Here is a 72089-nt window from a genome sequence, read left to right on the forward strand (position 1 = left end):
CTAGAATTGCTATGTTATGCGCGCAGCAAACAAGTATAGACCAAATCGCCCAAATTGGAACAAAACATTTCATGTTTGTTTTGAAAATGGTTTGCTACTCGCAAGTAGGCTAAAATGCAGATTTTGCCACCCTCAAGTGGGCTTTTAGAAAAAGATGATTTTGCCACTATCTAGTGGGCTTAAAACTCACAGTTTTAATGCATTATTCCAATTTAAGCAATTTGACCTCCACCCACAGGCATTCAAGCAGTTTATCTCATGTAAGCACTTAGCCGCATGGCAAGCATACTGTTATGGCAACACTCACACGCATGCGGGATGCTAAAGCATAACTACTTACATTGTACTCCGTGCCAAAACAGTAAACTAGTTAGCAAACATGCATGTCCTAGTTCATGTTAAAATGACTAATGCATCGCACGCGAAAATGTAATTAGAGTAGGCTCGGTTAACCTAAATATGGCATATGAGATGCAACCAATTGATTCACGTATTCAATTTGGAATTTGAAATACGAATGCAGTCAGCATGATGTACCGAGCCTAATGCGTGTAATACAAATGCATGAATGCACGCATGCATAGCATAAGGTATGCTAATTTCAAAAAATGCCCTAATCTACCATCATAAGCAGGTAAATAAAAGGGAAGAAAGAAATGGGGATTGGAAGACATACACACACTCACCCACACTTATTACATGTTTACCCTCACTCAGAGGGTCTAAATGAATATTATAGTCCCAAAATAATAAATAAATTAAATTATTACAAAATTTCGAATTTAATTTAAAACAAAAGATGGCAAGGGAGACAAAGAGGGTAGCCGCAGCCTCTGCCTCGGGATGTGCGAATGATGCATGCTCGAATCCGTCTTGCCCGGAAAACCCGTGCTGTACTCCTGCCGCCTCTGTTTGCACTGCTTTGTCTTTCTGAAAATTGCCAAAGTACTGGAGCAAGTTCCTTACATCCTACAGAGCACCACCGGCCGGACAGAGTTCCCACCGGCACTTCACAATTTCCATCGGCACTTTATTGGATTCATCGGCACTCCAGAGATTGCCGGTCGGCACCAAATTCTACCGGTCGGCAGAAACTTCCTGCAAAAGACAATTTGACAGCAAACAGAGAACAGACAGTGCATGGCATGGGATTTTCAGGCACATGTAAGCATGGTCATACTTCCTATCATGTTTTGAACTCAAGGAAGCATGACTTTCGATCCTTGAACCATCAATGGTACATGGCGGCTCAAAGGATTGAATTTTCCATTTGATATGAAGATGCATGCAACAAACAAAATGAAAACCGAGGCCTTATCAAGTTAGAGTCAAAGGTCCCGATGACCGGGAATCGAGGCACATTACATCACTTGAAGTATGAATGGTCCTTGATTCCCACACTTGGTTTGACACCCCAAACCAAGTAAATGCAATGCATGTTATGCTCATAAGGCTCAAATGCACCATGCCACCAAGATGTAAAGCACAACAAGCATTATGCAACCAACATGACAAATGTATAATGCCAAACATACAAGGTACAAACATGATGCAAACATGGATCAATTTGACCATGGGATTGATATGCTACAAGGCTTAATGGAATAACCATGCAACAAACATGAAGCAAGCATGCAAGAGGGCCTAAAAGTGATAAAGGTGCAGACCTTTATTCTCCTCTAAACAGCACCAAAAGTGCTCAAAATGATGGACAATCAACTCATGTTAACGAGCAAACTTATGGTCCCAAAGTTAAGGCACAAAAAGGGACAACTTACCCCCACCAACATGACCTCTCATGGCATGATCAAAACAAGTAAAAACAGAATTTTTGTATGCAAAATAGGACCCCAAAACCTCCTAATATGGCAGCTAAAGTATCCCCCATGAAACAAATGCGCTAAGGCTCATTCCTAGGCATAAAAGGACACACCCTCAAGGCATGAAAGAGGCTATGCATGCACACATACAAGCATGATTCTTGGACTAAAATGTGGTCCTTAGATGATGTTAAACCATGAGGGTAATCACAAACATACGTGCTAGAGGTCAACATGCTCAAAGCTTTTAAGCCAAAATACAAAGCAACCCTAACAAACATGTCAAGCATGACTAAATGGATAGCCAACAAACCTTAAGCATGGAAAAACAACACTAAGAACTTCATGGAACTAAGCCAACTCTCACAAGAATCATGGCCTAATCATGAGATGGACTTCTAAGCAAAATAGAGCAATACAAAGCAAGTATTACAAGCATACAAGGAGGCACAAATCCGACCAAAAACAGAGGTTACATATGATATAAAACACCTAAAAAACTTCTGAAATGAGGTCAAGAAACATCAAGCACACATGCTATCCTTTTGAGCCCAAAAAGCAAGGAAACAAAACCATAAAGGGAGAGGGGTGTCCCTCCCCTATGCAAGACTTCAAACCAACTTTTTAAACACCAAAAATGAACTGGTTTTTAGTGATGAAAAGATCAAAATGCTGAAGTGAACAAAACCTTATCAAAGAGGCACCAAAATGGACCAAACAAGGCCTATAAGGGTGAGTTTGCACTCAAACCACAAAATGACCTTAATGAAAGTGCTAGAGCAGGAAAATATAAGCCTTTTTCATGTTATACATAAGAGCTAAAACAGCAAGCAAGATAGGTAGAAAACTATTGCAAGTTTGGGGAATAAAAAGCAAGATGCTCACCCTTGAAGAACCCTTGAAGAACAAATGGTCTAGCCCTCTTCTTTTGATCAAAACCAGTCCAAAAACTCAAGAAACAACCCCCCAAGTCCCTCAATCTCGGAGTAAGGTGTAATGGTGTGTGTAATGGTGCAAAAGTAAGGTAAAAACCACCTTTTGAGCTAAGAAACACACACAAAGGGAGAGAGAGAGGGAGGTATAGAGATAATATGTATCTATATCTCTAGGGGCTGGTTTTTGCTTCTATTTTTCTAACCTAGAACCAAGAGGAAAGCCCCTCTCTTATAGGACTCCCTCTTGCAAAGCTTATACAACAAGCTTGGCTAGAGGGAAATCCCTCCATACACGTGTATGGAGGGGGGGAGAGTTGGTGCCAGCTATCACAGCTGGCACAAAATATCTCCGTAAAGTTGATGAACAGTGGTCGGCTGCCCAAAAATGTCATTTTGGCCAAAAGGAGTGCCGACCGGCACAAAATAGTGCTGACCGGCAACAAACAGTGCCGGCCGGCAAACTATATTGCCGGTGGAGACAAAAACCAGCCGGTGGCCTCTAGCCAATGCCGGTGGTGGGTGGGGATGGTCTACAAGCCCTACCATGCCTCTCAAAGGCAAGATGCAAGTGTTTGGTGTGAAACCAGACACTAAACGATCAAGTTCGGGGATCCTGAGGCAAGGCGCGCGGGCCAAGACCTCCGGGAACTCCAAACGAACACAAACATGGATAATCACCGAGTGTTCAAACGGTGACGTCCAAGTCTTGAGGACGGTCAAAAATGGGGTGTCTACAGTTGCCCCTCTTTGACAGAACTCGAAAGTCATAACAATGACGGGAGTGAATGTCAAAGCCCAGAGACGACCCATTTTTGACAAGGCCGAAGACTCAGACAAACATGCAAAACAAAATACCGATAAATAAATGGTTGTGCCCACAGGCTGCCTACGTATCCCTTTGCAAGGAATCAAACCAGCGTAGTTCAGGGGCAGGATGCAAATGATATGAAAGAAGACTTTGATAATTGGACTTATACGCTACGCGAAGCCGATTTGTATTCAAAACAATGTAATGTACTAACAAGTACAAGTGAGGTGCGCAAGATAGCGCGATAGGATTCTATACTATGTTTCCGTTCAGCGCGGCCATTTTGCTGGGACGTGCCAGCACAAGAATGATGAGGCAGTGTACCATGATGCTGAAGAAAGGAAAGGAAATCTGAATCCCGATATTCCATAGCATTGTCAGAGCGAAAAATTTTGATGGCTTTGGAGAATTGGGTGTGGACCATTTGTGCAAATCGATAATAAATGTGTTTAAGTTCAGACCTATTTTTCATGAGAAAAAGCCAAGTAAACCGGGAAAAATCATCAATGAAAACAACAAAATAGCGGGATTCCCCCATAGTAGTAGTAGGGGAGGGCCCCCAAATATCCGAATGTATAAGATCAAAAGGTGCAAGGGAAACAGAAGTACTCTTATTAAATGATAAAACAGGTTGTTTGGCAAGTTGACAGGGTATAAAATCGAAATTATCGGGAATTACATGACCCAACTGTCCACTAGAAACCAAAGACCTTAAGCGATTAACAGAAATATGCCCTAAGCGACAATGCCAAAGATGAAAGGGAGATAATGAGGAAGTAGATGTAGGAGCAGCGATCTGAGGAGAAGCAGGAACATGAAGGTGAATGAGTTCATAGAGACGTCCATGCTTACGGCCGATCCTAATAGTCTGCCCCGTTTAAGGGTCCTGTACCAAACAATCAGTAGCAGAAAATGTGACAGTTAGACCAAGTTCACATAATTGACCAATGGAAATAAGGTTTAAGGTAAGAGCAGGGATATGATAAACGTGAGGTATAGATAAAGAAGAGGTGGAAACAGTACCAACATGACGAACAGACATGAGGGAACCATCAGCAGTATGTATTGAGGGAATATGAGGAGATGAAGATAAGGAAGAAAAGATAGTAGAACTGGAGGTCATATGATTACAACAGGCAGAGTCAAAATACCAAGAAGAGTTACCTGGGATTACAGACAAAGCAGTAGGAGGAGGTGTACCAGATGGGGAGAGAAGTTGTTGGAGCATGGCCTCTACATCCGTCGGAGAAAAGCGAGGGGTAGATGGAGCAGATGACTCAGAGAACCCTGTAGAGGTGGCAGTGTCAGTGTGATGAGACTGATTCCCGGAAGCAGCAGCAGCAGTGTGATGAGACTGATTCCTGGAAGCAGCAGTAGCAGTGTGATGAGACTGGTTCCCGGAAAGATGAAAGCTTCCCCGGGAAGAGCCACCGCGAGAGGAGTGGCTATTGGAGGATGAGCGGGATGGATTGCGAAAACAATCCTGTTGCAGATGACCAGGACCAAGTTTGTTGCAGTAGTGGCAGGATCTGACGGGGTAATTGACCAGGAGATGGGTTGAAGGAAGGCCCCGATTCTGACAATAGAGGCAAGCAGTGGTCCGCTGGGTAAATGATGGCCGGGACGGAGGAGTGGCAAGAACAGAGTCCACATGATGAGTTTGAAGAGTACCGAGACGAGTCTCCTCTGATAGCAACTCAAAAATTGCTTGTTCAAGAGTGGGCAATGGATGGCGATGAAGCAGAGAGGCACGTACGGGCTCAAAAGAGGTGGTAAGAGCCATGAGAAATTGCACCAACCTTTGCTGGTTGCGATAGATAGTAAATAAAACGGCATCTTCGGGGTCATGCCAGGCTGGTTCTGAAAGAGCAAGCTGATCCCAAACAGAGTACATTTGAGAAAGGAAGTCATTAATGGACTGAGTGGATTCTTGGCGCATGCGGTGAAGTTGGTTCTGAAGTTGATATTGATGGGCAAGACCAGTAGTCTGGTATCGTTCTTTCAAAAAATCCCAGATGTCTTTCGCAGGAGTAGTTACAGAGTCAAGCTGAAAGCGGCCAAATTGAAGACTGATAGAGGTAACAGAGGTATTACGAAACCAGGTAATGATTTGGTAATTCTTACTGTCCCATTCCTCAAGTCGGTCTTCATATGTAGCAGTATGAGCAGGAGTTTCAGTAGTGGCACTGTCTTTTACTGGTTTAGCCACATCCCCTGTGACAATTCGCCAGAGCTTCTTGCCTTTGAGGAAAGAGGACATGGCTTGGGCCCACAGAACATAGTTTGAACCATTTAAAATGACGGAAATGGGATGAGAGGCATCATGACGATCCATAATACTAGTTGAGTAGGGTTAAAGTAATAGGAATAGACCCGTAGGAGCAAAATTAGGTAAAACAGAGTATACCAGTGAGTCCGGAAGGTCGAAAATAGCAAGAAAATGTATGCTGGACAGAGATGATGTCAGCAATGATGTCAACGGCGCACGTTAGCAGAGTGCAGGGAGGAGCACGCTAACAGGAAGGCGACGGTGCACGGTAGCAGACAGGCGCAGGCGCGGCGCACAGTAGCTGGTTTGGCGCACGCGGGTGCACACTAGCGAAGCGGCACACGAGAGGCGTACGGTAGCAGGCGCGGCGTATGGGAGCCGCGGACGTGTGGGCGCGTGTGGGCGCGTGGCGGAAGTGAGCAACAGCAGATGGCGCGTGTGGGCGCGTGTGAGAGTGGTGGCGGAAGTGTTGACGCGCAGAGGACAAGGGCGGCGCGTGTGGGCGCGTGTTAGGTTTTCTGAGAACGGGCTTGGTGCCGTTGGAATCAGGAGAAAAATTCGAGCAGTTTGATGTAGTGCCACTGTATACGGGACTAAACAAAAATTGCCAGAAATGTAACACTGGGCTCTGATATCATGAAAGATTAGTTTGAGAGAGTGAGAGAAGCTAGAGAGCGAGAGAGAGACTCTGAAATGTTTCTGTATATTGTATATTACAAAGAGAATGAACTCTCTCTTTATAGAGAGAAATATGGTGCATTGGATACCAAAAACCCACTACCACCGAAAGCATAAAGACTAATGCTAAAGGAATAAAGCTAAAGCTAAAGTTAGTAATAAGTAAAGCTATTAACAATTAACAATTATACAATTAACAATTATATACTAACAAAACGATTGTGGCTAAAAATATATACAAATGACAAATATTAGAAAACATTCGCCTTTCTTTTTGGCCAAAAAGAAAAACCAGCGAATTTGTGCACGAGGTAGTCCAGCGTTCTACACTCCCCAGCAAATTTGTGCTTGCCATAACTTCAATGCAAACTGTTGATGGTGGAAATGTACAACAAAATATGAATTTTCCTCTCATCAAATATGTGCAGGATGAATGGAGATTCATAATCGGAGAAAAAATGTCTTTAATTTTAATCATTTAAGAAAACATAAAGTGTGACCCACTAAAAATATTTTCATTTGTTGATCTCTTTGTTAATTTTATTAAAAGTGTGACACATTATTACTGGCAGAGCCAATTTATTGTTAGCGGAGTCAATTAATAATCAAAATACATCACATTAGTGTTAACTTACTAAAAAAAAACAATTAAAAATGTAAAAAGCTAGAAATATCTCATCTTGTTTTTGATTTTGAACTAAGTTTCGAATATGAATCATATTTTAGAAGAAAAAAAAAATCAGTACTTTTTTATGTGAAAAGTTGGCATTCTCATAAAATAATATAATTTAGTGGGGTCATTTTAATGAAACTCCAAAATATAACTTATTTTTTTTAATTTGTCTCATGAAATTACAAAGTATTAGCTAAAATATTGAATTGACATCGATTATGTCTAACCTTTCAGTGGGTTCAATTGAACCCATTGATTACAATGTAGCTACGCCAATGGCCATTATGCTAACACGTTCTTCATAATTTTATAATTTTATGATATTGTGGGTGTTTAGAATTTTTATTTTTATTTTTTTTATTTTTGACTTTTTGTTAGCAATTTTCGTCTTTCGTGAATTTTTTTTTTTATAAAAAATTAGATTAATTAGAAATTAGTAAAAACATGTTTGGATCACATTTGTCTAAAAAATATGGATGGTCTATTTTTTGTGAAATTATACTTGCAATCCATTTTTTCAAAAGACAAATTTGATTGAAACATGTGACTATCAATATCAAATCAACCTAATTTTTTTTCATGAATAATTTAATTTGAAGACACTAAAAGTTGAAAGGTTCGAATTACTAAAATAGACCAAAAATGAGCTCACAATATACAAAATTGTACCCTCCCGTCCAAAAAGTGGATTGGAGGGAAGCCAGTTCCATCAATAATAATAGGACTAACCCTAGACAAAGAAATCAAACACATAAATATATCCACACACACACACACACACACAAAAATGTGGTTATGATCTAACATTTGTATTGTAAATCTTACACTTAGAATGAATCTGAGTTACACATTTTTTTTCTTAATTTTATTTATTTATTTAGTGTTTTATTTCTTAGTCAGTAACATTCCTCATAATAAGAGAAAATATCATTTTGACTCCCAAACTTTTATGCATTTTTCAATTTGACCCCCAGACTTCAATTAATATCAATTTTACACTCAAACTTTCAATTTTTTGATCAATTTGGCTCCAGCTATCACATTCCATCTACAATTGGACGAAATGTGCTGACATAACACCAAAATTCATTTGAAATTTCATTTTACACCCCAAATTATACCTTAAAAATCAATTTGCCCCCTAAATATTAAAAAAAAAATTAAATATTTAATAAATAATTTTTATCTCAATAATGAAAAAATTAAATTTTAAATAACATATACATTGTAAAAAATAATAAAAAATATAAAAATTCTCATTTAAAATTATCTTGAGACTACCAGTATGGATAATTCGACAAGCATGTCGTACCCTTATCGGGTACTTATGCATAGTATTTCTGCATACGTATCGAGTGCACAAAACACGCACTTAAATTTTTTTCTTCTTAATTTTTGGCGTACCCAGACATACCTAGTACATACCCAAGTCGTGCCATACCTCAGTTGAACAATATTTTCTTTTACCACAAAGATAAAATTCTTTTTACTAGACTTCTTTTTCATTTTTAGTTTTGTACTTAGTTTGGTTTTAAAATTAAGTTATGATTTGCAAGTTATTTAATATAATAATATTTAATTTTGATTTATCTCATACCTGTACTTTTGACATTAAATGTCAATTGTATGTTGGATTTAACAAATTAAACCATTTAATCAATTTTTTTATTTTAGTTCAAATTAAAAATAAATATTTCTTACAAACGTATTAAGCCGTATTTGTGCCTTCTTTCTTTTTTTGTTGATATTTTACTGTGTTGACGTATCCATATCATACCAATACCAGTACTCATATCTGTACATGTGCTTCATAGGTCTCAAATTATTTCAAGTCGATCCAAACTTATTGAGCTAAAAATTTCTTGATTATTCTATGTGTGTGCGCGCAGTTGTAACTAATTTATTACCCAAATTAATTTTAATAGAATTGATCGACTAATAGTAATTTCAAAATTGAGTGAAAAAAATTTTCAAAATTCGATAAGTACCTAGTATGGGTATAGCATGTTTTTCAACGTACTCATAATTCATAGTCTCAATATAATTCGAAATGAGGATTTTTAAATTTTTTATTAATTTTTTGCAAAGTATATATTATTTAAAATTTAATTTTTTCATTATTGAGGAAAAAAATGAGTGAAGCACTAATAAATCTCAAAATGTGATCTTGTAAGCTGTTTAGTCCTCCATTTTTCTTATGAACCCAAAAGTCCTATTAAAGTGAAAATTACACAAAATGATAGTCACTTACATGTTTGGATTTAATTTCTAAGGATAAAAGTAGGTTTCTCTAAATGTAAAATTACACATTTGGGTAATTTGCATTATAAAGGTTTTGGATTTTCCCTCCTAGAATAAATCCCACATTACGAGGGAAAAAAAAATGTAACACTCCAATAACGTAACACTCTAATGTAACACTAACGTAACATCCAATGTAAAACACTAAAAAACTCATTGGTGCACTTTTCCTAAATGTAACGACGTAACACTCCAAAAAAAACTTATTAGTATACTTTTTCCAAACGTAACACTCTAATGTAACACACACAAAGAACTCTTTAGTGTACTTTTCCAAACGTAACACCCCAATCAATGTAATCCTAAACGTAACACTCTAATGTAATATACAAAAATACTGAAAAAATTCTTAATGTAATTTTTCTAAACGTAACACTCACAATTTGAAATTATATGTTTGCTCAAAACTTACTAAGGAATTTTTGTGTTTCCTTTGGAATAGTTTGAAAAATCCCACATCCTTTCATAATTGTTTGAAGAATCCCATCTTTTTCTTTTTTCTTTTTTGGAGTGTTACATTGGATTGTTACGTTTGGAAAAAGTACATCAACGAGTTTTTGTGTGTTACATTGGAATGTTACACTAAGGAATGTTTTGGAGTGCTATATTGGAATGTTACGTTTAAAAAAAGTACATTAAGAAATTTTTATTTTATTTTATTTTATTTTGAGTATTACATTGGAGTGTTACATTTAAGTGTTATATTGGAGTGTTACGGTTTGAAATTATACATTTGCCCAATGTTTACTAAGGGATTTTTATACTCATTTTGAAATTTTGGAAGAATCCCACATCTTTTTGGAATGTTTGAAGGATCTCATATTTCAAGTCATTTTTGTACGCCTTTTAAAATGTCTTCTAAATAAAAAAGATTCTCATATAAAAATTCATTCCAAATTTGATTCTCATAGATTGTGTAAATTAACTTTCTAGCACAAAAGAAAAAAAGAAAAGAAAATATAATAAAAATAAGGGTATAACCGTAAATCTAATTTCTAAATAATATATTAAATCTGCATTTCCAAAATTAATGGGACTAATTGGTCTATAAAAAAATTCTTGGGACTAAATGGATCATCATTCCTCAAAATGAGATTTATAGGTAAATTTTTCAAAAAAAATTATTTATTAAATATTTAAATTTTTATTTTTATTTTTATTTTTTATATTTCGGGGGGCAAATTGATTTTTAAGGTATAGTTTGGGGGATAAAATGAAATTCCAAATGAACTTTGGTGTCATGTCAACATATTCCGTCCAATTGTAGACGAAATGTGATGACCAGGGTCAAATTGATCAAAATTTCAAAAATTTAGGTGTAAAATTAATATTAATCGAAATTTGAGAATCAAATTAAAAAACACTGAAATTTTGAGAGGCACAATAATATTTCCTCTCATAATAATAGTGAAGGATGATCAACTTACTTTACGGTTTGCCGCATGCCATTTTACCATCAGTCATAGACGTAGTCAAATGTTGGACAAATGTTTGTTTGCCCTTCTCAGCTTCTTTATCATCATCATCATCATTTTCATTCATAATTGCGAAATTCCTAATTAAAATGAAAGCCGCATACAAGAAAACAAAAATATATAGGAAGTTAGTTTCATAATATTCCAAACTAAAAAGTAAAAAGAAAAATTTGTCACATAAAATAAAGTAATTCACCATAAATCTAATTGTGGAAGAAATTATACAAATTAAAATTCGTAACATTTCATGATTACCTTTTCCTTTCAAACGTCGTCGTTTGTCCTCCTCAGTTTCCTTATCATCATTTTCATTCATAGTTTCACGTTCCTAAATAAAAGTAAAGTGACATATAAGGAAGTAAAAATATATAAGATTAGTTTCATATTATTCCATGATTCAAATAAATAAATAAATAAATAAATAAATCTGGCTTTGGAAGAAATTAAGGGAATTAGAATTCGTAATATTTCATGATTACCTGTCCTTTGAGAAGTCCTCGTTTGTCCTGCTCAATTTCCTTATCATCATTCATAATTGCACATTCCTAAATAAAAGGAAAATGATGTACAAGCAAATAAAATAATATAGGAAATTCAGTTTCATATTATTCCAAGATTTTTTTAAAAAAAAAATGTCAAATGAATAAAATGATTCACCATAAATCTGGTTGAAGAAGAAATTCTGTAAATTAGAATTCATAACATTTTATGGTTACCTTTCCTTTCAAAAGTCGTTGCTGTAAATATTGATCGAGACAGAAATTTTTCAACTTGGACGTGCAACATGTCAAAATTTGTTTTGTCATATTGTTTAGTAACTTAATGAAGTAGGATATTTGCTTATTGGAATTGAACTTCAATGATGATGGCGATTCATGTTTTGTGATATTAGACGAGCCAAAATTCGACTTCATCACCAATGGATCAAGGGATGGCATGCGTTGGATGTACTATACATCTAATACAAGAAAAAGAGTATACATAATATTTTTTCTAATTCTATTTTCTTACTCTAGACATAAGACAACAGGGGTGATTATTGAGTATGGTATTATGATTAGTAGAGAATGTGGAGTATTATGATTTTGTGTTGGGTGATTAAGGAACATGAAAGAGAATGGTGATGAAGGAATATGCAAACATGATACTCCGGGACACTTAATAATTTTCTCAATAGTAGGACCCACATTAATAAATGACCAGAGATTCAGTCACCCTTTGTCTTGAAGTGTGAAAATAGGATAACAAATAAGATTATAGGCAATATTTTTCGGTATGATTGTGGATAAAATTATTTTCTATTATAGGAAGAAAAAAAAAATGTATGAGCTTTGCTAAGCGTAAAATTGGAAACGGGGAGGAAAAAGTATACTCTAAGTTTTGGCAAACGACATTTTGTTGAGACTTTAGTTGATAAGTATGAGATAATTTGGGATTGTTTAATAATTTTCCAGTAATCTGTAATAGGTATTGTACGAGTCATCAGGTAGAATAATAGGATTGGTCTATCATAAAACATAGGACAACTATAAAAAAGAGTTGAAGGACATTCAGTTCGTACCTGGTGGTTGAGGAAGGGTTGTGTGTGGAAAGTTTTGAGGCTGTCCAAACTTCTGAGATTCCAAGTAGTTAGTTTCGGGAACAAGATGGGAATTTCATCGTCTTCTTTTCCCTCTTCCTCTGAGACTATTGCTAACATCTTTGGACAACTAAAAGCATTGACTACTTCCAGATTTCGTAACTGTGGAATCATATAAGATGGAACAACATTCACCAGTTTTTCACAATCCTCAATCATCATGCGCTTCAAAAAACAAAACGACTCTCTTGAGTGCAATTTATCACATATGTTTGTTATGTTTCGTACTCTGTTTATGAACAGATCCTCCAAAACAGGGAATACAACCTGCGAGGTTTATTACATTATTGTTAAACTAATATTTAGAAACTCCCAGATATCCCTATCAAACAACATTAATTTAAAAAGTGAAAAGAAAAAGGTCAAGGTATGAGAGATTTTAACATTTTAAAAGGAAAAAAAATCACATACAAAATTAGAGGAACCAAATTAAAATTCAAACAAACTATAGGACCACCGGTGCAATATAATTTATTTATTACATTAGTGGTCCTTATAATTTGTTTCAATTTCACCTTGATCTCTCTAGTTTTATGCATGATATTTTTCCATTCAAAATTCGGCCAGTGTAATTTCATTTTGGCCCCCACGTGTGTAATTCATTCACAAAAAAATTTAGATTGTTTCATTAATCTTAACCACATGATTTTATTGTATGTCTTAAAAAAAAAAAAAAGGTATATTTTTAAAAACATTCTATTCATTTTTTTTTTTTTAAATATTAAAATCATGTAGCTATAATCAAAGATCAAATCTCTGGTTTTTCGTAAATGAGCAGACTAAATGAAGGCTTTCAATACAAGAGTAGGACTCACGATGACCCCATGGTGTGGTACAATCCACTTATGTACAATATTAGGACTTGTATCAAGTACAGATTTAAACTCAAAACAAATATTTTCATTGGAATAAAAATACTTTTTATTGTGCTTTCCGATGGCCATAGTTAATTAAAGAGTTAGGACATCTGTACCTGGTCATTAAACAACGGTTGTGCTTCCGAACTTGGAGAGCTGCTGCAGAAACTTTTGAGGTTATTCAATTTGTCAATTGACAGAGAACTTAGCTCAGGAAAACAAATGATATCGCCATTGACAGTTGCATTTGCTTTCTTCGAGACTATCACTTCCATCTCCGGACAACCTTTTACATAAATTGATATTAGATTTTTTAACCTTGGAAACATACTCGAAGGAATCACATTCACCAATTTTTCACACCAAGTGGCATTCACGACAGCCAATTGTTCGAAAGACTGTGCGTCTGTTTTTGGAACTGGGAGTAATTGCTTGCCCCAAATCTCTGTTATGTTAGGCAAGTTGCAAATGTGCAATTCCTCCAAGGCAGCAAAAGCAGCCTGCAAAGTAGTTCACGAATCACAGCACATTTCATTAGTGTCTCTTCCAAATCGATTCACTCCTCAGGTGAAGTCAGTATTTCTCCAACAACCGCTACACCATGAATTAATGAGCTCGTGTGGATGTGCAAATGATCGGCAATACTAACTAAACAGTGTTGCCCTAAAACTTTTCCATAATTCATCTGGACAAGAATGACACGACAGAAGCCATTTTGTAAATAAAAGGAACCTTGATTATGTTTTTTTTTAAACTGATGGTCCCACAACTAAGAGCATCTCTAATGCTAAAATGCTAAAATTGATAGTCAAAGCCAAATTTTGACATTGCCATATTGTCAAAATGCTAAATGTTAGCAAGGGTAAATTACACTGACACCCTCTCAGGTTTCTCTCTAATACATTAGTACCCTTGTAGTTCTACAAATTACATCCCCTCCCAAAGATTTACAGTCACATTACAAAACTCCTGCTCTGTTAATTGACCATTGAGTCAACTAACATATTTTGCTTATGTCATCAATTATTATTTTAAAAATGCTATGTTTACCTCTAAAACCCCACATTACAACCTTCTGCCTTTAAAATCGAGCATAGCAATGCCTATTTCCTCAATCAATTTCTTTCTCATCTCTTCTTCACCATCTTCTCACAATCATCACCTATTCACATAAAATCTTCATCAAGTCTCTCTCTCTTGCAACCTTATTTCATGGTATTTACATGAGATTCCTCTTTCTTATTCTTAAACAAGTCCCTGGGAGGGTTGTACTCAGTATATAGCAAATTACAAACCTGGACAAAGGTCTTAACCTTTCAACTGCACAAAATGAGATTACCAGGTTTGGTCCGTAATACTCTTGATGTCCTTGGACATTGGTAGGCATTTTCATTCCCAAAGAACATGGCGAGTCTGATAACGTCGGCATGATTTGGGTGGACATTGGTGGATGTGGTGGAGATAGACATTGGTGTTGTAGTTAGGATTTGGTTAATGGTTGTGGTAATGACAAACATGGATGATGTGGTGTGGTAGTGATGGATTTGGTGGCAGTGACACAAATGGGACAGGTTTTGGTTGGTTATGGTGGATGGTATGAAGAAGGTTGATTATTGGGTACTCCTAGAGAACGGTCATGTGGTGTTCCATTATATTATGATTGGTGGAGAAGGTAGAGTATTATGATTTTGTGTTGTGTGATTGAGGAACATTAGAGGGTTTATAAGGCTTAGGGTGAGATACTTGGGGTGTGCCCCAAGGGGTACCCAAGTGTTTTAGAGGGAGAGGTTATGGGCAAAATGGGCTAGACCCATTGAACCCAAAAATCACCGCACACGCGGTCAGGCGGGCTGGGCTTGGGCGCTGGTGTGTGGTTGGGTTAGGCTTCTAATCTTTTTGGGCCAAAAACATTTGAATTTAATTTTATTTTTATTAAAATAAAATCCAGAATTCAAATTAAATTGGTTTGGATTTTTTGTTCATCCAAACAGGGCCCTTCCCGTTTTCAAACAGAATTAAACGGATTTGGATTTATTGCTCATCCAAACAGAGCCCTTCCCGTTTTCAAACAGAATTAAACTGATTTGGATTTATTGCTCATCCAAACAGAGCCCTTCCCGTTTTGCTATCTGTTTGAATTCAAAACCAACATGTATCATACCTGTTCAATTCAAAACCAAGAGCCACATACCTGTTCAATTCAAAACCAAGAGCCACCTTCACATCTATAAATAGGACCACCCTCATTTGATGTTTTCCATTCAGAAATTTTGTATTTCACTTCTGCTAATTATATTCTTCATCTTGCTGCATTTTATTTCCGAAAGAAAGAGTGTAAACACTTAGTGTGTTCGTAAGGCAAACAATTTGTAGTGCTGCTATTGTTTGTGGTAAGATCATTTCATCCTGGGAGATAGACGTCCAAATTCTGAAAGCACCGTGGAGAGGACGAATCTGTCTTAAGGACACAGTGTTAAACACTGGACTTGATCAGAAAAATTATTCAAATAAATTAACCAAGTAAGTTGTTTAATTTTATTCTGTTTTTATTTGTTTATTTAATCAGATTTTATTTTTGTTTTTGTAACAAAATAAAATCTGTGGTTTTATTTATTTATTATTATTTTGAGTTTGATTTTTGTAATCAAACAAATTCTCTCCTTTTATCTATTTCTTTTATTCTTGTTGTTGTTTTGTACACAACAGAATTTAATCTATTTAAATACAGTGAAGATTGTCCTACAATTCCATCTACAATTGGACAAAATGTACTGACGTGACACCAAAATTCATTTGGAATTTCATTTTACACCCCAAATTATACCTTAAAAATCAATTTGCCCCTTAAATATTAAAAAAAAATAAATTTAAATATTTAATAAATAATTTTTATCTCAATAATGAAAAAATTAAATTTTAAATAACATATACATTGAAAAAAATAATAAAAAATATAAAAATTCTCATTTAAAATTATCTTGAGACTACCAAGTATGGATAATTCGACAAACATTTCGTACCCTTATCGGGTACTTACGTATAGTATTTCTGCATACGTATCGAGTGCACAAAACACGCACTTAAATTTTTTTTCTTCTTAATTTTTGACGTACCCAGACATACCTAGTATATACCCAAGTCGTGCCATACCTCAGTTGAACAATATTTTCTTTTACTACAAAGATAAAATTCTTTTTACTAGACTTCTTTTTCATTTTTAATTTTGTACTTAGTATGGTTTTAAAATTAAGTTATGATTTGAAAGTTATTTAATATAATGATATTTAATTTTGATTTATCTTATACCTGTACTTTTGGCATTAAATGTCAATTGTATGTTGGATTTAACAAATTAAACCATTTAATCAATTTTTTTATTTTATTTCAAATTAAAAAGAAATATTTTTTACAAACGCATTAAGCCGTATCTATACCTTTTTTTTTGGTTGATATTTTACCGTGTTAACGTATCCATATCATACCAATACCAGTACTCATATCTGTACATGTGCTTCATAGGTCTCAAATTATTTCAAGTCGATCCAAACTTATTGAGCTAAAAATTTCTTGATTATTCTATGTGTGTGCGCGCAGTTGTAACTAATTTATTACCCAAATTAATTTTAATAGAATTGATTGACTAATAATAATTTCAAAATTGAGTGAAAAAAAAAATCAAAATTCGATAAGTACCTAGCATGGGTACAGCATGTTTTTCAACGTACTCATACTTCACAGTCTCAAGATAATTCGAAATGAGGATTTTTAAATTTTTTATTAATTTTTTGCAAAGTATATATTATTTAAATTTTAATTTTTTCATTATTGAGGAAAAAAATGAGTGAAGCACTAATAAATCTCAAAATGTGATCTTGTAAGCTGTTTAGTCCTCCATTTTTCTTATGAACCCAAAAGTCCTATTAAAGTGAAAATTACACAAAATGATAGTCACTTACATGTTTGGATTTAATTTTCTAAGGATAAAAGTGGGTTTCTCTAAATGTAAAATTACACATTTGGGTAATTTGCATTATAGAGGTTTTGGATTTTCCCTCCTAGAACAAATCCCACATTACGAGGGGAAAAAAAATGTAACACTCCAATAACGTAACACTATAATGTAACACTAACGTAACATCCAATGTAAAACACTAAAAAACTCATTGGTGCACTTTTCCTAAATGTAACGACGTAACACTCCAAAAAAAACTTATTAGTATACTTTTTCCAAACGTAACATTCTAATTTAACACACACAAAGAACTCTTTAGTGTACTTTTCCAAACGTAACACCCCAATCAATGTAATCCTAAACGTAACACTCTAATGTAATAAACAAAAATACTGAAAAAATTCTTAATGTAATTTTTTTAAACGTAACACTCACAATTTGAAATTATATGTTTGCTCAAAACTTACTAAGGAATTTTTGTATTTCCTTTGTAATAGTTTGAAAAATCCCACATCCTTTCAGAATTGTTTGAAGAATCCCATTTTTTCTTTTTTCTTTTTTGGAGTGTTACATTGGATTGTTACGTGTGAAAAAAGTACATCAACGAGTTTTTGTGTGTTACATTGGAATGTTACACTAAGGAATTTTTTGGAGTGCTATATTGGAATGTTACGTTTAGAAAAAGTACATTAAGAAATTTTTATTTTATTTTATTTTATTTTATTTTGAGTATTACATTGGAGTGTTACGTTTAAGTGTTATATTGGAGTGTTACGGTTTGAAATTATACATTTGCCCAATGTTTACTAAGGGATTTTTGTACTCATTTTGAAATGTTTGAAGAATCCCACATCTTTTTGGAATGTTTGAAGGATCTCATATTTCAAGTCATTTTTGTACGCCTTTTAAAATGTTTTCCAAATAAAAAAGATTCTCATATAAAAATTCATTCCAAATTTGATTCTCATAGATTGTGTAAATTAACTTTCTAGCACAAAAGAAAAAATGAAAAGGAAATATAATAGAAATAATGATATAACCGTAAATCTAATTTCTAAATAATATATTAAATCTGCATTTCCAAAATTAATGGGACTAATTGGTCTATAAAAAAATTCTTGGGACTAAATGGATCATCATTCTTCAAAATGAGATTTATAGGTAAATTTTTCAAAAAAGATTATTTATTAAATATTTAAATTTTTATTTTTATTTTTTATATTTCGGGGGGTAAATTGATTTTTAAGGTATAATTTGAGGGGTAAAATGAAATTCCAAATGAACTTTAGTGTCATGTCAACACCTTCCGTCCAATTGTAGACAAAATGTGATGACCAGGGTCAAATTGATCAAAATTTCAAAAATTTAGGTGTAAAATTAATATTAATCGAAATTTGAGAATCAACTTAAAAAACACGTGAAATTTTGAGAGGCACAATGATATTTCCTCTCATAATAATAGTGAAGGATGATCAACTTACTTTACGGTTTGCCGCATGCCATTTTACCATCAGTCATAGACGTAGTCAAATGTTGGACAAATGTTTGTTTGCCCTTCTCAACTTCTTTATCATCATCATCATCATTTTCATTCATAATTGCGAAATTCCTAATTAAAATGAAAGCCGCATACAAGAAAACAAAAATATATAGGAAGTTAGTTTCATAATATTCCAAATTAAAAATTAAAAATAAAAATTTGTCACATAAAATAAAGTAATTCACCATAAATCTAATTGTGGAAGAAATTATACAAATTAAAATTCGTAACATTTCATGATTACTTTTTCCTTTCCAACGTTTTATCATCATTTTCATTCATAGTTTCACGTTCCTAAATAAAAGTAAAGTGACATGTAAGGAAGTAAAAATATATAAGATTAGTTTCATATTATTCCATGATTCAAAAAAATAAATAAATAAATAAATAAATCTGGCTTAGGAAGAAATTAAGCGAATTAGAATTCGTAATATTTCATGATTACCTTTCCTTTCAGAAGTCGTCGTTTGTCCTGCTCAATTTCCTTATCATCATTCATAATTGCACATTCCTAAATAAAAGGAAAATGATGTACAAGCAAATATTAATATAGGAAATTTAGTTTCATATTATTCCAAGATTTAAAAAAAAAAAATGTCAAATGAATAAAAGTAATTCACCATAAATCTGGTTGAGGAAGAAATTTTGCAAATTAGAATTCATAACATTTTACGGTTACCTTTCCTTTCAAAAGTCGTTGCTGTAAATATTGATCGAGACAGAAATTTTTCAACTTTGGACGTGCAACATGTCAAAATTTATTTTGTCATATTGTTTAGTAACTTAATGAAGTAGGATAATTTGCTTATTGGAATTGAACTTCAATGATGATGGTGATTCATGTTTTGTGATATTAGACGAGCCAAAATTCGACTTCATCACCAATGGATCAAGGGATGGCATGCGTTGGATGTACTATACATCTAATACAAGAAAAAGAATATACATAATATTTTTTCTAATTCTATTTTCTTACTCTAGACATAAGACAACAGGGGTGATCATTGAGTATGGTATTATGATTAGTAGAGAATGTGGAGTATTATGATTTTGTGTTGGGTGATTGAGGAACATGAAAGAGAATGGTGATGAAGGAATATGCAAACATGGTACTCCGGGATACCTAATAATTTTCTCAATAGTAGGACCCACATTAATAAATGACCGGAGATTCAGTCACCCTTTGTCTTGAAGTGTGAAAATAGGATAACAAATAAGATTATAGGCAATATTTTTTGGTATGATTGTGGATAAAATTATTTTCTATTATAGGAAGAAAAAAAAAATGTATGAGCTTTGCTAAGCGTAAAATTGGAAACGGGGAGGAAAAAGTATACTCTAAGTTTTGGCAAACGACATTTTGTTGAGACTTTAGTTGATAAGTACGAGTCATCAGGTAGAATAATAGGATTGGTCTATCATAAAACATAGGACAACTATAAAAAAGAGTTGAAGGACATTCAGTTCGTACCTGGTGGTTGAGGAAGGGTTGTGTGTGGAAAGTTTTGAGGCTGTCCAAACTTTTGAGATTCCAAGTAGTTAGTTTAGGGAACAAGATGGGAATTTCATCGTCTTCTTTTCCCTCTTCCTCTGAGACTATTGCTAACATCTTTGGACAACTAAAAGCATTGTCTACTTCCAGATTTCGTAACTGTGGAATCATATAAGACGGAACAACATTCACCAGTTTTTCACAATCCTCAATCATCATGCGCTTCAAAAAACAAAACGACTCTCTTGAGTGCAATTTATCCCATATATTTGTTATGTTTCGTACTCTGTTTATGAACAGATCCTCCAAAACAGGGAATACAACCTGCGAGGTTTATTACATTATTGTTAAACTAATATTTAGAAACTCCCAGATATCCCTATCAAACAACATTAATTTAAAAAGTGAAAAGAAAAAGGTCAAGGTATGAGAGATTGCAATTTTATTGTAATGTAATTCCTCCATTATACACCGTTAACATTTTAAAAGGAAAAAAAATCACATACAAAATTAGAGGAACCAAATTAAAATTCAAACAAACTATAGGACCACCGGTGCAATATAATTTATTTATTACATTAGTGGTCCTTATAGTTTGTTTCAATTTTACCTTGATCTCTCTAGTTTCACACATGATATTTTTCCATTCAAAATTCGGCCAGTGTAATTTCATTTTGGCCCCCACGTGTGTAATTCATTCACAAAAAAATTTAGATTGTTTCATTAATCTTAACCAAAAAAAAAAAAAAGGTATATTTTTAAAAACATTCTATTCATTTTTTTTTTTTTTAAATATTAAAATCATGTAGCTATAATCATAGATCAAATCTCTGGTTTTTCGTGAATGAGCAGACTAAATGAAGGCTTTAAATACAAGAGTAGGACTCACGATGACACCATGGTGTGGTACAATCCACTTATGTACAATATTAGGACTTGTATCAAGTACAGATTTAAACTCAAAACAAATATTTTCATTGGAATAAAATACTTTTTATTGTGCTTTCCGATGGCCATGGTTAATTAAAAGAGTTAGGACATCTGTACCTGGTCATTAAACAATGGTTGTGCTTCCGAACTTGGAGAGCTGCTTCAAAAACTTTTGAGGTTATACAATTTGTCAATTGACAGAGAACTTAGCTCAGGAAAACAAATGATATCGCCATTGACAGTTGCATTTGCTTTCTTCGAGACTATCACTTCCATCTCCGGACAACCTTTTACATAAATTGATTTTAGATTTTTTAACCTTGGAAAAATACTCGAAGGAATCACATTCACCAATTTTTCACACCAAGTGGCATTCACGACAGCCAATTGTTCGAAGGACTGTGCGTCTGTTTTTGGAACTGGGAGTAATTGCTTGCCCCAAATCTCTGTTATGTTAGGCAAGTTGCAAATGTGCAATTCCTCCAAGGCAGCAAAAGCAGCCTGCAAAGTAGTTCACGAATCACAGCACATTTCATTAGTGTCTCTTCCAAATCGATTCACTCCTCAGGTGAAGTCAGTATTTCTCCAACAACCGCTACACCATGAATTAATGAGCTCGTGTGGATGTGCAAATGATCGGCAATACTAACTAAACAGTGTTGCCCTAAAACTTTTCCATAATTCATCTGGACAAGAATGACACGACAGAAGCCATTTTGTAAATAAAAGGAACCTTGATTATGTTTTTTTTTAAACTGATGGTCCCACAACTAAGAGCATCTCTAATGCTAAAATGCTAAAATTGATAGTCAAAGCCAAATTTTGACATTGCCATATTGTCAAAATGCTAAATGTTAGCAAGGGTAAATTACACTGACACCCTCTGAGGTTTCTCTCTAATGCATTAGTACCCTTGTAGTTCTACAAATTACATCCCCTCCCAAAGATTTACAGTCACATTACAAAACTCCTGCTCTGTTAATTGACCATTGAGTCAACTAACATATTTTGCTTATGTCATCAATTATTATTTTAAAAATGCCATGTTTACCTCTAAAACCCCACATTACAACCTTCTGCCTTTAAAATCGAGCATAGCAATGCCTATTTCCTCAATCAATTTCTTTCTCATCTCTTCTTCACCATCTTCTCACAATCATCACCTATTCACATAAAATCTTCATTAGGGGTGCAACTCGGGCGGGCTCAACCCGAGCAACCCGAGCCCAGCCCGAGTTTTTTTAGGGCTTGGGCAACTATATCTTGTAATCTGGACGGGCTTGGGCAGATTTTTGATGCCCGAATTGCAATTCGGGCCGGGCTTGGGCAGAACCAATGGCCAACCCGAGCAACCCAAACCCGAATTGAATTTAATATATTATATAAATTATATAATATATAATATATATATAATTTAATAAATTATATAATATATATAAATTAAGTAAAAGAGTTAGTCTTAATTTTTATTTTTTATTTATTTTTTTTGGTTAGTCTTCTATTAAGTAAAAGAGTTAGTCTTAATTTTTATTTTTTATTTATTTTTGGTTAGTCTTCTACCATTAGATTAGCATCGTTTATGTCTACCCTTAGATCTACCTACAGGTTTCTGGACTCGGGCAATTCGGGCAATTCGGGCTAACCCGAGTTCAAAATACAAAGCTTGGGCCGGGCTTGGGCAGCAATGCTCGGGTTCATGGTCGGGCTTGGGCGGGCTTAGACACTACCAAATACAATTCGAGTCGGGCTTGGGCAGACCCTCAACCCGACCGAACCCGCCCGAGTTGCACCCCTAATCTTCATCAAGTCTCTCTCTCTTGCAACCTTATTTCATGGTATTTACATGAGATTCCTCTTTTTTATTCTTAAACAAGTCCCTGAGAGGGTTGTACTCAGTATATAGCAAATCACAAACCTGGACAAAGGTCTTAACCTTTCAACTGCACAAAATGAGATTACCAGGTTTGGTCCGTAATACTCTTGATGTCCTTGGACACTGGTAGGCATTTTCATTCCCAAAGAACATGGCGAGTCTGATAACGTCGGCATGATTTGGGTGGACATTGGTGGATGTGGTGGAGATAGACATTGGTGTTGTAGTTAGGATTTGGTTAATGGTTGTGGTAATGACAAACATGGATGATGTGGTGTGGTAGTGATGGATTTGGTGGCAGTGACACAAATGGGACAGGTTTTGGTTGGTTATGGTGGATGGTATGAAGAAGGTTGATTATTGGGTACTCCTAGAGAACGGTCATGTGGTGTTCCATTATATTATGATTGGTGGAGAAGGTAGAGTATTATGATTTTGTGTTGTGTGATTAAGGAACATTAGAGGGCATGGTGAATGATAATTGGTGAAGGAATATGGACACGTGATACTCTGGAAGTACCTAATAATTTTCCGTGAAGGATAAGGATGAGAGAGTGGGTTGGGAAAGAAGATTCTACTATTAGATTGGGATAACTAGGTAATTTTATTTTAGAGTGTGAGGGTAATAAGGTAATTTTAAATTTTATGTTAACTCAAATCACAAATTAAACAATTACGAGGGTTGCAAGGTAATTTGTGCAAGGTAGAGGGGAGAACTGTATTAAATTTAAACTTCAAAAGGTGTTGAAATAATTTAGGGGAAATCTCACATTAGGGGAATGTTAAAAAAGTAAGTACAAATCAATGAAAAACTTTATAAATAGTAATAGTAATTAAATTTGTAAACTTTTTCACTAATATATATATATATATATATATTATTTTTTTTCTAATATCACTTGAATGTAATAACCCCTATAATTTATCCTTTTACCAATGTTGCTTTAATAGTGTACTACCCATTTCTTTTATTTTTTCACAAGGAATAATATCAAAATGCCATTTGTGAATCTCATTATGAAAGGGAAAGAGAGAAGCTCTAGTTACAATTGATTTTTTATTTTTTATTTTTTTTATACCTTAGTGAATTTCATTTAGAAATTTTCATTTTCTTAAAAAACATATATTTTAGATACTGCTATACTGCAAATAATAATAATAAATAATTGGCATAACGATTGGTTCTACATACTTTTATATTAAGAGTTTAGACGGACAATATAACCCACGATTCTCTGCCCTTTCATCTGCTTATCTGAAAGACCACCATTTTTTTCTTTTTTTGGGTGCCTTGTGTTGCTCTCTTTTTGCTCTTATTGATAAATCAAAGAGATACAAGGATAGAGGGGTTTGTGATGGATAATTACAAATTCAGATTATCAAATATAATATGTTAGTTAATGCCTAGTTTTACAAGCTCAAGGACTGGGAAACCATAGACAAAAACATCAATTATGCACCAAAAAAAAAGACCCACTCAAATCATCATATCACCTACAATTGCAAATTCTACCACAACAATCTGAAAAAAGGAGAACCCCAACTACTCCCACCAAAGAAAGTCATTTAACCCACTCTTTCCATAGTCCATACCATTGACTACAAGTGTTTTATACTACCTCACATTCTCCATCAATCTAGCATGTAAATTTTGTCATTTAACACTAAATTTTGTAAATGTGCGTACTGGCTAAATTCCTTCCCAAAACACTAAAAATTATAAACTGCAGAGGAGCAAAACTGGTCACTTCATTAAGCAAAAGGATTCTTTTTATAGAGATATACAAAGGGGATTTTCATGGATTTTGATGTAGAGCTGCATATGTTGCAAAACATCTGTTGTGTAATTGCAGTTTACATTCCTAAAACAATATAGCTGAATCTACTTGTTTGCTAAATCTTTGAAGGATGCATAACTATGATCAAGAGCAAGATGGATATGGTGTGGTGTCAGATATAGGGATTTGAATGAAAACGGTAATCATACTTTTATTTGTATAAATGCATATGTTTATGTGCACATATATTATTATGTGTTTTCCTATTTCCAAGGTCAACTAGAAAGGGTAAGGACATTCATACCAGGTGTTTGAAGAAGTGTTGTGTTGCTAGTCTAGAGGTACAAAAACTTTTGAGATTCTCCAGAGATCCAAGTTCTAGACTCTTTAGTTGAGGGAACAAGATGGTTTTTTTTTTGGCTTCTGCATCTGCTTTTTCTTCCCTTTCTCTGAAAATATCTCTTCCACCATTGGACAGTATTGTACAGAGAGTTCTGTTAAATTCTGCAATTGTGGGAGCATATTGGACAGAATCACATTCACCAGTTTGTCACATCCCTCGATCCTCACCTCTCTTAGTCGACAAAAGGACCCTGTTGGGAGTAATTTCTTGTCCCACACATCTGTTATGTTTGGCACCCAACCAATGGCCAACACCCCAATTCAGGGCATGCAATCTGCAATATTCATTACATAATTGTTAAATGACCCTCCTGAAACATTTATTCCCAGGCCAACATTATCCAATAACATTTACTGCAACACAACAAAAGTAGGAATCACAAAATATTCAAATAAGATGCAATCTAAAAATCTAAGAAACACTCTTCATTCGAATTATCTGTTACAACATTAAATATATAAACACACAAACTACACAGAATGAAGCCAGGGAAACATTGCCTTCATTCTATGCAATTCCACTATGGTTGTACACTTGCCATGGCGAATAACAAAGTAGCCAGAGAACATATTGAAACTCGAAATAGTCCTATGCAATTGAATCAAAAAAGGACCCTTCTTGGATGATTAAAAAATATTTTTTCTTAAAGAGTTGGGACCTAGCCATTCCAGTGTCATTGGCTATCAACTCCTCTGAAGAACCAGTGATTAAGGGTGTCAACTTCGAAGAAGAATGGAGATCAACTTGTCCATGCTAACTCTACGAATCAAATAATGAAATAATAATGCAAAAAGAAAAATGTTAAATTAGCTGCATTTTTATTCAAATTTCCTTACTGGCAGCGACATACTTGTAAATTAATTATTATAGTAAGTCATATCATTTTGTATAATAATTCTATACAATTTTTCTAGGGAAAATTACGAAAACAAACTCTAGGGTTTGACCTTTGTAACAAAATAAACTCTGAGATTTTAATTTTATTAATTTAAATCTTATTCTTTTGATTTATTTTCAATCTGAAACATCTTTTTTATTTTTGTTAAGTAAAATCGATGTAAAAGGTATTTTAGGCATTAAATTTAACGCAAAAAGTATTTTAGACATTTTCCGTCCACATGTATTGAGTTTACGATAGCTTTAAATAGTGCATGCAAATCATATATATATATTATTAAAAGTAATGTTTTTCCCATGTTTAAGTGGCACATTATAAGTACTTATTTTTTTCTTAAAAGGCCACATCGGTATGTATTTTACCTATTTTAAATTATACTAATTTTACCTATTTTATATGAACTCTTTTTGACAAATATTTCTTTTCCATATATTTTTCATGATAAATTGAGATAATCCACAAATCCAATACCAATTTTGCGTTTCACATTTTTCTTCTTAATTGTTTCAAGGGTATTAGAATTTTTTTTAATACTAAATTGCATTTTTTTTTTCATATTTTCTCACTCATTATTCTATACCCAATACCAATTCTATATTATTTTATAGGAAAATGTTTGGTAGCTCAAATTTTTGTGGCTCAAATGGCTCAAATTTGTCAAAACGACGTCGTTTTACAATCATTTACACTCAAAACAACGTTGTTTTGAGCCATTTGAGCCACAAAATTTTAAGCTACCTAGCATTGTTGTATTCTATATTATAGATTTGTCGTTTAAATTTTATTGTGATTCTATATATGAAATTATACTTCATTTCCTACATTATTTTATATAATCACAACTCACAGGAGGAAAAACTTGCACAACAATGGTACTCTTGAGAAACCTCTAAAATTTGGATTTACTGCTTGAGTTACTTTTTCAATTGTTGAACAGTAAGTTCTTTTATGTTTTGACATCATATATTACAAATGATTAATCACTTCATATGTATCTATCGTTTGGATGTTTTCATTATTTTTTCTTTTTAGATTTAGATATTGTTATTCTTTCTTGGTTAATCGTTGTTGAATTTTTTTTATATAGTTGATATTGTAATTTAATTAAGTAAATACACAAAAGAAGCTCTTACTCCAAGTCCTCCCAAGCTATTGTCTTGGCAGAGGCATATTATCAGCACCTGAAATGTTTTTCCCACGTAGGGTGAGCCAAAGCCCAGTAAAAATAATCCAACGCAGTATATGAATTTTAACAAAGTTATAAGGTGAATGCATGTGCAATGCTCGTGCCAAAACATTTTTATATCTCTTTCCAAAACTATGCAATGCCATAATAATATCATAAATCACTTCCTTTGGAATAAAAAGATAGGGCAGCCAATCACACTCTAGGAATTTCAAAACAATACAACCTTTTTCGAAAATTTCGTCCGGAGGAAACCGTAAATCGAGACCTATTTAAACGTAGGCTTTTTTATGAAAATTTCGTCTGCGGGATCGGGATCCATGTATACACACAGTTTTTAAGACTTTCACCACGGATACTCGAGCCAACTCATTTCAACATTATACTACATGTTTTCCAAATTCACCCATTTTTCTCAAAACGATAAGCATTTCGAATGTATAAGCGTGAGATAATGCTCAATGCAAATGAATGAAAAAATAGTTTCAATTCTCCTAATTCACATGTAATTTCTACAACACTCATAACTATCCTCCACCAATAGCCCAAAACATATATTTTTAAATAGATAAACAATTATTAATAGAGATAAACTCTCCAAATTTTCAAGATGTGAGTTATAATGCATATCTAACTCCACCATCCTCATCAACAGCAATCCAATTTCACAATTTCAATATCAATCTCAGAATTTATATAAAATCAACATTTGAGACATTTAGGAAAAAATCTCTTTCCTTTCCAAAATCAATCCCAAAGATCAAAATCAACTATATATTCCCAACTCAACATTAATTTCCATATCAAAATCATTTTCAATGATCCATTTGAAAAACCCCACTTTTGATTTTTACCCAAAACCCTAAATTGTTCAAAATCTCAATATTGTTTAGAAACTATGTTACACGGACTCGGGTGCGAGTATCGGGTGCAGATGCGTATCTGGGGGTTGAACACTTCAAAATTAAAAATTAAGGATACGTGGATATGGATCCAAATGTGGATACGGGTACGGGGATACGTTAAATAGTTATTTTAAAAATATATTTATTATATAAAAATGAGTTAAACAGTTATTATTTAAATATATTTATTATATGAAGATGAGTTAAAAAAAGTTGACCCAATAATTTTTTTATAAATAGAATCAAACATATGGATAAGTCATATAATAACCCATGTTATTGTTGAATAGAGTTTATAAATAAGCCCAAATATTTTATTTATTTATTTGGATCCAACCCATTAAGGTTTATTATGATACAAACCAGCCAATAGGTGTATATTTTTTCTTTATTTTTTTGGGTCCAGCCCATTATAGTTTATAATATTAATTATTATGATACAAATCAGTGTCCAAACTTTCTATTTATTTATTTGGGTCCAGCCCATTAAGATTTATAATATTAACTAGCCAATAGCCCAAGCCTTTTATTTATTTATTTGCTCCAGCCCATTAGGTCCAGCCACTAGGGTTTGATACAAACAAAAGCAGCAGCAGCAGCAGTAGCAGCAGCTTTGACACGATGGGTCTGTCTCACACGCACAGCAACGACACGATGGGTCTATCTCCTCTTCGCTTCTCTCTCACACGCACAACAACACATGGGTCTGTTTCTCTTCTCTTTTCTTACACACGCACAGCACGATCGAAAGAGATATCGAAGGAGAGAAGGAGATCGTGATAGAGAGAGAGAGAGAAGGAGATCGAGACAAAGAAGAAGATCAAAAGACACGATCAAGATCTTGAACCCATACATCAATGTAAGTATCTCAATCTTCTTCTTCCTTTTTGATTAGCTGTGTTTGAGAGAGAAGAGGCGAATTCGACACAGATCCCACACCCGCACCCATGTCGTGTCATGTCGACACGGGTACTTCGCCCCAAAGTGCCAAGTCCATATAACATAGTTTAGAAATAACAAATAACTAAGTTAAAACTCATAAAAAGAGTGGAGATATCCGTACCTCAAGCTTAGAAAATGATTGAAGGAGGGATGGAAACTCAAAGATGCCGAAAATTAACTTTTCTCTGATTAGAATGAAGCCCTCGTCAAGCTCTACCTTTTTAACAAAGGGACACGGGTGAAAAGATTGACGGATCTATATGTATTCAAAGGAAATAAATGAGTTTTAGAGAGAGAGAGAGAGAGAGAGAGAGAAATTAGGGTATTTAAATGTTTAGAGAGAGAGAGAGATGGAAAAGTGACTCAGAAAAGTGACTTTACGAACTGATATATGCGCAACTCGCTCGAGTGCAAGATGTGTCGCTTGAGCGACCAGACACAATAAGTTTCACCACTCGAGCGTAAGAAGCTTCGTTCATGCGCAGAATACAAACTCCCAGTAGTTTTAAAGACAGAAGACTATTGCTCGAGCGAAGAATATGCACTCCTAGTATGTTTGTTAACCTGCAAAAGTACTGAAGGTTCACAAAGACCGCTCAAGCGCAAGAAGAACCAAGACATGAACAACTATATAAGACAATGAAACCCGAATCCGAAACATACAATGGGTCAGGGTCTAAACCAAAAATGCTATACCCTCCTCCCTTCAGGAATTTCGTCCCCAAAATTTAAACCAAACATTAAAACCAAGTTTAAACCAATTACACAATGATAGTCTTTCTAATTCATCACCATGACCCATCCACCAGTCATCCTTTCTCATCAACATGATAAACGAGTTTTCAATACTGAATATACAATTCACATTTCCAAGACATATTCAATGTTTATATTTCATTAACATAACAAAGTTTTCAATACATGTTCAAACATCAATAAATAGGTCCGGATACTTCTCACGGACTTCTGCTTCATGCTTCTAAGTGGCCTCCTCAACCCTGTGGTGTCACCACAACACATTCACCACAACACATTCACCAAAGGAATCGTCTTGCCTCGCAAGACTTGGTCTCAAGTATCCAAGACTCTAACGGGTCTCTCCTCATACGAGGCATCCTCATCCACCTCTAACTTAGTCCAATCTAACACGTGTGAAGGATCCGGCTCATATACAGATATGAAACACGTCATGAACCCCGGAAAGCTGTGGCGGCAAGGCCAAACGATAAACTACCTCCTCAATCCGCTCGAAGATCTCAAATGGCCCAATAAACCTAGGAGACAACTTCTCGCTCTTTCCAAATCTCATCAAACCCCATCTAAGTGATATCTTCAAAAAGACGTGATCTCTCACCTCAAAGGATAATGGTCTTCTCCTACAGTCGGCATAGCTCTTGAACGACTCTGAGCCATAACCAACCTTTTACGGATAAGTGCAACCTTCTCCGTCGTTTCCCGGACAAAGTTTAGACCCAACATTGGTGCATCCACCACCTCGGCCCAACACACAGGGGACCTACACGGTCGTCCATACAAGGCCTCAAATGGTGCCATGTCAATACTCGACTAGAAACTATTGTTATAGGCCAACTTAGCTACGGGCAAATACCTCTTCCACGACCCCTTAAAGTCAAGGATACAATCTCGAAGCATATCCTTAAGGATCTGAATAGTTCACTCTGACTGCCCGTCAGTCTAAGGATGATAGGCAGTACTAAAAGTCAACCTAGTGCCCAAGGCATTCTGTAGGCTCTGCCACAACCAAGGTGTAAAACGCAGATCTCTATTCGAAACAATAGTCACAGGGACCCCATGAAGTCAAACTATTTCCCTAATGTAAAGGTCAGCTAGATAATCTACCGAGTCATTTTTACGCATAGGTACAAAGTGTGCTGACTTGGCCAATTGGTCAATCACCACCCAAATGGCGTCATTACCCCCATTGAGTCCTCGGAAGACCCACAACAAAATCCATTGTGACATGTTCCCACTTCCACTTGGCTATACACAATGGTTGCAGCAAACCCGCTGGCCTCCGATGCTCGACCTTCACTTGTTGGCAAGTAAGGTACTTCGATACAAACACAGCTATGTCTTTCTTTATCTCCTTCCACCAAAATTGACGACTAAGGTCGTGATACATCTTTGTGCCTTCCGGATGCACCGCAAGCATGAATGGTGACACTCTCGAAGTACTTCCTCTTGGCAAGACTCCGACACAAAACGACAGTCAAGGTATCTAACACTCGAGTCGGAATATACGTTCAAGCCGTTCTCTACCTTTCCACTAGAGATCTTCTCCTAGAATGTTTCTATCTCAAGGTCACCCCTCTACGCTTCTATAACTCAGCTCACAAGTGTAGGTCGTGCAACTACCGAAAACAAAGCTGCCGACTCAATGGACTTGCCAAGACGCAAGTCAAACTCACCAATAGCACCCAACATCTCCCATTCTCGGATGGCAATACAAACTACACTGTGATGGATTTCCTACTCAAGGCATCAGCCACTACATTAGCCTTTCTCGTATGACAGTGCAACTCAAAATCATAGCCTTCCATAAACTCCGTCCACCTCCTCTGCCTCAAATTCAAATCTTTCTGTGAAAACAAATACTTCAGACTCTTGTGATCAGAAAACACCTCAAACTTCTCACCATAAAGGTAATGCCTCCAAATCTTCAAGGCAAAGATCACAGCTGCTAGTTCTAAATCATGGGTAGGATGGTTCCTTTCATGTGTTTTTAACTGACATGAGCCATGAGCTACTACATTTCCCTATTGCATCAAAACGCAACCCAAACCTACCCGTGATGCATCACAATACACAGAATAGTCCAAACCCCTCTCTAGAATAATTAACACTGGAGTAGTGGTAACTCTAACCTTAAGCTCTTGGAATGACTTCTCACAAATCTCACTCCACACAAATTTCATTCCCTTCCTCGTCGGTCTAGTCAACGATGAGGCTAACCTAGACAAATCCTTCATAAACCGACGATAATACCCGGCCAACCCCAATAAACTACAGATCTCAAAAGTATTCTGAGGTTGTTCCCAATCTTGTACTGCTTCTATCTTGGATGAATCTGTAGTTACCCCTTCCTCGGATACCACATGGCCTAAGAACTTCACTTCTCTCAACCAAAATTCACACTTCCTAAACTTAGCATACAGTTTATAGGCTCTAAGCAACTCAACCATCACTCGCAAGTGTTCCACATGCTCCTCCTCAAAGGGTGAGTAAATCAAGATCTCATCAACAAAGACAACTACAAAGTGGTCTAATAATTCACGGAAGATTCGTTCATTAAATCCATAAACATGGCCGGTTCGTTGGTTAACCCAAAAGGCATCATTAGGAACTCGTAATGGCCATACCGCGTACGGAATGTCGTCTTCTAAATATCCTCCTCCTTCACCCTCAATTGGTAATAACCCGATCTCAGGTCTATCTTAGAAAAGCAACAAAACCCCTTCAACTGATCAAATAAATCATCTATACGAGGCATTAGGTACTTGTTCTTAACAGTCACCCAGTTCAATTTTCGATAATCTATACAAAGTCACAACGTTCCATCTTTCTTCTTGGCAAAGAGAGTCGGTGCTCCTCAAGGCGATGTACTAGGGCCGATAAAACCCTTATCTAATAATTCTTATAGTTGAATCTTCAACTCACTCAATTCGGTTGGTGCAAATCTATACGGTGCCATAGAAATTGGTGTTGTGTCACGTACTAAATCAATAGAGAATTCAATCTCACGGTGAGGTGGCAAACTAGTAAGATCCTCAGGAAAAACATCTGGGTATTCACAAACTACCCTTGGAAATTCAACTCAAACTTCATCACACTCTCTACTCAAGAAGTTTGCCAGAAGACAACTAAGTTCACTTTGATCTCGCAGATTACATACTGGCAATGAAGCTCTATTGGCTCTGTCCCCCATGAAGTAAAAATAATCGCTACTCAAGGTGTGTACAGTAACTCTCTGACGATAACAATCTATGACAGCCCGATACATTGACCACCGGATCATACCCAATATAGTATCAAAACTTGACATGCCAATCAACACAAATGCAAAAGAAAGTCAGCGACCGACAACCTCTATCTCACAACCCCGACACCCTTGTTCCAATACAATCTTACTACTGACAGGTGATTCTACACTAAGTGGAGATGCTAGTCGAGCCAATTCTAACCCCAATGCCAATGCAAATGCAGACGAGATGAATGAATGGGATGCACCCATATCAATTAACACATTGACAACAGAATTACACAACAAGAAGTTACCTCGTACGACCGAAGGCACTGGCACTAAGTCTGGCATGGTAACAACATACACACGCCCTATAGGTCTCTACTCCACCTGTTCACCCTTGGAGCATAGGTCTGATACGCTGATTGGGCCGAAAATGTCCCCTGATTAGCCCTCGAGGCGTGTACTGAATGGGTAGGCTAATGACTCTGTGCCTGCCTCAAACCAGACGCACCAGGTGTGCCACTCAACTGAGGGCAAAACCTTTTCATCTGCCCTGACTGTCCACACTGATAAGGCGCCTCCCTATTCCTTGACTCTGGCTCTGAGAACGAGTTGTAGATGGTGTAGGTTGTTGCCCTCCTCCTCTCTGTGGGCAAGTTAGAGACCTGTGACCCAACTGGCCACAATTGTAACAAGAGAAACCTCCAAGATTACCTCTCCCTAAACCTAAACTCGGCACAGGAATGGTGGACCTGGACTGTGCTTCTTGGGATTGCTATAGAGTGGTGCCCTTCTACCTCTTACTGTCCCGACTCTTCCCATGAACCTCCTGACTCCTCCTGGAGCCCCTCATCTGTTCCTCCTCTACTTGAACTATGGTGTCAAGATGAGCCGTTGCCTCCACAAGCCTTTCGTAGTCCCTAATCATCGACCCAACTATCTTGAAAAAAAGCCCGGTCCTCAACCTCTTCTCAAACTCTAGACAATGACATTTCTCAGTCGCTACAAGTTCTGGTGCAAATCTAAAGAAGCTAGTGAAAGCTTCCTCAAACTCGACTACTGGCAAACTAAGCTGCTTGAGCTTCAGAAACTGATCTCTCAACTTCTCCCTAGCAGTGGGAGGCAAGAACTTGTCCTGAAAGGCAGTGACAAAGGCCTCCCAAGTCACCCCAATGCACCAACGCACATATTTCCACCATTGACCCACATCCCCCTTCAGTTGAAAGGATGTCAAGGTCACTCTCAGCCTGTTGTCCTCGATACCAAGCATCTTGAACGTCTTGACCATCTGTTCTAGCCACTCATCCTCCTTTAGTGGCTTATTCAGATCACCCAAAAACTCTTCCGGATTTGACAGAAGAACTCCCTCTTCAAGAAAGATGGCCCCACTTCAGCAACTTGGGCCTGGACTTGATTCTCAACCCTGAGAATGTCCATGGATTCCCGCAAAGCTCCTGCCATTTCACGGGCCAAAGCACCAATGGCCTGTTAACCAACTAGTTCGGCCACACTGGCCTAACCAACCCCTTCTTCTTGCGCCGGAATATCATCCGGTAAACACACCTCATGCTTTCTAGGCCTGCCATGCCTACCACCACCACATCCACGTCCTAACATCCTAATAAAGGTAACAAAAGAGATTAGCACATCTACAAATGTGCTGAAGCTAACTCACTCGTGTCCTAATACGATGAACAACCCTAAAACTCATAAAAAGAGTAGAGATATCCCTACCTCAAGCTTAGAAGATGATTAGAGGAGGGATGGAAACTGAAAGATACCGAAAATCAACTTTGCTTCGATTAGAACGAAGCCCTGGTCAAGCTCTACCTTTTTAACAAAGGGACACGAGTGAAGAGATCAACGGATCTATGTGTATGCAAGGGAAATATATAAGTTTTAGAGAGAGAGAGAGAGAGTAAGAGAAATTGGGATTTTGAAATGTTTAGAGAGGGAGAGAGAGAGAGGTGAAAAAGTGACTTAGAAAAGTGACTTTACGAACTGATATACACGTAGCTCACTCGAGTGCAAGATGTGTCACTCGAGCGACCATACACAATAAGTTTCACCCCTTGAGCGCAAGAAGCTTCGCTCGAGGGAAGAATACAAACTACCAGTGATTCTACAGACAGGAGATCGTCGCTTGAGCACAGAAAGCGTCGCTCGGGCGAAGAATACACACTCCCAATATTTTTGCAGACCTGCAAAAGTACTAAAGTTCACAAAGACCGTGCAAGATCAATAAGTGCCGCTCGAGCATAGGAACAAAATTCTGGGCATTAACAATTTGAAAAATAAGCTACCAACCTGTTCCAAACGTAACCTACACGTCCCAAAAGCCAAACTCAAAGCAAGATAAGGGGAACCAAGACATGAACAATTGTATAAGATAATGAAACCCAGATCCGAAACATACAATAGGTCGGGTCTAAACCAGAAATGCTATATTTTATAACACACATTGTACCATCAAATATCTTTTAAAAAAATAATAATAGCATGTGCATTACACAGATCAACTGCTAGTAGTACTATAAAGCAAACAAAATCCAAAACAACGGTAATTTACAACTGATGAAGGAGCAAATTGGTGTCTACATTTAATGTTGTTACTAGCGGGTGGTACACGCAATGCGTGTGTAATTCAAATAACTAATAATAAAAATAAATAATAAAGAATGTAATATCATAATATATATGTTACTTAAGTGATAAATATGTTCTCAATAAAACCCAATGTCTTGGGTTCAAAACTTGCTTACGCTATGTATAATAATTTTTTTATTTTAGGATATATAAAGTTGCCACATGGCATGAAGAGAAGAAGATTTCACTAAACCAACTTAGGCATTCACTTAATAATAGTATAGATAGATATCGGCCCACACCAAAAGGCAAAAATATTTCCAGTTGTAAACTTACGCTTGTTTTGGCAAGTGGGTCAAAAGTCATTTTTTGGTTTTTCGCCTATTTTGGGTCACATCACATCTCTAATTTTTTTACATATTTTTTGAAGAAAAAAAAACTTAAAAAAAAGCCCAAAAAATCAGTTTTTAACCAACTTCCTAAAACAAGCTTTATAATAGAGTCCAAGTCAATGTTCCAAAAATTATAATGTTGAAAATAATTTTAGGTAATTCATATATATATATATATATATATATATATTAATAGAATAAAGAAAGGCACATATTATGTGCCGCTCACGTGATAAGGGCTTTTTGTTTATCAAACTGGAACTCTTGGTTTCGAGTCTCATTCTCCACTCTAGATCAATTGTAACTTTGGCCCAATTGAACTCATTTTCCTTTATTTGGATTTGGTTTCAATTCATATATATATATATATACAAAGTCCAAACTCAAACTCAAAAAACTAAATTAGATTTGGAATTCTAATCTTAATATTATTTTCTCAAGTGCTTTATTTATTTATTTACTTATTTTTGTTTAAAAGCATTAGGAGATTAGTACCTGATGGTTGAACAAGGTTTGTGTTTCGGAACTTCTAGTCCTGCAAAAAGTTTCGAGGTTCTGTAAATTGTCAATTCTCACAGTCCTTAGTTGAGGGAATACGATGGCATCATCATTTCTTTTCTTTTGTTGGACTATTGCTTTCTCTTTTGAATTCTCTGAGAGTTTTCTCAGATTCTGTAGCCTTGGGAGTATATTGGATTGAACAGCATTCAACAATTTCTCAAAACAGTTGACTTTCCGTTCGGAGGGAAATTGCGTGCCTCAAATCTCAGTTATGTTAGGCACTCCAGAAATAAGCAACTCCTCCAAGGCTGGGAAAGCGACCTATACAAGGCATTTCCTTCGTGAAAACAATGGTCTACTTAAGTCAACATTCTTCAACCACAAACCTTATGCAATGAATATTCAAAAAAAAGTTTTGAGTGGCATACAAGATGTAATAATTTTTATATTTTTATGCAAAAATATATATACACATTTATAAATATTTATTGGGAAAATTACATTTTACCCCCTCATCTATTGTACTTGAACTGAAAGTTTTAACACTTAACCCCCCCCCCTCCCCAATCTATTTTATTTTATTTTTTTCAATTTGGACCATCATGACGAAAATATTTTTTCAATTGTATCTACCACTCAATATCACTCTACCCCTGCAATTAAAAAATTGTTTAATTTTTAAGCTAAAGTGCAATTTTTTTGTTTTTTTTGTTTTTTTTTCCAATACTTTAGTAAGAAAATTTAAATTTTTAGATGCACCAAAAATTTAAATATTTGTGAAATCTTTTTTAAAAATTTACTAAAGATGAAAAAAAAATGGTATGTTTTTGTATTTTTTGTCTTTTCATAAATATTTATTTTTTAGATGCATCCAGAATAGATGTACCTAAAAATAAAAAAGTTTTAACTAAAACTAAAAAAATTTCATTAAAGAAAAAAAAATATGAAAAATAAAAAATAAAAAATAAAAATAACAATAAAAAAAACTCAAAAATAGCTTTTAAAAACTAAACCAAACAGATAATGTCAATTTAGGCATTCCATTTGATACGTCATGTATACGTCACGTGTCAAATTTTAATATGTTTAAGAGACATATCCTTAACAAAATATTTACATTTATATAAATTTATAACTCGAAGTGAAAAATGTATTATTTTTTAGGGTATGGTTTCCCTCCAGTCAGTGATCGGATTGAAGGGTATTGTTAGGCCCATAGAGACCCACCAAGGGTCCCGTTTCGATAATCCGAACCGTTCAATATGTAGAACTCGTTCAGTACTATACGCCTATAAAAAATCACGTTGATCAGATATCAATAGCTACGTGATCAAATCAGATTTCTGTCAACCGTTTATTTTTTCACCTTCCATTTTTTTAATACAAAACTGGTTTGATCACGTAGTTATCGATATCCGATCAACGTGATCTTTTATAAATATATAGTACTCGAGGAGTTCTACACAGTGAATGGTTTAAATTATCGAAATGTGACCCGTGGTGGGCCCCCACAAGCCCAACACTACCCTCTAGTCTGATCACGGATTGGAGGGAAGCCATACCCTATTTTTTAGTTGAAGGGGTCAAGTGAGATTGGGTGATAGTTTAAGAGTAAAATGTAATTTATCCTATTGATGAAATGGTATTTTTATCATAAAAGTCCAAATTGAAAAAAATTAGTAGATGAGGAGAGTTAGGTGTTACAAATTTTAATTGAGGCGAGTAAACTGATATAGTTGAGATGGATAAAATGTAAATTTTTTTTTTGGGGTCAATTGATAAGAGTAATTATAAATATGAGAGATATATATATCATCAATCAGACTACTAAAATGTAATTTATCTATATTTGTTTGGGTTTTGTTTAATTGTTGTGTGAGCGTGACTTTAATATGTCATATCCATGTCTATGGTTCTGAATATACCGTATTAATTATTTGAAAAAAAAAAATCACACATGAAGTTTATCTCATATTTAGTAATGCTAATCAGAGTTTTCATATAGAAATTTAGATCTTTTTATTGTATAATCACATTTTATGACAGTATTAACTCTCTTTTTTCTCCCTAGATTTTAATTTTCACATTTTTTTTAAATTTATTTACAGCAAATCTTATTAGAATGAAGAAAGTATGTCAATGTGGAACAATCAAAGTTTTGCAAAGAGTAACTGAGATGCTTCCATGGATTCAGAACCTTGTCCTCATAATAAGAATAGAATGATTACTTTTTCTTATAGAAAAAATTAAGAAAGAACGAAAGAAAGAGAGAGAAGACATTAAGAAAAGAAGACATGTGCACATACCTTGTGGGAGAAAAGAGATAGGAAGGTAGCATTGTGGTCTTCTTTTCTTAATGTCTTCTCTCTCTTTCTTGTGGGGAAAAATGGATTACTGCTCTTGAGTTGTGGTAGACTCTTCAATTGAGGGAACTCAATATCGTAAGTCCCTCTGCAAAAACCAATGAGCATTGGTAGACTCTTCAAAGTCATGGATTCTAACGCTGGAAACTCCATCTTGCTTGTCACTGTCAGATAAATTTTCAGAACATAAAACCTTAGAGTTTGGATAATGTATCATGTGTATTAGCAAGAAAACAAAACAAAAGCGTACCTGATTCCATCGTAATGGTTAAACGGAAGCATGATTGTCAATACCACCTTTTGTATTGCCTATGTTATTGCCTTCCAATCCTTTCCTTATTAGTGCCTTTAGTTTCTCCTTGAGAGGATATCGAAGAAGTTGGCAGTTCTTTTCTTATCAGGCAGGATTAGGGACCATAACAACTTAAAGTTAAAATAGGTTTTCAAAAAACAAAACCGTGTGGCAGTTTCTATGAAAACCAACTTAACCAATTTTGTTTTAATTTCTATTTCTGCCCCTCATAGAAATAGAAATTACTCAACTAGTATCTACACATTAGGTCCATGACACATATACCCTTAAGCCTATTAACTAAATTGAATCACTTAAATTGTAGGCTTCTTATAAATGATAACCCCACATTTAAATATGTGGTCCCATTGAGACATTATCTAACAATCTCCCACTGGACCACATATGTAACCTGACAAATGTGCTTAACTTTAGTGAGCTCAGAAATTTGTTATCATGACCTGAGGGTATCCAAACAATCTTGTCCATTAACTATATTGATATAGGATCAAAGCGTTCTTCGTTACATTAATCGTAACTCGACCCACCGATGGTCACGTATACCAATACAGCTAAACGACATAGATCAATCATGGATGTGTAGCATGGAAATTACATGTAATGTGATCCATACATGCCTATTTCCAACTGATCCTACTTAACTTTATTGAGATCAATACTTCACAATACGTAACAGAGCGTAATAAACTGAATACTTCATTTCTGCAGAAATTAATCTAATTACATAGATAAAACTCAAGGCTGACATAAAGCAGTAATATAAATACAAACTCCCACTAAACCAGAATGTTCTCAAATAGAACAACACCCATCTGAGCAGTGTGCTCATGAAAGACCTTGGGTGGTAGTCCCTTCGTAAGTGGATCCGCTATCATGGAGTTTGTTCCAATGTGCTCTATGGAAATCTGTCCACTCTGCACTCTTTCTTTTACAACTAGGATCTTGATATCAATATGCTTTGATTTTGTCGAGCTCCTGTTGTTATTGGAATATAAAACTGCAGACTTATTGTCACAATATAACTTAAGTGGTCTTGCAGTGCCTTCCAAAATACGCAACCCAGTGACAAAATTCCGCAACCATATCCCTTGGTTTGATGCCTCATAACATGCTACAAATTCTGCAGCCATGGTGGATGAAGCTATGAGCGTCTGCTTTGCAGACCTCCAAGAAATTGCTCCGCCAGCTAACAGATAAATATAGCCTGATGTGGATTTCCTACTGTCTTGGCATCCAGCAAAATCGGAGTCGGAATATCCAATGACCTCTAACTTATCCGATCTCCTATATGTGAGCATATATTCCTTTGTTCTCTGTAAATATCGCATAACACGCTTGACTGCTTTCCAATGATCCATGCTAGGATTACTTAAATATCTGCCTAACATGCCAACTATAAACGCAATATCCGGACGCGTACATACTTGAGCATACATTAGACTCCCTACAGCCGAGGCATAAGGAATCTTCTGCATTTCTTGAATTTCAAGACTGTTCTTCGGACATTGGCTGAGACTAAACTTGTCTCCCTTAGCAACCGGGGTTTCACCTGATTTACAATTTTGCATGCCAAATCTATTGAGTACTTTTTCGATATAGCTCCTTTGTGATAATCCCAGAATACCCCGAGAACGATCTCGGAGTATTTCGATTCCAAATACAAAGGAAGCATCACCAAGATCTTTCATTTCAAAATTCTTAGATAGAAATCTCTTGGTGTCATGCAATAAGTTTATATCGTTTGTGGCAAGCAATATGTCGTCAACATATAAAACCAAAAATATGTGTTTACTCCCACTGAACTTGTGATACACACATTCATCAACAACATTAGTTTCAAAACCATACGAAGTGAGAACTTGATGAAATTTGAAGTACCACTGACGAGAAGCTTGTTTGAGTCCATAGATGGATTTAGTCAATTTGCAAACCATATTCTTTGGGTCTCCTGACACAAAGTTTTCTGGCTGCCCCATATAAATTGTTTCTTTAATGTCACCATTAAGAAAAGCTGTTTTGACATCCATCTGATGCAACTCAAGATCAAAATATGCAACAAGCGCCATAATTGTCCTAAAAGAATCTTTCGAAGAAACTGGAGAGAAAGTTTCTTTAAAGTCAATTCCTTCTTTTTGAGTAAAGCCTTTGGCTACAAGACGTGCCTTATACCTCTCCACATTACCATTTGAATCCCTTTTGGTTATAAATATCCATTTACAACCTACGGGCTTCGCACCAACTGGTAATGAGACAAGTTCCCAAACTTTATTGTCTTGCATAGACTTATATTCTTCATTCATGGCTTCTATCCACTTATGAGAGTTGGAACTTTCCATGGCTTGACGAAAGTTGATTGGATCATCTTTCGACATTCCATTTTCTACCTCATGTTCCTGGAGATATACTAGATAATCATCCGAAATCGCAAATCTCCTTTCTCTTGTGGATCGCCTTAGTGGCACAGGTTCTTGAGGTTGAGGTTGTAGAGTTTGTTCCTCAGGAGCAATTACCTCATCTTGAATGAGGGGTTGAACTATATTGTCTTGAACAACATTGTCTGGTTGAGGATCCAAAGCTACTTCTCGAGCAATGACAGGTATAGGAACCTGTAATTGGTCAAAAATAGTAATAGGAAGTGGGATTACTCCTGCTTCCTCCTCAAAGACAATGTCTCTAACTGAATTTCTCCCCCCAAACTCAACATCCTCAAAAAATGTTGCAATTCTCATCTCAAATATTGACCTATTTGTGGGATCATAAAACTTGTAACCCCGTGATCGTTCGGCATAGCCAATAAAGTAGCTGCTAACAGTTTTAGAGTCCAATTTTGTTTTATGAGGTTTATAAGGCCTCGCCTCAGCAGGACACCTCCACACATGCAAGTGTTTTAGATTAGGCTTTCGCCCAACCCAAAGCTCATAAGGTGGTTTTGCAGCTGCTTTAGTTGGCACCCGATTTAAGATATAAGTTGTTGTCTTTAGAGCCTCACCCCAGAGGGACTTTAGTAAAGTAGAACGACTGATCATACTTCTTACCATATCCTTAAGAGTCTGGTTTCGTCTCTCAGATACACCATTCATGCTAGGTGATCCTGGTATGGTGTATTGTGGGACGATTCCACATTCCTCCAGGTATTTTGCAAACGGTCCTGGACGTTGTTCACCTGATCCATCATATCTGCCATAGTATTCACCACCACGGTCAGACCTGACACTTTTTATCCGTTTGTTGAGTTGTAACTCAACTTCGGCCTTAAATTTTTTGAATACGTCCAAAGACTGTGATTTCTCATGGATAAGAAATAGATACCCATATCTGGAATAGTCGTCTATGAATGTGATAAAATATTGTTGACCATTCCAAGACGCCATAGGGAATGGCCCACAGATGTCCGTATGAATTAATTCTAAGACATCTGTAGTCCTATGGGCACCATATTTCTTCATTTTGGTCTGTTTTCCCTTGATACACTCAATATAGACATCAAATTCTGAAAAATCAAGAGAGTCCAAAATTCCATCAGACACAAGGCGCTCAACTCTAGATTTAGAGATATGACCTAGGCGTTTGTGCCATAATGAGGCTGAATTTTCCTTAGTTAATTTACGCTTTGTACCTCGTGATTCCACGTGCAAGGTTTCATTATAAGATGCAATAATTTCTAGCAAATATAGATTATCAAACACATTAAGTAAATCAGTACCAACAACATTTGAATTAATAGACATACTAAACTTCATATTTCCAAAAAAACAACAATATCCCAATTTGTCCAATACAGAAACAGAAATTAAATTTTGTCTAAAGGACGGTACAACAAAAGTGTCTATTAAATCCAAATAATAACCAGTTTTCAGCAATAATCTAAAGTGCCCTATTGCCTGCACTTCTATTGACTTGCCATCACCCACAAAGATGTATCTTTCAGCATTAGTTGGCTTGCGGTAGTTCAGGCAACCCTGCATAGAAACACATATGTGAGTAGTAGCGCCAGAATCTACCCACCAAGTGTTTCTTGGTACAGAAGCTAAATTTATTTCAGAACAAACCAAAACATAAAATGTACCTTTCTTTACACGCCAGGCGACGTATTTGGCACAATCCTTCTTTCTGTGTCTGGGCTTGCCACAAAAGAAACAAGCATCCTGCACTTTCTGTTTCTTTGGTTCCGGACCCTTAGGAGCAGCAACTTCCTTTCCTTATGCTTTCTTTTGCCCGTATGCTTGGAGGTGCTTGCCAAATGAGCACTTTCAGTCCTTTCTTGCTTCAATCTCTCTTCCTCTTACACACAAAATGAAATGAGCTCATTGAGAGTCCATTTCTCCTTCTGGCAGTTATAACTGACCTTAAATTGGTTAAATTGTGCAGGAAGAGAGATGAGAACTAGATGCACGAGCAAATCATCAGATAGGTCGAGCTTTAGTGCCTTAAGTTTTGAAGCAAGATGAGACATCTCCATGATGTACTCGCGAACATTACCCTTGCCTTTTATACTTCATTGAAATCAAGCTTGCTAAAAGCGTACTTGTTTCAGCCTTATCATTTTTAGCAAAACGCTTTTGAATTTCTGAAAGAAATTCACTGGCAATGGTAACATCCTCTGTTATTGCACCCCGAAAGACTTCTGGAATCCCACGCTTCATGATCATAAGACTTAGCCTGTTAGAACGATCCCACTTTTCAAAGTACACAATTTCCTCAGGAGTACTTTGTTCAGTGAGATCATTCGGTTTTGGCATTCTTAATGCCAAGTCTATGTCCATGCAGCTGAGAACAATCAATATGTTCTCTTTCCAGTCCTTAAAGTTTGTTCCATTTAATATTGGAACATTGTTCATGTTGACAGAGATTGAAGTAGTCGACATTAAAGCTGAATAGAAAATAAAATAAAATGAATAAACAATTATGCTCACATTAAGTAACCAAACAGATAATCTCTAAATAAATTAATTTAATGACAACATCTCAAGATACCTAGCACAACATTAATACCAAGCCTTTGGGTAGTGATATTAACTGTAAGTGGTATTCTTGTTGTAATGATCAAACATTGACAATAAGTTATGTCAAATAACAAATCTATCTTTTGATGGAGTTATTATTCACATTAGGTTTCCTTGACTATTGGCACATGTTTATCACCACAAATGTGTGTGTAATTCTGCCAAGTATTAATCATGTCTTTGGACCGATAAATACCCGCATGATGTACACATACATGAACATCAAAACATTCCATATAAACAATCTAATCAAGAGAGATCACTTTTGTGACATCTTGTTTTAATTGACTTATATTTAGAATGTCAGAAAATTAAATTTCAACTGTAGATGTTGTATGAAATGACTTTAAATTTAAAGATTTTTTAATGCGTTACCCCGTATATATGATATAATTTGCAGCAATCCCAATTATATACATATATATATATATATAATTGATGGTTCCAAAAATACATTTTTTTTTTTTATAAACCACAAATCACATGCATCAAGTGAATAGAAAACTCCAAATCAATTCGTTATAAGAAAATAATAACATAATGGTACTCTGATTCAAACACCCAGGAAAACAACACATGCATGAATAGATTAGAAAATGCCAAAAAACCAAACCTTTTATACAGTCACAAATTACATGCAAGAATTGATTACAAAATGCCAAAGACCAAACCAACACATGCATGAATAGATTAGAAAATGCCAAAAAACCAAGCCTTTTATAGTATATGTTAACATAAAACTGCTCTGTTTCAAACGCCCAAAGAACGCAGACGGAAGTGGGTTTTTTTTTTAAACCAATGTTCACAATCAAACCAATCAAACCGCATGATATATATATATATATATATATATGCACTTATCTGCCCACTGCCCATCTCAATTAGTTTACATTTCCAGAAAACAGATTACTATTTTCAAAAAAAAAAAAAAACAGAAAATACAGAATTTGCAGCAGTAAGAAAATTCAAAATCTGATTCCATGAAACTAATGAGGATGAATAATAGCATATCAATTTTGATAATACACATGATATAACCGCTCTGATACCAATTGTCAGATAAATTTTCAGAACATAAAACCTTAGAGTTTGGATAATGTATCATGTGTATTAGCAAGAAAACAAAACAAAAGCGTACCTGATTCCATCGTAATGGTTAAACGGAAGCATGATTGTCAATACCACCTTTTGTATTGCCTATGTTATTGCCTTCCAATCCTTTCCTTATTAGTGCCTTTAGTTTCTCCTTGAGAGGATATCAAAGAAGTTGGCAGTTCTGTTCTTATCAAGCATGATTAGGGACCATAACAACTTAAAGTTAAAATAGGTTTTCAAAAATCAAAACCGTGTGGCAGTTTCTATGAAAACCAATTTAACCAATTTTGTTTTAATTTCTATTTCTGCCCCTCATAGAAATAGAAATTACTCAACTAGTATCTGCACATTAGGTCCATGACACATATACCCTTAAGCCTATTAACTAAATTGAATCACTTAAATTGTAGGCTTCTTATAAATGATAACACCACATTTAAATATGTGGTCCCATTGAGACATTATCTAACAGTCACTTCATCTTCTCCTTTTTCCTTCCAAATAACTTCTTTCATTCTATCACAATCAGATATTGCAAGATGTTTCAGTTTTTCAAAAGAGCCGGTTGGAAGTTGGCAGTGACATATCTTTCTTAAATTGGCTAGATCACTTAGGACTAATTTTTCCAGGATAGGAAAAATGGGAGGAATAGCATTAGGTGTACACAGGACCCATTCCATTGTATTGACAAGACATTCTGGTGTAGCACAATTACGAATTACTAGTTCCTTCAAGTGTTGGAGTCCTTCAACTCCCGCTCGAAATAACTCTTGCACTGCATCCTCTGAACCCATGCCCCTTAACTCTAGAGTTGCACTACTTCTTAACAACCAATGGATCCCACCGCATTCTAACGGGATAGTATACATGTCATTGAGACTCAAAAGCTTTCGGAACCTTTTTATGGATTCTTTGGCAAAAGTGGTGTCGGAATCATTACCTATAAAAATTGCGTACTTTGTCAATTTGCTAAACAATGGGATTCTTGGCAAGCACACGACATCTTTTATGGTAATCTCTAAAGTATTCAAATTGGACAAGGATTCAAACTCTCTCAAGCTCACATTTTCTCCTCCTTCCTTGTCTTCTCGTTCCCAAATGATTCTGCTGTTGGGTATACCTCCTTATTGGAGTGTGGGGCCCAATTGGTTTGTGAAAGAATTTTAATTTAACTTGGTTTAGGTATAATATATTTTTTTTATATTATATTTGAGGAGACCCAATCCAATTTGGAAACAACTAAGGTTTGATTATAAACCCTAGATTCACAATATAATTTTTGGTGTATTATTTTCCCCAAGAGAAAAGGGACATACGGCTGCCTCCTTATTTATTTTTCCGAAGGCAGCAACTGGTGATCGTTAATTTGGTTTTTCCCGAAGTTGAGTAAAGCTACAGCAACATTGATGTACTTGGGTCCATTCATTCTTGGGTGTATATTCAAATTGGTGATTGTTTTGTTACTTTGGTGAAGCTGATTTGGGTTATTATTTTGGATCTTCTACAGCTTTGATTCAGAAGATTTTGGTTCTTCTATTTGGTGAGGTCTTTCCTTTTTGTTTATTGGTGATTATTTGGAATTCACCTAAGGGTGGTTTTGTGAGACCATTAGTGTCTCGTTTGTAATCGTTTGAAACTTATTTGGTTGATAGTGGAATCGGATTTCGATCCCGTGGACGTACCTCACATTGAGGGAACCACGTAAAAATACTTGTGTTGCCTTTGATTTAATTTTTCCGCATTAGTTTTTATTCCCATTGATTGATTTACTTGTAGGGAATCACATCGATTTTTCCTAACATCTGCAACCACCCATGTACAACTCTTGTAATTGGACTAGGGTTGATATGACACCAGGTGCTATTCTTTCAAGTTTATAACATCCTGTCAGATCTAACAACTTTAAATTAACCAGTCCTCCTATTTCCTTAGGTAATTCCTCGATGTTGGATTCACGAAAACTGAGGATTTCCAGATTCAATAGCTTTCCAATTACAGATATATTATCGAACTTCTGACAGTGATCAAGATGCAATGTCAACAGGTTGCTCAAGAATTGCAGTGATGATGGCAGTAACGAAATGTCTTTCGTGATTGTCAAGTCCAAAACTTTGAGTTCTCCCATGCCCTCAAAAAAATTGCATGGTATTTTTAGTGAACGATTCCAACATTGTATTAGTAAAAACTCAAGTTTTGTGCATTTCAATCCACCTGGAAACTCTACAATTTCATTTGATATCACGGAAATGGAAGTGTTAAGCTCATATGTCGGCTTCTTTGGCCACTCTCTCGATTTGGCACCATGGATTATCATAAAACCATGCTTATCTTTAGCCGCAATTGATATGGCGACACCGCGCACTACATCGTGCATTTTTATTAGCCACTCGCTATCACCATCCAACAATAAATAACAACTTCTAAGTTGATCAACTAAGACATTCACTCGATCTCTTACTTCATCCACTTTGTCGATGCCTTCAAACCACCGCAATCCGATTCCGTATCTAACCAAATTTTCAATAGGAATATTAGAGTCTTCTGGAAACAAGCAGCAGCGCAGAAACAGCTTCTTGGCTCTCTCATCTTTTAGAAAATTGTAACTAAAACATAGAGCTTGATACACTTTTGCAGGCACTTCTGACGACAAACTTTCTGAACAAGGGGTTCTTAGTTGTTGAAGCGCATTATTCCAGTGATGTTGCTTGTGTTCGTTTGTAAGAGCCCTTCCGATAGTTACGAGGGCAAGTGGTAAACCTCCGCATTCATTTACAATCTGTTTTGCAAGTGGTAGCAGATCACGGTCGTCAGCACAATCGCCTACCTTCTCTCTAAAGAGATGCCATGGTTCGTCACCCACTAGGACTTGAAGTTGGATATACCTTTTATTTTGTATTCCTTTCCATAGATTTCCATTTCGTGAAGTGAAAAGGATCTTACAACTCTTGTTGTTGCCTCCTTCCGAAGGAAATCCCAACTCCTCTAGATCAAATTCTTCCCAAATGTCATCTAATATGACTAGAATTTTCTCATCGTTCTGTAGAAGTCTCTGACGTAGCCGACTTGATCGTACTATTGGGTTCTCCAAGTCAAGTTGTAAACCCAACATTTCTGCAATACAACTTTGAACCTGTTTTAAGTTTGGCTCTTGGCTGACAACTGCCATTGCAACTAAGAGTTTCTCTTCTTCCACTCGTTTGGCAACGTGTTTGACCATTGTTGTCTTGCCCACTCCCCCCATCCCGCATAGCCCAACCAGGTTGATCTCGTCATCCTTCAGAGCCTCGATGATTTGCTTCACAATCAAATTTCGAGACTCAAACCCCTTGAATCCTGATTGGATGGATGGTGGTGGTGGACCGTGGGACAACTGAGTGTACCTGATGCCCTCAGTATGAAGACGGACAAGATCTTGAGTCATTTTCGTGGCTTTTCTACTCAGTGAGTAACGGGGCCAACACCACCCTTTCAAACATCCCTTCTCAACTTGGGCCTTGGATTCAATAGATGTCTCTGCCTCTGCAATTTTGTTATTTGCAGTAATGAGCCATGCCTCAGCGAGAGGTTCAACGATTCTCACATTATTGTGTGCTTCATCCACCCCTAGCTGAACCCCTTCTATGGTCGCTTTTAGGACATCATGTTGAGTTTGAAGATTTTGAATGTTTCTGTTGAAGCAAAACAGATAACCAAATTGACGTCCAATTGGATCAACCAAGTTTCCTCCGATTCTCCCCAAAATAGCATAACCAACTGCCTCAGCCGTTTAAACTTGTTCTTCCGCTGATGCTGTTTTGGTTAAAGTGAAAAAAAAAAAAAAAATCAACAAACAAATACAAGACGAAGGATGGGTCCAATAAATATCCACAAACCAAAGCATAGTTTGGGACACTTAAAAATATAAATGAATAAAAAATCCACTAAAACAGCAAGAGGTTGACTATGTGCAGGACAAAAATCCACTAAAACAGCAAGAGCATGATTTTATGTGTAGGACAAAGTCAGATTTGACCAGAAGTGTAGAGGTTGACTATCACGATTTCATGTATAGGGATTAAATTAAAATTTGGTGCAAAGCATAGGTGCAAAATGTAATTTACCCCAAAATTTTTAATTACGTTAATTTGGTCCTGAAACATGGATGAAGACTATGAAACATAACATTGCAATATTAAGTGACGAAATTGACAAAATTAAAATTTTATGGACCAAAATGACCCAAACCGTATAGTTTAGAGATTGTTGAAATTTATAGTTATTCCAATTTAGATGATTATTTAGAATTGGATCAATTTGGCTAAAATTGAAAACTTAAAGAACAAAATTGACAACATTAAAATTTAAAGAAATAAAATGACATGAAATGCATATTATAAGGACCATAAATGTATTTTATCCAAACAAAAAACCTAGTTTTGTGTATATTTGTTTGGTTAAGTTTTCCGGATCTATTTTTGAATACTTTTTAAAAACTAATTTGTTGAAAAAGAAAATTAAAAATGCATCATTTCATATGATTTTCTTTTTTTTCTTTTCTTTTTTTTTTGTAGAACAAAATTAATTTTAAAAAATTCAAAAATAATTTCTGTGGTGTTTAGTTTTGTTAAACTAGCGTATAATTGTAAAGAAATTTCAAAAAATAAATTTTTTAAATTCAATGAAACAAAGTTGTTTTTGGTTTCATTTTCAAAATCAGTTTTCTGATTTTTTTTTGAATAGAAATTAGTTTGATTAAAATAAATGCAAAAAGGATTTTTTTTAATTTATTATAATTATTTTTTCTACTAAAAAGGGTAAAAACATATGAAAATGATGAGTATTATTTATTTTTATTTTTTTAAATAAATTAGTTATTATTATTTGTTTTTACAAAATCACATTTAAGAGACTTATGTCCTATTTAATCATATTAAAATTCATGTAGCCTATCCAGTCGACCATTGTCACAAATTATATAAATGGTAATAAGTAAATGGTAACAAGTAAATATGAATATTCTTACTTAAACTAAACCTAATCTCCATAAAACCAGGATGAGGGGTCACTGCAGTGGTGCCCCTGCTGTGCCGTTCAAAACGACAAAACGGCACCGTCTTTTTTTTTTTTTTTTTTTTTTACATCAACTTCTTATTTCTTTACTCAAAAAAAAAAAAAAAAAAAAAAACCTAAATTTTAAAAATTAAACCCTAAATCTTAAAAAAAAATTAAGAATTAAAATAAAAAAGTGACCAAATATATGGATAAAGTGTAATTTATCATGTCAAAAAACATAGTGAGAACATGAAAAAAAAAAAAAAAAAAGAAAGATGAAACTGTGCCCTTTTTTTTCTTCTTCTTCTTCTTCTTCTTCTTCTTCTTCTTCTTCTTTTTTTTTTTTGAGTAATGAAATAAGAAGTTGATGTAATTCTCAAAAAGAAAAAAAAAAAAAAAAAACGGTGCCGTTTTGTCGTTTTGAACGGCACAACAGGGGGCACCACTGCAATGACCCCTCATCCGTGAAAATGAGGGATAGAAAATATTTAGAGGGAATTACATATAGGCGGGAGATAGTAAAAAAAAACAAATCAACAATGATAGAGATCATTAATTTTAGAACTCTAAAAAGATCACTAATGACATGGTACTCAATAAAAAAAGAAAAAAAATATAACATCAAGGCCAAAATATCAAATCATTCATGGTGGGGTCCACTGCCATATCATTAGTGGTAGCACTAATTAGTGCTCTCACTCATTTTCAAAACCAATATATGGGGTGCAATTACATGTAGACGGGTGATAGAAAAAAAACTATGCAATTTTATGTAGTAGGAGATATTAAAAAAATTATACAAGTGTCACTTGTATCTCATGTGTTGATAATTTTTTTTTTTTTTTCTCTTTCTCTTACTTATATGTAACTAGCCTATCACTCGTGCTATGCACGGAATAATTATATATATTTATATTTGTTTTAGATTTTTTTAATATATAAATTATGTTTTTTAAGATTTTTTATAAAAATAATTTAACAATCTTATCACTAACTATAGTGTATGGGAGAAGTTGAAAAGGGTACTGCAGTAACTATACACGGATTGTATCTATAATTATTTGTTTGAGGATATTTTAAATGCTGATCAGGGAATTTTGACCAAATCAATAAATGCAGGCATGTGGAAAGATATGTAGATTGAAAAAAGTTAATAAATGCTGAACATGGGATTTTAACCAAATCAATAAATGCTGAGTTTTTTTTTTTTTAATAAGAAATTTAGAAAATTTAGATTGGGATATTGAAGCTCCCACAGGCCTTGGGGTTGAAAACCCCCTTTTGCTTTATATATAGTACTAGCCTATCACCCGTGCTATGCACGGGATAATTGTAGATATTTATATTTGTTTTAAGTTTTTTTTAATATATAAATTATGTTTTTTAAGATTTTTTATAAAAATAATTTAACAATCTTATCACTAACCATAGTGGACAGGAGAAATTAAAAAGGCTACTGCAGTAACTATACACGGGCTGTATCTATAATTATTTGTATGAGGGAATTTTAAATGCTAATCAGGGATTTTGACCAAATCAATAAATGCAGGCATGTGGATTGAAAAAAGTTAATAAATGCTGATCATGGGATTTTGACCAAATCAATAAATGCTGAGGTTTTTTTTTCTTAAATCAAAAATTTAGAAAATTAAGATTGAGAGATTGGAGCTCCCACAAAGCTTGGGGTTTAGAAACTCCCTTTTTCTTAATATATTTACAATTATCTATATATGTGAATTGCGATTTTTAAATGTCATTTTTTTTTATTTTAAATGTCTTCTTTTTTTCCTTTTTTATATTATATTAAAGTTTAATATTTTGATAATAATCATATGTGTTGGACTTTTCAAGGAATTAAATGTCTTCTTTTTTATTATATTATATAAAAGTTTAATATTTTGATAGTAATCATATGTGTTGGACTTTTCAAGAAATTTTTTTTATACTTGTTCTTAATACATTAAAGTGTTATTATGAGGAATAATAATCATATGTATTGGGATTTTTCAAAGAATTCATGTGTTGGATTTCAAAGAATTTTTTTATGCTTGTTCTTAATGCATTAAAGTGTTATTATGAGGGTAAGACTTGGGGGTTGGGAGAAGTTAATAAATGCTAAGTTTTTTTTTTTTTTAAATAAAAAAATCAAAAAAATTTAGATTGAGAGATTGGAGCTCCCACAAGGCTTGGGGTTAAAACCCCCTTTTGCTTAATATATAGTATAGATAGACTAACATATAACCCGTGCTATGCACGGATTGTGTTTATAATTATCTATATATGTGAATTGTGATTTTTAAATGTCTTTTTTTTTTCAATGCCTTATTTTTTTCCTTTTTTATATTATATTAAACTTTAATATTTTGATAATAATCATATATGTTAGATTTTTCAAGGAATTAAATGTCTTTTTTTTTATTATATTATATTAAAATTTAATATTTTAATAATAATCATATGTATTGGACTTTTCAAGAAATTTTTTTTATGCTTGTTCTTAATGCATTAAAGTATTATTATGAGGGATAATAATCATATGTGTTGAGACTTTTCAAGGAATTCATATGTGTTGAATTTTAAAGATTTTTTTTTTTATACTTGTTCTTAATGCATTAAAGTGTTATTATGAGGGTAAGACTTGGGGGTTGTGAGAAGTTAATAAATGCTATGGTTTTTTTTTTTTAAATCAAAAAATCAAGAAATTCAGATTGGGAGATTGGAGCTCCCACAAGGCTTGGAGTTAAAAATCCCCTTTTACTTAATATATAGTATAGATTCCTCTAATTATTTACCAATAGAGTAATACTATAAATCTACCCTTATCAATCTAAAAATTAACGAGAAATTAATCTCCACCACATTTTGCATAACTCTACACTATATAAATTAATTTTCACTAAATAGGCCTTGTTTAGCAAGTAAATCTTTGGGGTTTTTTTTTTTTTGTAGCTAAAATTCGGAAAAAGAGAAAATAGACTAAAATAGTCAATAAAACAAAATGTTACATTAGACCTATAATCATTTTACTTTTTCTCTTACAGACATCACATCTACATATAAAAAAAACCAACCCTCTTTCTCAATACAAAAATTTTAATATATTTATATAGTGAAAAACTAAAATAGCGTACTAATACAGTTAACTTCCCAAATGAGGTCATAGATTTCGTCTGGGAAGTGGGCTAACTTTTTAACTTTTTAGCTATTTAACTATTTTAGCTTATACAAAAAAGTCTCGTTCGTGTTTAACTTTTTTGACTATTGTGAAAGAAAAAGTGAAATTATTATAATTTAAATGTGACATTTTATCTTATTAATTTTTTAGCATATTTTGTCTTTTTGTGATTATTTTAACCTTTTAGCCCCTAAAACTAACATGCCAAACGAAGATATTGGTTTTTTTGAAAAGTTAATTAAAAATTGATTTTTTATTTTTTTAAACTTGTAAAAAAAAAAAAAAAAGTGATATGACCCAAAATAGGTTAAAAGTCAAAATTTAACTTTTAACTATATTCCCTATCCAAAATTTTCTAAGTGAATAAGGTGGATTCATAGACCTTTCCTTGTAGATATAAAGCTCAAAAACAAAAAATAAGAGCCACTTCTTGACTAGTATTTAAATAAGGGATTTTTATTGATAAGTCCAATTTAGAAGTGTTTTAATCCAAGAAATTCATGAAGAATTTTTTAACCCATTTAGTCCCATGTATGTATAGTTTTATTCCATAAAGTCCATTTTCTTGATTTACACTATTTTCTTGGACACTTATGCCCTTATATTCAATTTTGATACCTTTATAAATATTTTTTGAACGATTAGCAATTTAATGATGTGAATATTCATATTTTAAAATTCACATTGGTAGGAATGTAAAATTGGCCCGTGGGCGGCCCGAAACCCGCCCGCGAGCCGGGGCGAGCCCGGCCCGTTGATAATGTGAATATTCACATTGACATATTAACATTCACATTAATAGGAGTGTAAAATTGGCCCGCGTCTCGCGGCGGCGTGAAACCCGCTCGCGACCCATGGGCGGCCCGAGCGGGCCCGATCTGGCCCATTGACAATGTGAATATTCACATTGACATGTTAACATTCACATTGATAAGAGTATAAAATTGGCCCGCGGCCCATGGGCGGCCAAAAGCCCGCCCGCGGCCCGGGAAGGGTCCGGCCCGGCCCGTTGACAATGTGAATATTCACATTGACATGTTAACATTCATATTGATAGGAGTATAAAATTAGCTCGCGCCTCGTGGTTGCCCGAAACCCGCCCACGGCCAGGGGCGGGCCCGGCCCAGCCTGTTGACAATGTGAATATTCACATTGACATGTTAACATTCACATTGATAGGAGTATAAAATTGGCCAGCAGCCCAGGGCAAGCCCGACCCGGCCTGGCCCGTTGACAATGTGAATATTCACATTAACATGTTAACATTCACATTAATGGGAGTGTAAAATTGGCCCCCGTCCCGTGGCGGTGCGAAACCCGCCCGCGGCCCATGGGCGGCCCGGGGCTGGCCCAGTTCGGCCCGTTGACAATTTGAATATTCACATTGACATGTTAACATTCACATTGATAAGAGTATAAAATTGGCCTGCGGCCCATGGGCGGCCAAAAGCCCGCCCGAGGCCCGGGGCAGGCCCGGCTCGGCCCGTTGACAATGTGAATATTCACATTGACATGTTAACATTCACATTGATAAGAGTGTAAAATTGGCCCGCAGCCCGTGGGCGGCCCGAAGCCCGAAGCGGGCTTGGCCCGACCCGTGACAATGTGAATATTTACATTGACATGTTAACATTCACATTGATAGGACTGTAAAATTAGCTCGCGCCCTGTGGCTGCCCGAAACCCGCCCACGGCCCATGGGCGGCCCGGGGCGAGCCCGGCCTGTTGACAATGTGAATATTCACATTGACATGTTAACACTTACATTGATAAGAGTGTAAAATTGGCCCGTGACCCGTCGGCAGCCCGAAGCCCGACCACGGACCGGAGCGGGCCCCGCCCGTTGGCAATGTGAATATTCACATTGACATGTTAACATTCACATTGATAGGAGTGTAAAATTGGCCCACAGCCCGTGGGCGGCCCGAAGCCAGATCGCAGCCCGAGGCGGGCTTGGCCCGACCCGTGACAATGTGAATATTCATATTGATATATTAACATTAACATTGATAGGAGTGTAAAATTTGTCCGCTGCCCGAACCTCGCCGGCGGCCCGGGGTAAGCCCGGCCCCAAACCCGGGCCGCCCTGGGCCGCCCATGGGACGCGAGCCAATTTTACACTCTTATCAATGTGAATATTCACATTGTCAACAGGCCGGGCCCGTCTCGGGCCGCCCACCGGCAGTGGCGGGTTTCGGGCAGCCACGGGGCACGGGTTAATGTTATACTTTTATCAATGTGAATGTTAACATGTCAATGTGAATATTCACGTTGTCAACGGGCCGGGCTTCGGGCTGCCCACGGGTCACGGGCCAATTTTACATTGTTATCAATGTTAATGTTAATATGTCAATGTGAATATTCACATTGTCAACGGGCCGGGCCGGGCCGGGCCCGCCCTGGGCAGCGGGCGGGCTTCGGGCAGCCCACGGGCCACGGGCCAATTTTACACTCCTATCAATGTGAATGTTAATATGTCAATGTGAATATTCACATTGTCAACGGGCCGAGCTCGCCCCGGGCCGCCCACGGGTTTCGGGCTACCCATGGGACGCGAGTCAATTTTACACTCTTATCAATATGAATGTTAACATGTCAATGTGAATATTCACATTGTCAACAGGCCGGGTCGGGCCCGCCCCGGGCCGCCCACGCGCCGTAGGCTGGTTTCGGGCAATCACGGGGTGCGGACTAATTTTATACTCTTATCGATGTGAATGTTAACATGTTAATGTGAATATTCACATTATCAACGGGTCGGGCCGGGCCCGCCCACGAGCCATGGGCGGGTTTCGGGTCGGCCACTGGCTGCGGGCTAATTTTACACTCAATGTTAATATTCACATTGTCAACGGGCCGGGCCGGGCCCAGGCTTCGGGCTGCCCACGGATCATAGACTTATTTTACACTCTTATCAATGTTAATATTAATATGTCAATGTGAATATTCACATTATGAATGGGCCGGCCCGGGCGCGACCCGGGCGGCGGGCTGGCCATGGGCCACCCACGGGCCACAGGCCAATTTTACACTCCTATCAATATGAATGTTAACTTGTCAATGTGAATATTCACATTATCAACGGGCCGGGCCGGGCCTATTTTTTTTGGCCTGTGGACTGGCCCGGCCCGACTCGAATTTTTCCGGGCACCCGCAAGGATCGACATGGGCCATGCCCCTACACATTGACGATATGAACATTCACATTGACGGTGTGAACATTCACATTAGGGGTATTTTGGTAATTATGTCACCCATAGGACTTATTGAAATATAAGAAAATAATGTGAACTAAATGGAACATAAGTAGATGAAAAGGGTATTTTGGTCTTTTTATCTCAAATTGGACCTAATGGAATAGTCAAAAAGAATATGAGTTTGATGAAATAAAACTCTTAGAAAATGGATTTATCAAAAAAAGCTCCCTTTAAATAATTATAAAAAAAGTAAGTAAATTTATTTTTATTATTAAAAAAAAAAAATCCACTCGAATTTTTTTATTAATAAAAAAGTTAGGTTTTTATTATTTACCAAAAATTATCAATTTTTCTAACAATAAATTTACTATAAAAATAAATTAAAAAATAATAATATTATTATTAAAATGGAGATGCTCCTCTCTCCGTGGGTCCATCAGGAAATCTGCATCGATGATCCAAACCATTCAATGTATAGCGCTTGTTGAGTACTTCATCTTTGCAGAAATCATGTTGATGGAATATCATTGATACAAACGTAATCTACTCAAGTAGTTATTAATATCTAAACAACGTGATTTTTTATAGGAATGAAATACTCGATGAGTCATATACATTAAACCGTTTGAATTATCGATACAGATTCTGTAATGGACTCATAGAGGCTCAATAGTACCCTTCAATCCAATTTAAACGAGAAAGAAGTTGTGGCCTATTAAAAATTGATAGTGCTAACGGCAAAAGTTAAGGTTATCAATAAGAAACAAATAAAAACAAAATATATAATCTCAATATACTTTTTATATATTTCTTAGGAAACTTGGGCCATGAGTATGATTTTAAAATTTTAGGCAATAGTCTCAAGCTCTATTCTTTTATAATTAAAAGGATAAAACAATTTGAAAGATTATAATATATCTATTTATTTGTTTTATGTCCGCGTCATTTATCTATTCACATATCATCTATTATTTTATACTTGAGTAATGCTAGAGACCCCAAATATTCTACTAAAAGTTTTACCAAATGTCTTACATGGGTGTGGGACCCACACAATGTGGGTCCCATGTGGGTCCCACACCCATGTGAGAGGTAAAATTTTTGGTAGAATTTTTGGAGCCTCTAGCATTTTTGTTTATACTTTTATCCACGTATCATTATTTATTTATTCACGTATTACGTATTTGTTCGTATTAAAATCACCCTCAATTATTGTCATCAACGACTTTTTCAACCATTTTTTCAGGTGACTTTCCTGTGATTTTCCATTGATTTTTCTAGCTGGCAGTGATCTGATAATATAGCAACAATGGAGCAAAAATTTTTTAAAAAAAAAAAAAAAACTTTCAAACTAATAATTTGTCATTTTCATCAAAAAATTTCATCAATCATGTCATTATTTCCAAAAATAAAAAATAAAAAAAAATCATTGAATCTAATACTATATATCCATAGTAATAAACTGATCCCCATCAAATTATGTAATTGATTTAAAAAATTATGTAAATAATGTTAAATGGCCTAACCACAGAAATGTGATCTCTGGCTAAACATTATGTAAATAATGTTTGATAATACTTTAAATATTTTTTTTTAGATTTGTACTTTAAAATTTTTAAATATTTAGTAATAAGTCAATTTTTAAGAATACATGCACCAATTGTATATTAATTAGTGTACCAATATAATTATGATATCATCATTTTAAAACTATAACTCTATCCATTATACAATTTACAAATATTCAAAACTTCTAAAATTTTATCACATCATCTATTGATATACTAATTAATATATCAATTGATATATATATATATAGCATTATTATTTTAAAAATGAGCTAAGAGCATCCACAGTAAAGCTGTTAAGGAGTGTGTTAGTGTCCGTCATTAAAATTTTGCTAGTGAAAGACTCAAATGATACTTTAATAAATAGAGTTGTTAAGGGGTGTTTTAGTGATTGCTAACTTTGAGTTGTTTCGAAAAGTTGATTTTTAAATTTTTTTTTGATTATTTTTAAAAATATATATAAAAATAATAATATGATTCAAAATATATTAAAAATTTATTTTTGACTTTTAGTTAAATTTTCAAATTGAGATTTTATTGACGGTTAATTTGTTGGCTAACTATAACCAGCACTATAGCCAGTGAGAGAGGTGTCGGGGTTTGTATCCCAACTATGATGAGGCAGAGTTGGCAGCATAGTTGGCATAAAGAAAAGAGAGAAAGGGAGAAGAGAAGAAAAAAATAAAAAAATTGTACTTTTATTATCATTTTTATAATATATATATATTTATATTATTTAACATATATTTTAAAATATTCATTATGCCATCACTGACCTTCCAAACTAATAAATCTTTTAAAAGATAAAAATAAGCCCCATTTTCATTATTTTATTTTATTTTCATATTGCACACATTTTAACAAATAATTTTAATCATTTCATCGTGAATCCTGTAAAAAAATGCACGAGTCTTTGCAGGTGGACTCATGAAGATGACCTTCAAATGGCTGATTAAATAAAGGAAAATATTAAACATTTTTATCATATATCCTACATAATTGTGGCATCACGAAAATTTTATGTGAATTTTATAAGATATTTAATAAAAATATTAATAAAATAATTAAGTCCGTATCATTAGTCTTAAATTAATCATCACATATTTTTAATCTTAAATTAATCATCACGCGTCTTCGTAAGTGAATCCTATGAAGACGGCTTTCGTATGACTGATTAAGTCTTTGTTTGGAGTGAGATAAAAATAGTTTGATTTTTTGATTTTTTTAATTATTTTAGTTTAATTTTTTTAGTCTTGTTCGATTTTGATTTTGATTTTTTATTTTTATAAAAAAAAAATATAATAATTATTATTTAGATATAACATTTTATCTTATTAATTTACATAATTAATTTTATCTTTTATATTTTTTTTTAACCAAAAAATCAAAGCTGATGTCTCATTCCGGAAAAACTATTGAGAAAAATATCAAATCAATAGTCTATTTAAAAAGTTGGCGTTGAGTCCCATGCACGTCTCATTACGAAAAAACCATTGAGAAAATATCAAATCAATTGTCTTTTTAAATAATTAGTACTCCCTCCGTCTCAAAATATTGGTCTTTTTTAGGAATTTAACTTTTTTTAGTAGTACACTTATTGCATTTGAAAAAAGTTAATTTTTCAAAATTACCCTTTTGATAGTACATTTTTTAGGAATATCAATGTCATAATTGTACTTTTTAAATTGTTTATTAATTTAAAAGAAAGGCAAAATAGGAAATTTACATTATTTTTGTACTCGATTTATAAAGAGGGACTAATATTTTGGGACAATGAAAAATGAAATAAGGGACTAATATTTTGGGATGGAGGGAGTAACTAGCATATCACTCGTGCTATATACGAATTATGTTTATAATTATTTATATATGTGAATTGTGATTTTTAAATATATATTTTTTTAAATGTCTTCTTTTTTTTCTTTTTTTATATTATATTAAAGTTTAATATTTTAATAATAATCATATGTGTTAGACTTTTCAAGTAATTAAATGTCTTTTTTTTATTATATTATATTAAAATTTAATATTTTGATAATAATCATATGTGTTCGACTTTTCAAGAATTTTTTTTTATGCTTGTTCTTAATGCATTAAAGTGTTATTATGAGGGATAATAATCATATGTGTTGAGACTTTTCAAGGAATTCATATGTGTTGGATTTTAAAGAATTTTTTTCATGTTTGTTTTTAATACATTAAGTGTTATTATGAGGGTAAGACTTGAAAATTGGGAAAAGTTAATAAATGTTAAGTTTTTTTTTTTTTTTAAATCAAAAAATCAAGAAATTTAGATTGGGAGATTAGAGCGCCCACAAGGATTGGAGTAAAAAATCCCATTTTGCTTAATACATAGTATAGATAGATAGATAGATAGATAGATAGATAGATATGTGTTGGACTTTTCAAGAATTTTTTTTATGCTTGTTCTTAATGTATTAAAGTGTTATTATGAGAGATAATAATCATATATGTTGAGACTTTTCAAGAAATTTATATGTGTTGGATTCAAAGAATTTTTTTATGCTTGTTCGTAATGCATTAAAGTGTTATTATGAGGGTAAGACTTGGGGGTTGGGAGAAGTTAATAAATGTTAAGATTTTTTTTTAAATCAAAAAATTAAAAAATTTAGATTGAGAGATTTAAACTCTCACAAAATTTGAGATTAAAAATCCCATTTTACTTAATATATAACTAGCATATCACCCGTGCTATGCACGGATTGTATTTATAATTATCTATATATGTGAATTGTGACTTTTAATTTTTTTTTTAAATGTCTTCTTTTTTTCCTTTTTTATGTTATATTAAAGTTTAATATTTTGATAATAATCATATATGTTGGACTTTTCAAGAATTTTTTTTTATACTTGTTCTTAATACATAAAAGTGTTATTATGAGGGATAATAATCATATGTGTTGGGATTTTTCAAAGAATTCATGTGTGTTGAATTTCAAAGAATTTTTTTTATACTTGTTCTTAATGCATTAAAGTATTATTATGAGGGTAAGACTTGGGAGTTGGGAGAAGTTAATAAATGTTAAAAAAAAAAATTAAAATCAAAAAATCAGGTAATTTAGATTGGGAGATTGGAGCTCCCACAAGACTTGGGGTTAAAAACCCCCTTTTGCTTAATAATCACTAGCCTATCACCCGTGCTATACACGGGATAATTATAAATATTTATATTTATTTTAGATTTTTTTTAATATATAAATTATGTTTTTTAAGATTTTTTATAAAAATAATTTAATAATTTTATCACTAACCATAGTGTATGAAAGAAGTTGAAAATGGTACTGTAATAACTATACACAGATTGTAGCTATAATTATTTATATGGGGGGATTTTAAATGCTGATAAGGGGATTTTGACCAAATCAATAAATGCATGCATGTGGATTGAAAAAAGTTAATAAATGCTGATTAGGGGATTCTGACCAAATCAATAAATGCTGAGTTTTTTTTTTTAAAATAAAATTTTAGAATATTCATATTGGGATATTGAAACTTTCACAGGTCTTGGGGTTAAAAACCCCATTTTGCTTAAAAACTCCCTTGTGTGTTTATGTTTATCTAACTTCAATTATATTAAAAAATCAAATTATAAACAAAAGGAGATAACTTCAATCATACAAATCACAATTTTTTTAATGCTATCTAACTACAATCACATTTTTCTCATAATAAAAAAAAATAATTGAAAAAAAGAACAATTAAAATAGTAAATAAAAAGGTTATTTAAAAGTATTGAACAAATTACAATCACATTTTTCCTTTTTTAAGTGTTTATGTTTATCTAACTTCAATCATATTATAAAAATCAAATTATAAACAAAATGAGATAATTTCAATCATACAAATCACAATTTTTTTTAATGCTATCTAACTACAATCATATTTTTTTCATAATAAAAAAAAATAATTGAAAAAAAGAGCCATTAAAATAGTAAATAAAAATATTATTTAGAGGCATTGAACAAACTACAATCACATTTTTCTTTTTGCGAGTTAACTTCAAGCATATTAAAAAATCAAATTATAAACAAAAAAAAGATAACTTCAATTATACAAATCACAATTTTTTTAATGCTATCTAACTACAATGACATTTTTCTCATAATAAAAATAATAATTGAAAAAAATAACCATTAAAATAGTAAATAAAAAAGATTATTTAAAACCATTGAACAAACTACAATTACATTTTTCTTTTTGTAAGTGTTTATTTTTATCTAATTTCAATCATATTAAAAAATAAAATTATAAACAAAAGGAGATAACTTCAATCATACAAATCACAATTTTTTTAATGCCATCTAATCATCATTAATAATTAAGAAAATCAATCACAAATTAAGTCAATTGATAATTAAAAAACACAATAATTTATTTTTCAAAAAACATAGTGAGTTAAAGAGATTAATTACAATTTTTTTTTGCGTCAAAATACAATCTAATCATCATCAATAATTGGTACATTATGTGATCCTAATGAGTACAATCACATTAAAAAAAAAAAACCATTGAACTAACTACAATTATATTTTTTTTCTTTGTGAGTGTTTATGTTTATCTAACTTCAATTATATTAAAAATAAAATTAAAATAGTAAATAAAAAGATTAAATAACATTAAAAAAAATCATTGAACTAATTACAACAATCATATTAAAAAAAAGAGCCATTGAACAAACTACAATCACATCACATTACAATCACATTTTTTTCTTTGTGAATATTTATGTTTATTTAACTTCAATCATATTAAAAATAAAAAATAAAATTGTAAATAAAAAGATTAAATAACATTATGTATTGGAGAAGTTAAAAAAACTTGGAAGCATTTAATAAGTGCTAAGTTTTTTTTTTTCAAAAAAAATCAAAAAAATTAAGAAATTAAGGTTCAGATATTGGAACTTCCACAAAACTTGTTGGTTAGAAATAGATATAAATAAATAGACAGATATAGATATAGATATTTATATTTGTTTTAAATTTTTTTTAATATACAAATTATTTGTTTTGAAAAAGGTACTGCAGTAATTATGAGAGAAGTTAAAAAGTCTTGTAGGTTGAGAGAAGTTAATAAATGCTGAGGTTAATTTTTTTTTTTAAAAACGAAAAATTAGAAAATTAGGATTGGCATTTTGGAGCTCCCACAGGCCTTGGGGGTTAGAAACCCCATTTTGCTTAATATATAGTATAGATTAGAAGTATTGAACAAATTATAATCACATTTTTCTTTTTTTTTAGTGTTTATGTTTATCTAACTTCAATCATATTGTAAAATCAAATTATAAACAAAAGGAGATAACTTCAATCATACAAATCACAATTTTTTCTGAGGTTAATTTTTTTTTTTAAAAAACGAAAAATTAAAAAATTAGGATTGGCATTTTGGAGCTTCCATAGGCCTTGGGAGTTAGAAACCCCCTTTTACTTAATATATAGTATAGATTAGAAGTATTGAACAAATTACAATCACATTTTTTCTTTTTTTGAGTGTTTATATTTATCTAACTTCAATCATATTGTAAAATCAAATTATAAACAAAAGGAGATAAGTTCAATCATACAAATCACAATTTTTTTTAATGCTATCTAACTACAATAATATTTTTCTCATAATAAAAAAAATAATTGAAAAAAAGAACCATTAAAATAGTAAATAAAAATATTATTTAGAGGCATTGAACAAACTACAATCACATTTTTCTTTTTGCGAGTTAACTTCAATCATATTAAAAAATCAAATTATAAACAAAAGAAGATAACTTCAATCATACAAATCACAATTTTTTTAATGCTATCTAACTACAATGACATTTTTCTCATAATAAAAATAAAAATTGAAAAAAATAACCATTAAAATAGTAAATAAAAAAGATTATTTAAAACCATTGAACAAACTACAATTGCATTTTTCTTTTTGTAAGTGTTTATGTTTATCTAATTTCAATCATATTAAAAAATAAAATTATAAACAAAAGGAGATAACTTCAATCATACAAATCACAATTTTTTTAATGCTATCTAATCATCATTAATAATTAAGAAAATCAATCACAAATTAAGTCAATTGATAATTAAAAAACACAATAATTTATTTTTCAAAAAACATAGTGAGTTAAAAAGATCAATTACAATTTTTTTTTTTGCGTCAAAATACAATCTAATTATCATCAATAATTGGTACATTATGTGACCCTAATGAGTACAATCACATTAAAAAAAAAAAAAAAAACCATTGAACTAACTACAATTATATTTTTTTCTTTGTAAGTGTTTATGTTTATCTAACTTCAATTGTATTAAAAATAAAATTAAAATAGTAAATAAAAAGATTAAATAACATTAAAAAAAATCATTGAACTAATTACAACAATCATATTAAAAAAAAGAGCCATTGAACAAACTACAATCACATCACATTACAATTACATTTTTTTCTTTGTGAGTGTTTATGTTTATTTAACTTCAATCATATTAAAAATAAAAAATAAAATTGTAAATAAAAAGATTAAATAACATTATGTATTGGAGAAGTTAAAAAAACTTGGAAGCATTTAATAAGTGCTAAGTTTTTTTTTTTCAAAAAAAATTAAAAAAATTAAGAAATTAAGGTTCAGTTATTGGAACTCCCACAAAACTTGTTGGTTAGAGATAGATATAAATAAATAGACAGATATAGATATAGATATTTATATTTGTTTTAAATTTTTTTTAATATACAAATTATTTGTTTTGGAAAAGGTACTGCAGTAATTATGAGAGAAGTTAAAAAGTCTTGTAGGTTGAGAGAAATTAATAAATGCTGAGGTTAAATTTTTTTTAAAAAAACAAAAAATTAAAAAATTAGAATTGATATTTTGGAACTCCCACAGGTCTTGGGGTTAAAAATCTCCTTTTAATATATAGTATAGATATAGATGAGCCAATTTGTAAGAATAAGCTTAAGAAAGTATAGTCAATCACGCGTCTTTGTGGACCCCTATCGAGGGGAAAATTATTTCAACAATGATTCATCCCCCTTTTTCCCCACTCCTTTACATTTTCTTTTTCTTTTTCTTTTTTTTCCTGCTCCTCCAATCACCACCCGCCACGTAGCAAAGGGGTGAAGGAGTGACCCCCAAAAGGGATTATTCAAATTATTCTTTGTTCACGAGGCAATATGATGGGGTGCTCTTACATAATTATAATTTGTTGAATTAGAGAGGTTTATTATTTTTTATTTCCTTTTAAGAAATAATTGAACACTTATCTGTAGATAAATGATAGAGAATAATGTTTCAGAACACCGAATCATTTTTCCTATTAAAGACGACTGTTGAATGCTTGATTAAGGCCCATTTTGGAAAGATTGACTTTTGATATTTTGATTTTTTCTGAATAGTATTATTTACCTATTTTTTAGTATATTTTCTCCGTTTTAAAATATTATTTTTTTATTCTATTTCTTTATTATTCTAAAATAATAGTTATTTTTTTAAAATTAAGTACAAAAATAATATAAATTTTTTATTTTATCTTTTTTTTTAAATTTATTAACAACATAAAAAATATAATTATAACATTGATATTCGCCAAAAAAATGTACTGTCAAAGGATAATTTTGAAAAATCAATTTTTTTAAAGTACAATAATTGTATTACCAAAAAAAATTAAATTTCCTAAAAACGACTATTATTTTGAGACGGATAGAATATATATTTTTAAAAAATTTTAAAAAATCAAAAATAAAATAAAAAATAAAAAATCGACTGTTAACTTACTTTTCAAAACAATCTAAAATTAATTTTCAGAAGTCACATGCACGTTTTCTGAAAAATTATTGACAAAATATCAAATCAATTGTCTTTTGTAAAGGATAAATTACGCTGTTACCTTTTGAATATTTTTTAAATCACAGTGTAGTGATTATCTTTTTTTAGTTTTTTTTACTATCTAATTATTTTAAATTATTTTAGTTTTTGTATTAAAAAATATGATTGTATTTTTTATTGAGAAAACTATATGTTGGTAGGAGAATGGGAGAAGTGGCATTTGTACCCCCTATAACTTTTCATTTATACCTTATCATAAACATATTTGTATCTATTTGTAATTTTTTCTCTTTTTCCCACCTACATATAATTTCACTTTTTTATTTGATTGTTATATTGAAAAATATATGTGAAATGATGTTAGGATGATAAATGACAAAATTACCCTTAATAATTGAATGATTAATGTGGGTTTCAAAAACTCTCAAGGGCAAAATTGTCTTTTCACGTATCTAGGACAGCTCTGCCACATTCACATGGATGTGCTGCAAACCTGCTGCACTTCTTTATATTTGCATATGCTTTTTTTACATTTTTTCATCTTTTAGATGGCGGTGTAAATTTGGCCCGATCTCGTTTATATCAGACTTAGCGGCTCCCGCTAAAATTTGGATCGGGTAAGAAATTAGGCCCAAGTCCATGGAGTATTCAGGCCTCGAGTGGGCTGGGTCGGTAGGCCTAGGCCTCAAGCGGGCTGAGTCTCAGACCTAGCTTTAAGTAGGTCTTGAGCAGGCCGATGAGACAGGCCCACAAACCGAATCAGGCATCAAAATGATGACCCAGGCCCAAGCCTAGGGTCCTAGGCTGGATTCAGGCCCGGGCCTAATCGAGCCTAATCAGGCCAGGCCTATCCCAGACCACGGGGCAAGTTTCAGACCGCTTACAAACCATAAACCATTTTTACACTCCTACTCTTAGACTATTTTCACGCTGCTTCCCAAACACAACCTGCTACTCCTTTAATAATCAAAATACCACAGACCTGATTGTGAGTTAACACGGTTAATTGAAATGATAAAATTATTGGAATACCCTTTGTAAAACATTGGCTGTGTTTGGTAGAGTTTTGTAAAATTAATTATATCTTTATATTCTAATACTATGTTTAGTTTGAGTTTTCAAATCATGATTTTAAATCAATTTTAAAATACATTTTGAAAACATGTTTGATAAACCAAATAGTTTTGGAATTTTTGATCTACTTGGTCGTCCCCCCGGACATCCGTACCTGGTCGTCCCCCTGGACATCCGTACCTGGTCGTCTGCCTGGACCTCTAATGGATATCCGGTCGGTTGATAAGAACAGTATAATTTTTTATTTTATTTTTGGCAATTGCTAATCACGGCCTTTTATTTGGGGGGGAGGGAATAATAATAGTAATAATTTGTTTTTGATATTTTTTAAATATAAAAATTATTTTTTTAAGACCAAAATGACATTATTTTTTTAAATTAAATTTTAAAAAGAGTTAGGTTATGAGTTTTGAATATAATTTTCAATAAAATTTTGAGTTGTGTGTTTGACTATGAGTTATAAATTTTTCAATTAAGTTTTAAAAATTCTTTTCAAAACTCATAATCAAATAACTTTTCTTATTTCATATATCACATAAAAAATTCAAAACTCAACCAAACACTTTACCCTCTACTCATCTCTCTCTTTCCTTCTTTCTGATCTCTGTTCTGTGTCTCAAACCAAGACAATCTCCATCTCCAACCCCTCATTCTTCCACAATATCTGTCTTGCTCCCTCTCATCTACCATAGCCAACAAACCTACCAACCCATACATCCACCAAACTCCTTGCATCTATTCTCCCTTATCTCTTCGTCTAAAAAGCACTACTGCCTCTGTTTTCTCACTACCCCACCACCACCCTTCACATCCCTTTGCAAAACCCACCTCTATTGAATGATATTTAATGTTTGTGTCAAAGAAAGAAGTTCCTGGTGTTAGGTTGGATTGGATCGAAGCTTCACTTTAGGCTATGCACTAATATAGCGTAAGTGTTTAATGTTAGATAATGTCTCAATAGGACCACATAATTAAATGTGGTGTTATCATTTATAAGAAGCCTACAATTTAAGTGATTCAATTTAGTTAATAGGCTTAAGGGTATATGTGTTATGGACCTAATGTGTAGATACTAGTTGTATAATTTCTATTTCTATGAGGGGCAGAAATAGTAGAAATAGAAATTAAAACATATTGGTTAAAGTTGGTTTTCATTCCTTTTGAACTTCCACAACCTTTCAGTTTTGAAAACCAATAAATAGAAATTAAAACCAATAATGGTTAAAAGTTGGTTTTCATTCCTTTTGAACTTCCACAACCTTTCAGTTTTGAAAACCAATTACAACCTTTAAAAGGTTATGGTCCCTATTCCTTCCCAAGTGGAAAATAAGAACACTGCCTTTTTTTTTTCTCTAAATCCTCTCAAGGAGAAACATAAGGCACCAAAGGGGAAAGGATTAGAAGGCAATAACATAATCAATAACAAAGAGTTCATTGATAATCACTCTTCCGTTTAACCGTTCATCAATGGATTCAGGTATGTCATTTTGTCTTGATTTCTTGATAATACACATGGTAAATGATCCAAAGTGTAAGGTTTATGTTCTGAAATTTATGTTTGCAATTGGTATCAGAGCATGCATATCATGTGTCTTATCAGAATTGATATGCTTTATTCATTCTATTTAGTTTCTTGGAATAAGATTCTGAATTTTCTTATGGATGTAAATTCTGTTTTTTCCTGTTTTGTTATGTGAAAATGGCAATCTGTTTTCTGAAATTGTAAAATGATTCGGTGGGCAGTTTTTTTCTTTTTTCTCTCAAATGTATGAACATCATGTATTTATATATATATAGATATATCTTGCGATTTGATCGGTTTAATTTTGAACATCATAAAAAAAAAAAAACTATTTGTTTTTTGGACCCGTCAATTCTATTTATATATGTATATATATATAATTGGAATTGCTGCAGATTATATAACATATACGGGGTCACAAATTTAGAAATCTTTAAATTTAATGTAATTTCATACAACGTCTACAGAAATTTAATTTTCTAACATTCTCAATATAAGTCAATTCAAACAAGATGTCACAAAAGTGATCTCTCTTGTCTAGATTGTTTTATATGGAATGTTTTGAAGTTCATGTCTGTGTATCTCATGCGGGTATTTATCGATCCAAAGACATGATTAAGACTTGGCAGAATTACACACACATTTTGTGGTGATAAACATGTGCCAATTGTCAAGAAAACCTAATGTGAATAATAAATCCATCAAAAGATAGATTTGTTATTTGACATAACTTATTGTCAATGTTTGATCATTACAATAAGAATACCACTTACAGTTAATATCACTACCCAAAGGCTTGGTATTGATGTTGTGCTAGGTATATTGAGATGTTGTCATTAAATTAATTTATTTAGAGATTATCTGTTTGGTAACTTAATGTGAGCATAATTGTTTATTACTCTAAAGACAGCAACTTATATCTTAAATCGGGTGCCAACTAAAGCAGTTGTAAAAACACCTTATGAGCTTTGGGTTGGGCGAAAGCCTAGTCTAAAACATTTGCATGTGTGGGGGTGTCCTGCTGAGGCGAGGCCTTATAAACCTCATGAACGAAAATTGGACTCTAAAACCATTAGCAGCTACTTTATTGGCTATGCCGAACGATCACGGGGTTACAAGTTTTATGATCCCACAAATAGGTCAATATTTGAGACGGGAATTGTAACATTTTTTGAGGATGTTGAGTTTGGGGGGAGAGATCCAGTTAGAGACATTGTCTTTGAGGAGGAAGCAGGAGTAATCCCACTTCCTACTACTACTTTTGACCAATCACAGGTTCCTATACCTGTCATTGCTCGAGAAGTAATTTCGGATCCTCAACCAGACAATGTTGTTCAAGATAATATAGTTCAAACCCCCATTCAAGATGAGGTAATTGTTCCTGAGGAACAAACTCTACAACCTCAACCTCAAGAATCTGTGCCATTAAGGCGATCCACCAGAGAAAGGAGATTTGTATTTTCATATGATTATATTGTATATCTCCAGGAACATGAGGTAGAAAATGGAATGTCGAAAGATGATCCAATCAACTTTCGTCAAGCCATGGAAAGTTCCAACTCTCATAAGTGGATAGAAGCCATGAATGAAGAATATAAGTCTATGCAAGACAATAAAGTTTGGGAACTTGTCTCATTACCAGTTGGTGCGAAGCCCGTAGGTTGTAAATGGATATTTATAACCAAAAGGGATTCAAATGGTAATGTGGAGAGGTATAAGGCACGTCTTGTAGCCAAAGGCTTTACTCAAAAAGAAGGAATTGCCTTTAAAGAAACTTTCTCTCCAGTTTCTTCGAAAGATTCTTTTAGGACAATTATGGCGCTTGTTGCATATTTTGATCTTGAGTTGCATCAGTGGATGTCAAAACAGCTTTTCTTAATGGTGACATTAAAGAAACAATTTATATGGGGCAGCCAGAAAACTTTGTGTCAGGAGACCCAAAGAATATGGTTTGCAAATTGACTAAATCCATCTATGGACTCAAACAAGCTTCTCGTCAGTGGTACTTCAAATTTCATCAAGTTCTCACTTCGTATGGTTTTGAAACTAATGTTGTTGATGAATGTGTGTATCACAAGTTCAGTGGGAGTAAACACATATTTTTGGTTTTATATGTTGACGACATATTGCTTGCCACAAACGATATAAACTTATTGCATGACACCAAGAGATTTCTATCTAAGAATTTTGAAATGAAAGATCTTGGTGATGCTTCCTTTGTATTAGGAATCGAAATACTCCGAGATCGTTCTCGGGGTATTCTGGGATTATCACAAAGGAGCTATATCGAAAAAGTACTCAATAGATTTGGCATGCAAAATTGTAAATCAGGTGAAACCCCGGTTGCTAAGGGAGACAAGTTTAGTCTCAGCCAATGTCCGAAGAACAGTCTTGAAATTCAAGAAATGCAGAAGATTCCTTATGCCTCGGCTGTAGGGAGTCTAATGTATGCTCAAGTATGTACGCGTCCGGATATTGCGTTTATAGTTGGCATGTTAGGCAGATATTTAAGTAATCCTGGCATGGATCATTGGAAAGCAGTCAAGCGTGTTATGCGATATTTACAGAGAACAAAGGAATATATGCTCACATATAGGAGATCGGATAAGTTAGAGGTCATTGGATATTCCGACTCCGATTTTGCTGGATGTCAAGACAGTAGGAAATCCACATCAGGCTATATTTATCTGTTAGCTGGCGGAGCAATTTCTTGGAGGTCTGCAAAGCAGACGCTCATAACTTCATCCACCATGGCTGCAGAATTTGTAGCATGTTATGAGGCATCAAACCAAGGGATATGGTTGCGGAATTTTGTCACTGGGTTGCGTATTTTGGAAGGCACTGCAAGACCACTTAAGTTATATTGTGACAATAAGTCTGCAGTTTTATATTCCAATAACAACAGGAGCTCGACAAAATCAAAGCATATTGATATCAAGTTCCTAGTTGTAAAAGAAAGAGTGCAAAGTGGACAGATTTCCATAGAGCACATTGGGACAAACTCCATGATAGCGGATCCACTTACGAAGGGACTACCACCCAAGGTCTTTCATGAGCACACTGCTCAGATGGGTGTTGTTCTATTTGAAAACATTCTGGTTT

The 72089-nt window shown here is 34.0% G+C and overlaps 3 protein-coding genes and 1 long non-coding RNA gene across 4 annotated transcripts; all 4 read right to left on the bottom strand.

Annotated features, from left to right (window-relative positions):
• Positions 1-6718: 6718 nt before the first annotated feature.
• On the bottom strand, positions 6719-15051 carry LOC114260419 (uncharacterized). Its single transcript, XM_082898518.1, has 6 exons — positions 13572-15051; positions 12521-12865; positions 11439-11504; positions 11215-11287; positions 10912-11039; positions 6719-6879 (listed from the first exon to the last, which is right to left on the bottom strand). The coding sequence occupies exons 1-5, from the start codon at positions 13782-13784 to the stop codon at positions 11023-11025; spliced, it is 714 nt and encodes a 237-aa protein (XP_082754644.1). The 5' UTR covers positions 13785-15051; the 3' UTR covers positions 6719-6879; positions 10912-11022.
• A 4136-nt stretch (positions 15052-19187) lies between these two features.
• On the bottom strand, positions 19188-21870 carry LOC114306045 (uncharacterized). Its single transcript, XM_082896866.1, has 4 exons — positions 21487-21870; positions 20419-20763; positions 19393-19458; positions 19188-19241 (listed from the first exon to the last, which is right to left on the bottom strand). The coding sequence occupies exons 2-4, from the start codon at positions 20656-20658 to the stop codon at positions 19188-19190; spliced, it is 360 nt and encodes a 119-aa protein (XP_082752992.1). The 5' UTR covers positions 20659-20763; positions 21487-21870.
• Positions 21871-24994: 3124 nt separating this feature from the next.
• Positions 24995-37139, bottom strand: LOC145804494 (uncharacterized). The gene is made up of 2 exons (XR_014346299.1): positions 36813-37139; positions 24995-25697 (listed from the first exon to the last, which is right to left on the bottom strand). It is a non-coding gene; the product is annotated as an uncharacterized LOC145804494 (long non-coding RNA).
• Positions 37140-47387: 10248 nt separating this feature from the next.
• Positions 47388-49013, bottom strand: LOC114306494 (disease resistance protein At4g27190-like). Its single transcript, XM_082896867.1, has one exon. The coding sequence runs from the start codon at positions 49011-49013 to the stop codon at positions 47388-47390; it is 1626 nt and encodes a 541-aa protein (XP_082752993.1).
• Positions 49014-72089: the final 23076 nt, after the last annotated feature.

Source organism: Camellia sinensis, chromosome 12 (assembly GCF_055761805.1).
Source record: "Camellia sinensis isolate YWXY chromosome 12, ASM5576180v1, whole genome shotgun sequence".
Classification (NCBI taxonomy): domain Eukaryota; kingdom Viridiplantae; phylum Streptophyta; class Magnoliopsida; order Ericales; family Theaceae; genus Camellia; species Camellia sinensis.

Bases quoted from the DNA above. Each gene is read 5' to 3' on its own strand.
- LOC114260419 (XM_082898518.1), bottom strand. From the start codon at position 13,784: ATGTTTCCAAGGTTAAAAAATCTAATATCAATTTATGTAAAAGGTTGT. The intron at 11,505-12,520 runs GTACGAACTGAA...CCTTTTATTTAG, and splicing joins AACCCTTCCTCAACCACCAG to GAATGTGCAATTATGAATGA. The intron at 11,288-11,438 runs GTAATCATGAAA...ACTTTTATTTAG, and splicing joins GAGGACTTCTCAAAGGACAG to GAACGTGAAACTATGAATGA.
- LOC114306494 (XM_082896867.1), bottom strand. From the start codon at position 49,013: ATGACTCAAGATCTTGTCCGTCTTCATACTGAGGGCATCAGGTACACT.
- LOC114306045 (XM_082896866.1), bottom strand. From the start codon at position 20,658: ATGATGATTGAGGATTGTGAAAAACTGGTGAATGTTGTTCCGTCTTAT. The intron at 19,459-20,418 runs GTACGAACTGAA...CCTTTTATTTAG, and splicing joins AACCCTTCCTCAACCACCAG to GAATGTGCAATTATGAATGA. The intron at 19,242-19,392 runs GTAATCATGAAA...ACTTTTATTTAG, and splicing joins GACGACTTCTGAAAGGAAAG to GAACGTGAAACTATGAATGA.